The sequence below is a fragment of the Cylas formicarius genome, unplaced genomic scaffold (genome assembly GCF_029955315.1).
Source record: "Cylas formicarius isolate icCylForm1 unplaced genomic scaffold, icCylForm1.1 PGA_scaffold_10__41_contigs__length_53128322, whole genome shotgun sequence".
NCBI classification, from domain to species: Eukaryota; Metazoa; Arthropoda; class Insecta; order Coleoptera; family Brentidae; genus Cylas; species Cylas formicarius.
This window is the reverse complement of record NW_026844214.1, coordinates 20,674,801-20,746,889: the sequence shown is the minus strand read 5'-3', so window position 1 is coordinate 20,746,889 and position 72,089 is coordinate 20,674,801. Positions and strand designations below refer to the sequence as shown.

Genomic DNA, 72,089 nt, shown 5'->3' with positions numbered 1-72,089 from the left:
TTCATAGTAAAAGGCTGTTTGAGGTGATAATCATTCATACCCTCTTGCTATAATATATCAATGCTGGATCCCCCCACCCCCCTTTAATTATATAGTCTAGGTTTTTCGCAGTAGGTCACGAAAGCTGAATGTTAATATGGTTCTATGTTGACCAATTTTAAATAAATTGCAATTTTTAATTTAAATATTAACTTTGCAGCAACAAGTACTTTGCGATTGAACTATAAGGAGGTGTTCACAAACAAAAACAACAAAATTACTATTAATATGTTCCGGATAGTATAGTAATTTTGGCGATAAATACGGAAGTAAATGTGCTCATCGGTTCAAATTCGCAGTCATTGGTCACGAGTTCAGTGCTCGTTTTAAATTTTAATAATTTCGAACTTTAGAAGATCACTTTTCCTCCAAAGCTTTAGTGTCCATATCTCTCTGGCCCCCAGACCGTAAACTAGCAATAAAACAAGTTTATTTCTTGAGAAGTACTGAAAAATTCGGAAGTACTAGCATATTGTTGACATTCCGAATCCGTCATTCATTTTTTTCAAAGAATTAATTTCAATTTAATTCAGATTTAAATAGATTCTTTATATATCTTTAATTTAATTTTTTTCATTGGTAAAATCATAAAACCAAGCTTTTCTTCTGTGTACAAAACAAGATGCTGAACTAAGTTTTATCAATTTCAATTCAATTATATAGCTTTCAGTATCAGTGATTATTACTGAAATTTGTTTCTTGTCCGTATCTGACCACGTAACTGAGGAAAGATTATTCTATTGTCTGGTTGACAAGTGAAAATATGTGGAGCCGCAACATTAGTGAGTTTGTATTTGTAAACTTCTTCTTTGATAATTTGATAACAAGAAACCCCTATTTTGATCTCAGTTTAAAATAAAATTATGGACTTTTATGTGACAAACACTTCTTCTTAATTTGCAATTATTTTGGTAATAATTGTGTTAAATCAATTTAATAGTCACTACTAGTAAATTTATTGATTTTTATATTTTAATATTCTGAAGTTTCGCAACAGATTTCTTTGGATTTGCTTGACACACGCATACATTTTGAGAGGTGATTTTATTTTGATTTCTATTTAAATTTTTGCCCTGTATGAACATTTTCTTGAACGCAAGCCAAAACATTAGTTCATGGAGTTCAGTTCTATGAATGGCCCTATTTACAAATCTTCAGGATTCCTCCTACGTCGGGGCTTGATAAATCAAGCTTGCTGACGTTTCGCCAATCATCCTGTTGGGTTCTTCAGAGCTTAACTGAAACTCGACGACAGAGGAGGAATAAAGAAAAACGGTAAATAGTATTACAGTAGCCTACGGAAAATTTCTTTCAAAAATCTATGAATAGTCGTTGTGGAACTATGTAATGTATGTACATAATTATCATAATTGTTCTATCCGCTTGCCGGTTTATAGCAAATGTTTCGTCACAAAACAGTCGATACAGTTATTTGTTTTTAAGTAACGTAAATTATCTTATGTACAAATATTACATTGTTAGGAAAAAGATTTCACTAAAACTATGTCATTTTTTCTTACGCCCGATTCACGATACAATGTTTACTTGTAGTTCTGCATGTATCGTCAGTTAGAAATTAATATTAAAAACGTAGAAATCTTTATCTGGTAATTTTTTTTTAAATAAATTGTAGAACTGAAATCGGGACAAGGAATATGCTACATTAAATTGCCATACTATATTGTTTTAGTTTTGGGATTCTAGGTCTAATTTCTCCGAGTTTCACTCACAAATTCTCAATTATTTGGCAGTGAAAATGGCTACTAATTTTATATATACAATTTCTTACAATTTTGTAGTAGACTTGTTTCAATATTATCCTCAAAAGATAATACAAAAATGCATGTAGAAATTACATTGTGCCTACTGGGCTACTGGACTTACTAGTTTTGAAATATTCAGAAAATAATTTTTGTTAAGTCAAGCCTGAGAATCAGCATTGTGGTAATATTATCCACAAGATAATTAATTAATCCATTATGAAAATGAAACAGATCTGTTTTATTTTCTTTAACAAGAAATATGAAAGGTTATTATATTATTAAATATTTATATTTTAATGAAAGTTAACTACTCCACTAGATTTACAATCGTCAGAACTAGAAACAAACGAATTTTCATACACATAATAATAATTTTGGAAACTTTTTTTTAATTTAGTAAAATGGTTGAGTTTTTGGGAGTATCATGAATATTTTATACCTTACAAATCACTTAAGTAACAAATTAAAAAACTGTTTTAGTACAAACATTTTTTGTATTTGTTTTGATAATAATAAAAAGTTAAATAGACGATAAAAAATACAACTTAATATTTGCCTTTTCTCCAGTTTTATTATTACCTTATTATAACTTTGCTCTTAATGTATATCCAGCGGTGTAGTTGAACCTGAAAAAGAATACAAATGTTTTGCGTCACTGTGATACTGTTTCCAATTTTTAGTGTTAACGTTTATACGTACATTTTATTGTTAAATGTAAGTTATAGCTTTATGGTTTAATGAGTTAGCCTAAGGATTAATGTGGAAATATTTTTTAAAATCTCGTAGTCATTATCATTGATATCATGCTTGCAATACATTTTGTGCTGTCTCATAATTTAAAATAAAATAAATGTATTTTCTACAAATTCCGTTTTTTTAATTGCCAAAATTGATTGAGTTGATAAGACGGAGAAAATCAGAATATTACATTTAGTTTATCATGCTACAAGTTCGCAAATACCATTTTAGTCACGAGTTTAATTTGGTACGAGCGCAGCGAGTGACTGAAGTTTATCAACGTCTTGCATATTACATTTTTTCAGTGACCATTAGCTCCTTTTTTATTAAGTAATATGTGACGTAATCGTCAGAACGGACAAACGTCAAAATATGTAAAAATGTAAAAAATAAGTAAAATCTAACTAAAACATCCGATCGCTCCCAAACTCGTGACAAAAACATCGTAAATGTCCGAAGTGGCTGTCAAGCATGAGTAACGAAGCTGACGTCTTAAAGTGGTACTTTCCAGAAGTTTGAACAGACCAAAAATGCATTTAAAAAATATCCTATCAAGTTATAAGTCAAATGATACCCACTAGGTTAAATCTAAAGTTTCAAATACATAATACTTTTTCTAATTGAATTGATTTACCGCAAATCGAACAGCTTTGACGAAAAATACTCATCGATTTCAAATGTGTAAAATCAACACATATACAGGGTGAGGAATATCCATCGCACTTCGTTTTGCACTATTAAGCAGGCGTTTGAAAACGGAATTCCATTTCTATTATTTATAAAATAAATGAATGTTTGTTCCACCTAATGGTTATCTTTTGCGTGCGGCTATACCAATTTTGTTGACTCGGTTGCTAAAGCAGTTCAGAAAATGTCAAAACGTATAATACTAATAACGTTTCTTTTTAAGGCTAAAGGCTTTTTGCTTAAAAAAAATTAACATTGAGTTATTAACACAGATAACTCGATATACAAGGCGATCCAACTTTATTTTCTCACTTTAAATAATTTCATCGTTTCTTGACTTGCAATACATGTGCCTAATAAACTGCTAAAGACAAGAAAAGGGTAAACAGAACTGTGGATTATTTTTGCAGTTGGCAATACCGAAAAATATTTTATATATCTACATATGAAGGCTCATATTCTGGCAAATGTCTTACGTTTAATTACATATATGGAGGTAAATTTCAGGGAACACTCGTTTCTTCATATTTCAAAAATCATCTGGATTTGAATTATTGCATTATTTGCGTTATTAAATATTTCCAATTTTACTGTATAATTTTTTTAACCATTAAACTAGTTTAAAATCTGCATTTCAAATTCAAATATTACTTTGAAATACACATTTTGTGACGTTTCTACGAGGGATTCGAAAGCAGGTGGAGTGGAGCTGGAGTATGAATAGCAATTCGGCTAGACTTGAACATTTTTTACCAACAGTGACGTACTGACGTACAGTGTAAGAATGCACATGTCAAATTCATTTTTAGGATGAGCCTGAAAAGATGTTGAAATTATTAAAATTCGAAGAAAGAAGCAATGACAACTCGGCTACGAAAAGAATCAATATCTCAATCACTAATAAACACTAATAAAATCTATAAGATTTGTTTTTTTTGTAGACAAACAAAAATCGAATGTTTCCATGCATTTGTGAATTGAACCATCCTGTATTTTGTTACCTATATTGTTTTACATTGTACGTTTTTTACTAAGCTGCTTTTACTGTACATAAAGCGCAGCAATGCAAAATTATCGCAATTACTTTTAAATTTGCCGAACAGAACGACAAAAAAATGAAATTCCTTATTGTAACGTTCACCACATTGTACTGTTTCAATTCACTGGATGCCAGAAATATAGCGCCGGACAATGATGAATTAATTTTGGTTCACGCAGTAAGTAACATTTAAATCAGAACTCCCTTTGACACTCCAATTACATTATCTCACTATTTTAGATTATCAGACACGGTAACCGAACTCCAGATGATGAAATTTATCCTGGAAATCCATACGGTAACGAAAAATATTATGAACCGTACGGGTTCGCTCAACTGACCAATGTCAGTCTACAATATTAATCTGTTGCATGTTAAACCATATTAATTTTTTCAGGAAGGCAAACGAACGGAGTACAAATTAGGTCAAGCATTAAGAAATAGATATGGATCGTTCTTAGATAAAGAGTACCACAGAAACGATATAGATCCCAGGACGACCAACGTGCCAAGAACCAAAATGTCACTTTTATTGGTACTTGCTGGGCTATATCCTCCAACCGGATCTCTACTATGGAATCGCGCTTTGAAGTGGCAACCTATTCCGTACAATTACTACGAACATGACAAGGTGGTGAAAATAAATGAACACAATTTTTAGTCTGCAGTTGCTTGTTGATTTAATTGACGCGAAATTTGAGTCTAACGCAAAAAGTGAGCGGTTTACTTTTCAGGAACTTTCTTCGCAGTTTGTATGCGTAAATTACAAAAGGATGTATAAGAGTTTGCTAAGTTCGGAGAAAATCCAGGCACAGATTTTGGTATACAAAGATGTATACGAATATCTCTCCGATCACACCAACACAACAGTATCAACACCCAATGACGTCGCTGATATTTTTTTGGAATTGAAAGCCCAGGTAATGTGATTGTGGTGATGGAATGAAGAATGAGTTAAAAGTCACTGTTTATGCATCGTATTTGACAACTGTTTTTGCTAAAATTCTATTCTGTAGAACCAAAGGCTATATATAGAACCAAATTCCTCTATTAAAAAAATAATCAGCGCTTTGCAACCACAACTAATTTTAGCGCGATTATGGATATCAGCTTGAAAATTGGACAAGTAAATATTTTCCGTATCCGATGGAAAATATTACGAAGGACATGTATTATGCTATGACGAACACGACTAGCCTGAAGAAAATTATTTCAGGTGAGTATGGTGGCACTTCCTTCTCGCAAATCCTGAGTTATACACACAATACATGAACATTAAGTAACATTTATATATAACATAGATTTAAATACGTGTAACTAAGGTCTACTCGGTTCGGATAGTGTATTATTTTAAATGGAACACCAGGAATATTATTTCATTTTTGGATTGGGGAGTTTTTGATTGTTGAGATTGTGGTAATGTAAGTAATGGTAAAAGTAAATGTCTTTGTCATTGAGAATTGATTTATCACTCACAGGGTCTCCAAATTTTTCAAACCAATTGCGCCATTATTTTCAAAGACGCAAAATTTCGTTTTTCTTTTATATTATTATATACCAGGAATCAACATGAAATTTTCTTAAAAGTCCTCTTTTTAAGGTCATGTGCTGTGAGATAAGTACAAGATATACTAAATAACAGATACTTTTTTTTTGCAATCAGTACATTCAATCATACAATGTTTGTATTTAAAATTTTTCAATAAAATAAAGAGAAAGAAAGGAATCTTGCAATAACGAGCTACTCTGTATATATCCTACCCATTTGTTATATTCCACTTCGCAAATTCTGGATATTGAGCAGTTGTTTCCTCAGAAGGAAAAACTTGTAGAGATGTTATAGATATCTCCCAGCACCAAAAATGGTGTTCGATAATCAGTTAATCATATAATGCAACTTGATATACATATATGTGCATTTCGAATGATACAGAAACGTGACATGTACGGCCTTGCGTGCCCTCAATGTGCGATTAGGGATTAGAAAAATATAATTTTTGGATATGCAGATGTTATTTTTTGTACTGAACGCAAATTCCCAAGTTTAAAATAAATAACTAAAAATCCAGGACTTGAAGTTGCCAGGCGATTTGTAGGAAACGATATTCGTATGACATATGCTTGTGCAGAAAATAAAATAGCTGTCAAAATATAAAATAATCGTAACCAGTAGTTTTCTATAAATCAAGGAGATTTAAGATATAAACAAGGTAAATTGTGGAAACGATCAATCTGGACTGATGAAAAATTTTAAATTTTAGTTTTGGAACTGATTTGCTAAAAACTATTTATTTCTAAATCGTAAAAACACTGTCAGATAATGAGTTTGCTATGTCGAGTCGTTTACTGGATTTTTCATTGATTCTAAACTTAAATGAAATAATCATGTGAAGAAATTGCCTAAAATATGTAGAGAAATCTCTTCTTAATAAGACTCAAGACATGTTACACAATTTTTAAATCTAGCATGGCGTACCTATTGTCTGTTGGATTCAAGACAGATGCACCATTCCAGTAGAATTTTCGAAATTCAAAGAAAAGGCACTTTTTAGTCTTTATAGATTCACGTGTTTTAAAAAAATTCACTATTATAAAAACAAATGAATAAAGTCATCCTTATACCATAAGAAACATACATTCACTAAATATTGAAAATGTTGAATTTGAGTTTGAAGAAAATTTATACCGTAAATTATCTGTAAAAAAACATCTCATTTAAACGTTTCTTTTCATAGTAAATGTAATTTCTATAGTTTCGATGACTTTGTTCTATGTAAATTCTGATAAATTTTTGTATTTGGATAATTTTTTAAATTATTTAGGTTCTTTTAAAATTTTATACTTAATGTGTTCTCGGATTGTATATATTGTACTGCTTTTATAATTTTGATGTCTGATACATCGACGGAAAAAGTCTATGCTATTCGCATTTTTTTTTACATTTGAAAGACCTATTGTTACAAGCGACAAATGCATTGTAGTCTATTCTGAATTTTCTCGCAGATAGGCAATAACGCGTCCGTATAAATACACGACAATTCTAACAGATATTTGTTCGAATACTGACAAGAATGTGAATTGTTGTGTGTTTCCAACTTCATGGAGTTAAACAACACGTTGTGTAAACAAAAAACAAGACGATGGAAGTTCGACCATCCCTTAGTATTTCTAATGAATCACTGTCTACCACCTTCAAGCAAATGAATTGTTTTATATATATATATATATATATATATATATATATATATATATATATATATATATATATATATATATATATATATATATATATATATATATATATATATATATATATATATATATATATATATATATAATATACTATACTTTATATTTATTATTTATATATATTTTATATACTATATTCCGGGATATCATCCGTTCGCTTGTTGAACTCCGACTGAAATCCTGCATCCGACTGGAATCCTGCAGGCGTTTCGCCAAAATCTCACTTGGCATCTTCAATGCTCGCGCTCCGAAAACACTTCGAGTGTTCGGAGCGAGCATTGAAGACCGAATTCACAGAATACGAGCCACAGAAGTTTTGTTATGGCCACGCAACACGTTTTATCTTTAGATTATACCATATTGACACACATAATGATATTGTCATTTTCAAACATTCTGTCAATAATAATCGTATACTCGCCAATATCGACATTTTTTAACTAAACTTACAGTTTTTATAAATAATATCCTTTTAATAATAAATGTTTAGAATACATGAAAGATTACAAGAACCTCTTTGTAAATAATATTATCTAAGTCAGTTTTGCTACAGAATGTTTTGTTTTTGACCTAAAAAACAGTTTGATGTAGTCTATAATATAGCCTAATGGAAAAACATTACTTCATAAAATAATTATTGAAAAACACAATTAATGGATCTACGAACAAAATTCTATATTTAAGGATGTTTTCAAATTAATTTCACTTTTCCTAAACTGTCATAATATTTTGTCCCATTGCAAATGAGAGCAACAAACAACAGGTTAGTATGTAGATTGAAGAATCGCAGTGATTTTTTTTACAAACTTGACAAAGAAATCTTGTTTAAAAAATAAAAACCTTGTTCAATAAATACCTATTGCAAGAATACAAATGTGCCTCAAAGAAGAGTCGTGAGATTCTACCAGGGAAAAATATGTGATCGCCGAGTTCATAAATTCTAACGCTGTAAACAGCGCTCTTTGAATGAAAGCAGTCTAGAAAAGCTTCCACAAAAATATCTCCAACACTGACTCTCTAGAATATAGATATCCTGCAATTGTATAACTATTCTCCAAAAGAATTTGAACAGTAGGTGGGAGCACATGAAAGACTAACCAAAACAGAAACCCGAGTAATATCGTAAATTCAACTGAGACAATCGATTATATTCGACTCCTTTCCTGCTGCATCTAATCACATATAGCACACGCGTTTCTAAAACCCGAGAAACGCACGGTCATTAATAAATTGACCCAATTATCCAATTTAGTTCCTATGCAGGTTATTAAGGTTACGAAATGTTCCGCTTGATTAGACCCCGTTCTATTTCAGGCTTTTTAATAAAAAAAATTATCGAGGACTCCGATAAAAAAATCCGCGAGACGTTGCAACCTCCGCAAAGAAAACTGTTTATTTATTCGGCGCACGAGAAGAACATCGCCACACTGCTGCTAACTTTGGGAGTTTTCGACGACAGGATTCCTGCCTACGGAAGTTACATCCTGGTGGAAGTTCATAGAGTGAATAGGACCCACGGGTTAAAGGTAAAGGTTAAATAATGCCGATGGTATCTTAGAAATATACGTTCCATAAACTCGCTCTATACTCATCCATTTTTCTCTGCCATTTTAAATGGCATTTATCAGGAGTAGTTCCTGTAGAGTCTTACACTAATTTGACCAAAATATCATTTTCTTCAAATGCCCTATTTACAACCAAATAATTAAAAGATCTGTCAATTTATATATAATGTTACTATAACTAAATTTTAAAGTTTTCGAAATAAAAGCAATTTTCTAACAAAATCTAATTTAATCTAAAAGATAACCATGAAATATCATGACATCTGAATTTATGAAAATTGGCAAACAAATACTTCATTCACAAAATTTAAAAACCGAAGAAAAAGAATTGATATTATTATTATTATGCATTTAGTTCCTCACTTATTTTTTGGCAGTATCCAAGGCCTAATCAAAATTTCAACATGAAATCAAACGAATTTACCCGAGTACTTTCCTTAAGATATGTGCGGTGTTGGTCGCCCTGGTATCTACTGGAGATAACGATTATGTCCCCTTTTTAAAGTTCTGACTGTTCCTACTATCACTGGCACTGTTTTAGTTTTTGTATTCCGCGTCCTGCTAATTTCTAGTTCAAGATCTTGGCACATACTAATCTTCTGTTTCTTATACTGGTACATTCTGTGAATTTTTATGTGCTTTCTTGGGCTATTTTGGATATACAGATTGTTTTTTTAAATCTTTGACAAAAAACATTTGTCTATGTAAGTTAAGCATGCATTTTAATAAAAAAGACGTAATTCATGTATTTGACATAAATTCGATAAGAACGATTTATTGTTTATATTTTCGGATAATGGGATTTTAAATTTATGTTTAGAAATCATAACTTAACTTTTGATTGATTATTTACAAAGCCGTCTTTGTTTATACGCGCAAATTAAATTTTAAACAAGAATATTAGTTGACCTTATGGGAACCTATGTCGGCGTTTATATAGCACATTTTAATTTTTGTTTGTATTTTTATATGGAAATTCAATTGTACTAATTCTTGGACCATGTAGTCGTCATCTAGCAGCACAATTCGTATATTCGTATATATATGACTTCTGCTATTTAGCGGGTCTATTTTAAGTGTGCGTATCTTGAATAAGCTCAAAATAATTTTAATTTAGCTATGTAAACAGATAACGTTACCTTAATTTTAATTTGATTGTTCTTTAAAGTTTCATTTTACTTCTATTTGTGTTTGTAAATCCAGCCTAATGTCAAAGAAAATTTGATCACAAACCTTTAGAACTTAATTAATGACAGCGGAAAGTATATCGATTATAACATTTTACATTATCAGTTCCTATTTGTATTTTATTTTATAATCCTCCTTTCAAAGTGTGTGTTTCCACTTATACCTATACTTATATACTTATACTTTACCATTTTGTTGCAGTTTTACTATCAGAATTATATTGAAGTTGAGCCGACACTTGTGACAATACCGGGGTGTGCTTCATTTTGCCCATTGACCCAATTTGCGCAACTGATGAAAGAATATGTACCTGAAGATGAAGACTGTGAACTAAAAAATGATTGAATGTCAGTTTTGTTGTGCACAAATATCGTATAAATGTTTTAGTAAAACAAGAACTAGTAATTTCATTATTGAAATAGAACAATATTATATATACAAAAATATATCGGAATAAGTTCAGAAAAACTAGTATTGCAATATATATAACCTGTAACTTGGAGCACCTTGTAAAAATGCAAAATTTTAAAACCTAATTGCCACGAATAAGAAAAAAAACATTTTTGCCTCAGAGTGCCCCCCAATCAGGGCAACGAGTATGGGGGAAACAGATGGTCCTAGAAACTTGAAAAACAAGATTGCATAAGTAAATCATTTTTTTAATCGGCGTTCTACAAACATTTCTAATGCATTGTATACTGTTTTAAAACTGCGGCAAATTTAACTACTTTTGTTTAATATTCTGTGCTTCATCTCTGCAAGGAAAGTGGTAAGGGGTATTCAAATATTTTCGAAAATACATATCGCCGACTTTAGATAGGCTTAATTCATTTTAATAGATTTCGAGTATTTAAAAAAAGATTTTCCCAGGTTATCAACAGTGTTATGAGTAAAACGATTGCGAGTAACCATGATTTGACATATTTACCTATTTTTAAATATCTAGTATTATAATTTTCTTTTTCTATGAAAATTATATTTAATCACAAACTCGGCCCCCAAGTAAGCAATTGTTGGAGACGAACTACTTTTGCTATCTATTTACATTTTAAAGTAATAAAATGTGGAAAGCTATTTAAGAAATAAATACGGATTTTTTCACGAGACGTTAAGTATCTTTCATGTCGTTATTTCGTGCTTAACTTGTCTTGATTGGTTACCGTCTCCAATACTTTAAATTCACCTAATATTTGAATTGCTTTTCTGGAATTTTTGCTTAAAAAAGCGTTTATCCTAATCCAGTGTCTGAAAGAAATCAACGCCTTAGGAATTAAGAAAAATCTTGATTTTTTCAATAAACATTTTGAAACTTATACAATTTACTTATTAATTGAAGACTACTAATAATTAATACAATCGATAGTCTCCAACAATTGATTAGTTCTGGTTATAGTTGTCTAAACCTAATTCTAAGTATACAAGTGATTGTGATAAATTAATTGAAAACGGGCAAAGATATCAAGAAAATTTTGTGTATTAAAAAAAAAGTAATAAAGATGAGATGGTTTAAATTTTTATTTAGTACACACTTTTGAGCATTATATGGATAAATCTTGATCTTTTTGGTATCTAAAATTATTCGAAGAAACTTCCACAGGCTACTGTAATGGGGGCTATACACATGCAGGCAAGTCCGCGCGCAAGTGTGTCCAGATAAATCCGCGAGCAAATGCAAAACGAATTGCGGCCTATTCAGGTAAACGTGTAGGTTCGTCAGTTGGTGGGACCTGCTGCTGCGCGAAAAATGAAGTTGGCCTTCGCACGTGCTCTAAAAATCAGACACAATCTGATTCGCTTCGAGCCGCGCTTAGAACTGAATGCGCCGTGAGTTTTGACACATACACATTCGCACTTACTCGCGTGTCTCGACCTGTACAGGCAAGTCTTAACACTTGCCTGCATGTGTATAGGCCGCTTAATACTATTTACAAAACTTCTGGATTCCTACGTTTGCTTGAAGGTGGTAGACACTGATTCAGTAGAAATACTAAAAGGATGTCGAACTTCCATTGTCTTTATTTTTAACTTACACAACGTTTCGGACAGTAGTATCACTACCCGTTATCTAGTGTAAACTGTTCAGTTAACACTTGATAACGGGTAGTGGTACAACTGTCCGAAATTTTGTGTAAGTTAAAAGTAAAGACAATGGAAGTTCGACATCCTTTTAGTATTTCTTCTGGATTCCTCTTGAGTCGGTTGTTGTCAAGTCGAACTTGCTAATGTTTCGCCAATCATCCTGTTGGCTTCTTCAGAACTTAACTAGATTAGACTCAACAACATCCGACGCAGGAGAAACCCGGAAGTTTTGTAAATGGTAGTATCTAAAATTAGTTTTATTATTAAAATAGCCCTTCCGACCATTTAATTTAAATACCTTTTAGCAGTAAGATTTATTAAAAATTTTTGATCTCTCCTTTTCTTCTTATATCAATCAGTCTTCTAAACCTTCGACAAATATTTTTTGATACTTATTTCCAAATTATCTCGAGTCCCCCCCCCCCACCCAACGGCACCACAATCAGAATCTGTTCGCGAAATATAGAGGACCAAAAATCATAAAAAGACCCATTTGTTCCAGCTTTATAATAATGTAATTTTCGCGCGGTATATTCTGCAGTTAGAGTATCGTTTTTAACGGGTGAGTTAATAATTCATTAAAGGTTTAATTGAATCACTTACAATTTTTAATGAGGCTTAACCTAATGCATTTTGAACAAATCGTCTTTTAGCACCTTATCTTTGAAAAACCTCGATCTCAAGGCTTTAACGTAAATAACTCAACGACTCAAGCCTCATTGCGAAAAGTATTCGATAATATCATGAAATAGGTTTTATTTTTGTTAACACGGTATCTATTAATGTACAAAATTTAAGAAGGAATAATATATAACAAAGCAGTTCGGCACATTCGCTTTTCAATATTATGAATGGTAAATGGTACCAGATAATATTCCGTTAAAAATGTGTAAGTTACCTTTGGTACTTTTGAATATTTCATGAATAAATTGAATTTTATGATTGTCGATTTGATTTCTTTACCAATTTATTTGGAGTTTGATTTAGAAAAAAATACTTTCTCCTTGTAGCATTTTGAGATCGTTAATCCTTTAGCGATGTCAACAATCCCGTAGGGCGTCCCGTTTTCTTTCAACCGTGATCAACCTTAATTATTATTATATTATATTGTATTATATTAATTACTATCATATATTGGAATATGGAAGAAAATATTCATATTTCTATTCCTATTCTATCTGTTATGCTTTCCTGGCCTACTGGCCAGGACATGGCACTGCATTATGGCCTTCCGATCCATTGTGTCCGCAAATCGTCACTTCCTCCCCTAGAAGAGCTTTTTACCATCGCCGAAATACTGTAAATTGAGCTCCTAGTACTGTCTAGTTGGTTGCTCCCTAATAGTGGGCATTTGGTTAGGAGATGAATTCAGTTTCTTCTGTCCTATATAGAGAAGCCTTCTTAGATGGCAGTGTCCTGCTAATGTTCCTACCAGTGTAAGTTCGAAGTAATTATAAAAGCAAAAACAAATTTCCTATAACATAACAAAACTTTCCCAACTAATAGTAAAGATATTGTAGACCATGGAGCATATTTTTTAGGGAGATACTGTTGAAGGTTTTGGAAAAAATTCCTCCAAACAAAACATACGAACATGACACGTCGGGGATTATGAAAAATAAACAAAAAACAAAAAATGTTATGTTATGTTTTTTAGTCTGTCTATCCCAGCCCTTTCCCGAAGCATTGAAAATGAACACTGTGATAATGATATTTCAAACAAATGATAAAACGGTGAAAACTATAATGCCACTTCACTCAGTTTTAGTAAAATTTTTCAATATTGTTTTTTCCTGTCATGAGTGTCATGCAATTTGATAATGGACGGGAGCGACTTGTTTTGGTCTTTTGTGGCCTCTGAATAAATTAGACTAAATCAAAGGTGCTGGTTGGATATCCTTCTTTCTTTTAAATAGAAAGCAAAAAGCAAAGGATAGATCAAATTTATTCTGTTGAAACGAATATTAAACTGAGAATTCTACAGGGCTACCGCGTTATTTCTACTATATGTGAATGATTTAGACAGTTGTATAGAAAAATGAGCAATATTGACCGAGTCTGCAGACGACACTACCATTATAGCAGCATACTGGAAGTAAATTATAACATAAGTCTAGGAAAGCTTAAACATACAACAATAACTAGTTATATCTGCAAAACCCAAAAACCATTTATGTTCGTTTTCACAATAGGCACGATACTACCTTCAATTTGCATATAGGACAATTCTTGAACAGTTCAATTAAAAGGGTCATTGTGAAAATACAGGGCGTTCAAAGAATATACAAAGAGATTTTAGCGGGCGATTCCTTGTCAAAAATTACGAAAAAAAATTATAAAAATGGGTTCGGAAATGCAAGATACAAGGTGTTAAATTGAAAAAACAGTAGCGCAAACAATAGTCTTAAGGTGTCCGCCTAAATAAAAAATTAAAAATAAAATAAAAATTTTTTGGTGATATTTCGCAAAGAAAAAAGGAAATTTATAACCTCCGGGGGAGATAAAAATCCTGATCTGCGAATATATAACAGATTGAAAATGCAATTAAGAATACTTCCTCTTTAAAAAACTCAATTTTTCCGGGTCAAGATCTCTAATGACTTTCATAAATAGAAATTTTATTTTATATTTTATATTTAGTGATTCTAAACAATCCTGTAATAGACAAAGGAATAAAGAAATCTTAATTTGACTAAATTTGAGTCTTTTGGAAAAACGGATTTTTCGAAATTTCCCAAATTACTAACACCAAACTTGTTCTATTGTTAGTTTAGGATCTAGGACAGTAGACACAAAAGCTTAGGACGAAACCTGACTTTTAGTTGTATTAATTTATACGGCAATTACTAAATTCTAGAAGAGTAAATTGGCAGTAAAGATTTGCTTGTCGAAAAATAGTGCCAATAATACGTTATTCTTATTTATTTTTTGGAACACCCTCTAAGAACCATTTTTCACGCATAGTTTTAAAAAATATGTTCGCTATAATCTGATTTCTTTCGCGCCAAATTGAGACAAGGAAGAATCTAGTATTTTATTCTCCAGCAGGCGAGCATCTGATGAATCGAGAGATGTCTATTTAATTAACGGGAATTACAATAAACGTATTTGTGTGGCATTTACGCGAAGACAGAGGAAAAAAGAGTTAATGTGTGACATATAAGGAACAGATCGGTGTTCAGCGAAACCCACATATTAATATACCGTCTTGCTGTCGCCCTAGTAAGTAAGTACGATCGGACCGACAGCAGTGCTCAGATGGATGCGGGCCGACTTAGCAGCATCTCTCAATAGTGGTAGCAGTAGTGGCGGTGTGACAGCGAGCGCCGAGATTTCATTTTTAAAACAGTGACAAGGACAATGGCTTTTAGACCGACCGCGTTTGCTCTAATTTTTCTCGGAATCGTATTTTTGGTGGATGCCGTCTCCTTGGATTTGGGTAAGCCGAAAGTCTTGCCCGAAAAATATAAACATGATTCAGGTTTTCCTGATTTGGCGATCACCTGTTGATTCAAATCAAATCAATCAATTCAAATGGAGCTAGTAAAAAATACACATACACGGTGTCACACTTAAAATTATACAAGCTGGTATTTCGGTAGTTTGGGGGCAAATTGCATTTTTTGTGCCAGGGTCTACTTTTTTTTACCACAAAAAAGGATTTGGTTTGTTTTTTTTCGAGTATTTCAAATTTGATTAATCATATCGGGCAATTGTCACAGATTTTATTTATCACAAAATCAAACCTTTCAAGGGTATGAGCTGTAGTACTTTTTATTTTTAATAAAAATACACCTATACAATGCCAAATCAAAAACAAAAACAATCCCTTCAGAAAAAATTAAGAAATTGGTTTTAGTGGGATACTATTACAATATTATAAGAAAATTTTTTTTTATTTTTTTATTTTTTTTTTTATTATATTTTTTTTACTATATATAATTTGATAAAATTTAATAAAATGGATATTTTCAGAAACTGTTAAATTATTTCAGCATCTTAAAGCGTTTCTTGATTGTCTCCTATCATACAATCTCACATCCGTAGGCCGTATCAAAAAGAAAACAAAAATAATTTTTTTCACTCCCAGCTGCAAAATACCTAATTAAACACCTACCTAGCCTGCGGAAAGTGTCATTTTACCACGTTAGTTTCGTTTCCCATGGATCTAAGCCAAGGTACTTCGGGGACATTTCCGGGATATCAACGTACGGATTTGGGAGCAATCAGATGTTTTCATAGATATTAGCACGTCTTGAATTTGAAAAACTAACGGTCTAAGAAAAAGTATAGTATGTAACTGGTTTGGTAATAGTAGATTTTGCAACAAGTGTATATTAAAACCCTTTACAGGGAAAACTGGTAGTTTCGTACTTAATTTCTTTCATTTCATTGAACAGTTAATAGTATATTATGCAACAATTGTGACAAACCGTATTTGAGTCACAGATTTATTTGGCACGAGTCACTTAAAAAGTTTACGTGTTGCATACTGTACTTTTCCTACGATCGTTAGTTTTTGGGTACATTTTTGCAAAACATTAAAAAATACATTCACTAACATGACCCTCGGACTTGACAAACGTCAAAATTCCCGTGCGCTAATATCCCTGAAATATCCGAACTGACCTTTCCTTGGGAAACGAAAGTGACGTGGTAAAATGAAACTTGCAACTTGCGAGATAGGTGTATAATTGAGTATTTTACAGCAGGGAGTAGAAAATAGTATATTAAGCGTCAATGGCATTTGACCCACGAGTTTATTTGACACGAGCGGAGCGAGTCTTTAATAAACCAGTGACTTAAAAAGTTTACTGAACGTGTTACATACTATACTTTTTCTACGACCGTTAGTTTTTGGGTACATTTTCGCAAAACAACACGAATACGTTCACTGACATGACTGTCAGAATTGACAAACGTCAAAATTCAAGGTGTGGCAAATATCTCCGTAAACATTCGATTGCTCCAAAACCCGTGCGTTAAAATCCCGGAAATGTCCGAAGTGGCTCGGATCCGTGGAAAACGAAACTGACGGGGTAAAGTGACTCTTCCCGCACGCTAGATCGGTGTGTAATTAGGTATTTTACAGAGGGGAGTAGAAAACTTTTTTAAGTCACTCGTTTATAAATAAACTTGTTGCATAATATAATTGTTGCATAATATGCTATTAAAATTAGGACAGTAATGTGAACCCCATACCCTTCTATTTTTTCAAATAAGCGAATAATTTTCATGTGTTGCTATTCGATTATTTGAAAATTACTGTTCCGAAATTTTCAATTATAAAATCCTGTCTGACCAAGACTAAATACTGATCAATATTTTTTACTAAGGAAATTTAGAAAATTTGGGAAAATTACATACATATCCATCAAAATTAATTTTTATGTACTATCAAGTTTGTTAGCCAACCATGACCAAATACTGCCATCAAAGAAAATAATGTCCGATGGTAATGACTGAGGTTTCTAAATTTTGCCGCAATATAAAAGCGAGTAGCAACTTCCAGACAAAAATACGTACAAAACCTGTGACATCTACGCATCTCTTAACGATGGACGTACTCAGGATGTTTTTCTCACTCTTCTAAGAATAAATTGCTACACGGCTGCAATTCGCGTGTGCTGTTAAAAGGACAGGATATTTTTTGCTGATACAGGTACGTCCGCAATCAAGATTGTATTCGGAATTTCTCGCTTCCGTATTGAATGTGATCGATCAAATATGTAGTATAGTATATTCTAAAGTCGATAGCCTATTACGAGTATCTGGTAACTAACAGAGATACTGTTCAGAAATTTTGGTTAGGGTCATAGGAAATTGTGGAGACATTTTAAAAATGATCACTTTTGCAGCGTTGCCAGTCCAAACTACTTTGGAATGTTAAAGAAAAACCGTATAGGTCATTTTGTATTTGTATTAATTACACTTGCGATATACTGTTTTAAGTAATAAGTTCATTTCTTAAATTATTGTCTGGATACATTGCCTACACATAAAAAAGTTTTGTGTTCACGAAACAACTTATCTAAGCAAAGTTTTGTCAGGTACATCTGATGAAAACAAATAACCTGCCAATTTTCATTATAAAGAAAATAAAATATTTGACTATTAAATAATCAATAAGGTATTTGCAGCTGCCAGAAAATGCCACCTTACAGACTAAGAGGGACACGAATAGGACGTGTTATCACCTATCGTGGGCGACTTGGAAACTATTGAGTCAGGTGCATAAAACAATGAGCGCCACGCGAACCTATGGCAATATGAACGGTTTTCTGAGTATATAACGTTAACGTTAATCTATTATTTATAAAATACATTGTTCGCTTATCTGCAAAAGTACTAAATTTATTGAAGCAGTTTCCGAAATAATATCTATCTATCGTCCGCTGCTATAACTAAGGCGAAGCCATCTAAATACTGTACCAGAGTAGAAAGTATGGGTAAGTTTAACCACGTATAATATACAGGGTAACTCACTACTGCGTTATTCATTGATTTCTACTAAAAGTTTATTATACCGAAAATGTAATGTGCTGCATGTAATAAAAGTAGTAAGTATTTAGCAGATTCCATTTCTGGGGAATTTTGGCGTTAAATTAATAAACCCTGTTATCGTCCGATGGCTCAGACAAAATCCATTTGGCTTTTTGGAAGCACATATTTGGTAGAAATTAAAAAATTATTAATTATTCCTAAACAGTTATAACTTTTAGGTAATCTAGACAACGCTGCGACTGCAAGCAAAATTTGTAATATATACCCCTACGTAATATTAATCTAGTAAGTAGTGTAAGTGTTAGTAAGAAATAAAAACTACTAGAAATAAATAGTCCACTTATAAAGTATTTTACAGAATTTTACTTACTTTTGGGTTTCTTGCATAAATTTACTCTTATTAACTAAGTAATCTGAAATATGCTTATATAGGATCACTTGCATTGCAAATACATGCATTTATGGTAAAAAAATCTGATTTGTCAATACCAGTGTTCTCTCTCACAATTCATCAAACGCAAATACAAATTTTCTTTGGGGCGGTCAATTCACTTTTTGCTGTCATCTGTACTGGTTCTTGAATTGATATCTTTTGATATTAATTTACAAAACTGACTTGTCTCACCTTGTCCTGGTAACCAAAGTTTTCGAGATGTTGGTGCTCGTACCGTTTCCCCAAGACTGTCAAACCTATGTCATTCTTCAAAAAAATGGAGTTTGACACTTTAAGGCATTCTAGGCCTACATATTTGAATCTATGCAACGGCATCTGAAGAGACATTATTTCATATATAGCATTTTTGTGTGTTCTGTCAATTTTTCCTTAAAACTGGAGTCGTCGCTAAACTTTCTACCAGATATCTGCTAAATGATGCCGGATACGCAAAGAACTCTAGAAAAACTGAAATATATTTTGTGATAGACGTAGGGTATATTAGGCTCGTCTGAAATCATGTATCGGCCATTAAGTCCGGGATTACATTCATCATAAACAAAAATAACTCAATACAATACTCATTTTTTGCACACAATATTTAAAATACATCATCACTACACTACTAGCCATACTAGCCGTACTACCCGTATGGCTAGTACGGATATAGAGGCCCTATGCCGATAATACGGGAACTTATGAAGCAACTATGAAAAAAATTTTCGTCACTAAGTTTGGATGAATCATTTCTACGATAGTATTTTCACAAAATATATAGATCTCGTCAAATGTTCTAAGAAAACGAATTGAGGCTGTGAAAAATCGTTGTTTAGAAAGCAAAAATCTCAAAATTCAGGTTACTTGGTGAAATGTAGAGGCATGCGCGGAAAATCGTTACCCTTGCAGGTTGTTGTGCAGACAATTATAACTTAAGTATTTGATATCGAACAATGGTCAATTTACTGAATTTAGGCTGGCCAGAATACTTTACTAATTATTATTATATTTACCTTGCTTAATCTAAAAAATATAGTATTTCGAGGATTCCCGTGCATTTTGGTGGTTAGAAAATTTATTTCTATATTAGTCTACAGCATCGGTCGCCTACCTGTCGACCGCGAGCTACCGGTAGCTCGCGGAGGCCATTCTGGTAGTTCTCACTACCATTTTAATTTTAAAAATACAAACTGCAAAAATCAGAGAAGCTTCAAAATTCCACAAAAAATTTAATTGTCATAATATTAAACATAAACAATTCCACTGTTTCTTCCAAACTTAACAAAGTAGCTCAACACATTGAAGAGGTTGGCGACCGCTGGTCTAGATATTATAATTTAATAAAACAACCAATTCGGCGATTTATGTAAACTAACTTAATGACTTCATTTTAGGTATAACAAGATTTAGCCTTAAACTACAACTGCGCAGTGTTTTTTTTTTACAAAAAGACCCTTCCCTAACGCAAGGCGAATAAAAATTAGCCTTTCTTGCATTGCATTGCACTTATGTTGATTAAAATAGTCCGTTGCCATAAAAATGTCCACTTTTGCTGCCATGCTATGGAAGGTCTAGTAAATTATTTATCCCAGGTTCGGTTGGCTCAACAGATTGCAGATAATGACACAAATTTATATTAAGGACAAAAAACTTACAATATTTTCATACATATTCCCATACCTATCTCCTACAATTTTTTAAACAAAATATTTTCGTAAATATCTACAACCAAAGGTTAACGAAGAACTTTATTAGACAGGGTATGGAGATTTATATTATTTAAGCTCATCCAAGCAATTCTTTCCAACTGAAAATTAATTTAGGCTACTATTTAAATTAGTTGTTTAGTCGTTACTTTTATTATATTTGGAAATATTAATTTTATTGGCCAATTATTATCGATCAATTTGAAGATATAACACGATAAAGAGAATGATGCATTGCAATTACAATATGTAAAACATTTACATACATAAATCAAAGGGAAACTGGTAGTTTTGGAAGACTTGCGAAGTACATAGTAATTTTTTAGAATGATTTGATTTTTCAACTCGTAATTTTTGTTTCTTTAAACGGTAGATACAAGAGATAAATAAGGAACCGGGCATATGTAGATGTGAACAAAAATTAATTAGGATCTTAATGTGCAATAGAATTTATTTCGTTTCAAATGTCAATGTTTCTAAAATGGAGGAGGTTACCTGTCATGACTGTTTATCAAAATTTTAAAGATTGTATTAATTCTCAGTTCTTCAGAACTCAAGGTAACAAAACTTGAAACATAGATGATTCTCTTAGTCAGAGGTGCACTATAAATGTTAATGCATAAAAATTAACGTAAGGGCCTAAGAAAAATTTCACACTATTTTCGATTTTGGCAAGAGAGACGCCAATTTGTTAATCCGTCCTCCTACATCAGATGGTATCACGAAGACATTACTTTCTGTTTTTGTTTCGTTTAGAATATTTTAACATATTTTATTACAGTTTACCGCTCTGTATAAGGCAGTATGTTTGTTGCGCTTCAAGGTAAAATGAATTGTTATTACTTAAGACGTTATTTCACAATTTGTCTTCGAATGCGCACAATACGGACATTAGTATGCTGGAAATTTTAATAAGCCGATATTAATAGCATATGTTACATTTTCTCTTCGGGAAATGTGAACGAATTTAACTTGGAAACCCACGATAATTGGCAGAGTACGGTTTGGGAAGGGATCGTTCTACGAATATAGGAGATGTGTCGATGATTCAAAAAAACTGAATCAATGAAATATTCGACAAAATATGCGGATTAATTTATTATATAAACGTCAATCGTCGTGGATGACAAACGATAGCTTTTACAATCTATCATCATTCATTGGTAGTGTTAGATGCTCGGCGGCGTAATCTCACTACACGATTTTATTGATTTGGGTAGTTTTAAAGGTTTTGGTAAAAATTCACAGCGTATGGGACAAAATCAGAAACAACATAAAATATACAGAAAACCATAACAACAGGAAATATATGTAAAGATTAAAATAATATTTTTTTAATTTCTTCATGTTTAATAACTAAGTTAATCATGTTTATTTATTTATTTGAGCTTAAATCAAAATAAATATTGATTTCTCCATTTAAGTGTCAATTGTTTGGCTACCAATAATCATCATTATTTTAATTACATTTATATTAAATTGAAAGAAACGAAATGGACTTTATTTGCTTTGATTCAAACTCAAACAAATTAATATAAAAATTTCTTACTAAATATTATCCATTACGTTTGCGTCGGAACCGATACCCCGATTGGAATTTTATTTTCTACCACAGCGAAATGAAATGTTACGCCTAAAACCTAAAACAAATTTGTTATCAGTATCCTATATTTCGATTCCATTATAATCGTTGACTGAATAAAACATACAAAGCAAATTTCGCCTTATTTAAACCTAGCAGAGATCATTGTAGTGGTCTAGATTGACGGATTCCAGTAAATGAAATACTAATACTCCATTACAATGAGTTATCCTTCACAAATTAAACTATATAAATAAATAAATAATTAGAGGCTTTTATTAAAGCGAAAAAAAATGACATTGTCATCTTTATAAAGTACAATTTTTATCCAAAATGTTGATATACATACTTAAACTCTACGAATGGTATTGTTATTGTTTACTCAATAGAAACTCTTTCAATTTGTGTTTAAATTGATTTAGGTTTAAAATTTTGAGGAAGTTTATTATATAGGCTAATCGATAGCACTCTTTTCTTGCCGTAGGAAAAATTTATCACTAAACCTAATTAATCGTAAATGACGACCAAATTTTCTCTAAAGTCAAGGAGTTGTCGAGAATCTGAAATAATTTTATGAGTAAATTGGGAGCATTGCAATATTAATGCATAAACATTTGTCTTCTTTTATTTTATAAGTTATAACTGTAAGAACACAAGCAAATATGACTGTTGTAATAAATTAGTTAAGTTGGAATATACCTTTTTAAATATTTAAGAAGTTCTCTAAAACGCAAATTAGTATCGATTGTTACTCCTAAATGTTTTCATGATGAGTAAATATTAGTTCGATATTGTTTAGTCTTATATTTAAATTTTCTTGGAGAAACATTTTTGTTACTAAAACATAAAAGTCTTGATTTGTCTGGCAAATTATGCGGAAAAGAAAGTCGTTTAATTATATCAAAGTGATCATTAATATGCGATAGTATATTTGGATCACACCAGACAAAAGTTCAACACTTGAAGAGAAAACATTTTGAATAAATATCCTTTGATTTCGTTGGCTCAACTAAGAAGTTATTAAGTCCAACAATTTTGAGTAACACAGGCACACCTGCCAATCCTGTATGAAACGCTTCTATTATATCACTGAGAACAGTTGCCACAGCAACCACAGTATTGTATCGTTTCCTAGTCCTAGTTTTGCACAAAACTTTTTATAAAATTTTAGACAATAGTGATAAAATATAAACAACACGTAAAATAGAAAGTTCCTTAGGATTAGTATTTTTTAAAATAGGTTTTTCCAAAGCCATCTTTCACAAATCAGGCAATTATTACCTATATTCAATATGGAAAGTTTGAAATACTAATTATTCACTTATTTTTTGCAAAAACTATTATTTCTTTCAAAAAATGTTGGATTCTTTCCACAGAATATGCTCATAAACGTCTATTTTTTAATGTTTGCGAAAACTGTTTTATTTAGAAATCACCCACCACTTTATTTTACTAGATAATTGACAAAGTGTTAAATATTTTCTTTTGACAACTTTAGTAATAAAGATTTTTTCCTGCTAGTCTCGACGACGAATGGTTTCCGAGTTACAGTACTTTGCATGCATATTTGACCACCTTGTACAAAATTTTCAATCCAGTTGCTATCAATCCTACCATCAACGTTGAAATCGCCAAGTTTTTGAGAATCGGTGGGAACTAAGTATGACTCAACGATTACAACCGAATAAGTTCACTTTTGATGTGACTTAAGACAAACTTTATATGGTTATCCATGCGGATCTGTAAATTAAAAAAAAATAACGGATGAAGTTTGATAGATATTTACAATTGGCAATAAATTAGTCCATTATAAAAAAATTTGTAACCAGCTATACTGACATATACAGCGTAATTTCGATTCACCACGCGTCTCTTAAAACGAACCCGATTAAAATTCGAAAGTGGTGATTCCGCTAATTTTAGAATTTATTTTTAGAGGAGGCAGAGGGGGCTTGCGTAATTTAAAAAGGCTTGAAATACTTAAATTTATTAAGTCTCCGCAGCACTTGTTTCCTGTTTTCGTTGTTTTTCCTGTAGATTTGGAAATGATTCATATTGGTGCGCTCTCTCGTCGTTCGTAATTTTAAACCGTTCGTTCATTCGCTTCTCGCATGATTATGTTAATACTATACTCAACGGTGACGTCACTGACTCTTTTCTAATAAAGAGGACTGTACTAATTTCGCAATTGAAGTGAAATATCACTTCGAGCAGTTTTGAAGAACTATTCTTGACAGTATTTGGCCACATTTTTTCTACTCTCTACTCAAAAATTGTGCACTGATCATTTGCACGCAAATTATCACTTTAAAACGACAGCTTCTTTAAACACCGTCGGGAGTCTGGGAAAGATCGGATGTTTTCGATAGATTTTAAATACTGATGGAATTTGTGCATTTGTGCTGTTTTGCAAAAATGTACCCAAAAACTAAGAATCACAGGCACTAGCTTATTAAACTCTCGCTTTGCTCGTGCCTAAACAAACTAGTAACTAAAGTGTCGTTGATAAAAAATTTAGCCTGATATACTATTTCATAATAGAAATACTGCCATGTTAAACTTTTTTTAAAAACTATTTAATTTAATTTGAATGAAGGTCTTAGAAGATCGGCAAACGTAGACACAATTGTACAAAGTTGCAATGGAGTTTAAAGCAAAATATTTTTCTGGGATTTTGAACAATCCTGTATTTATAATTCTATATAAATAAATTGTATACTCGATGAAATTGTAAATATTTTATATAGATAAATCAGAGATATACTTGAGATCCCTGAACCTCAATGCCTAAGGTAATACACACGTTTGAAAAACTGCGTGACTTAAATGTTTGATATGGTTTGATATCGCCCTCATTTAGCCCAATTTAGAGAAATTTTTTCATTAGTGTTCAATAAAATCGAAATATTTCCAATTATATAGAATGTTCCGTAAAAGCAGGGCAATACAAAAACATATTTTTTTAATCGAAACCTCCCTATATATTCTCGCATATTATGATTTCTCCCGATATGAGGCCATCATTGTTTTTGAATCTTAATTTTTCGTTGCCAACTAATTCAATTTGATTTCCTCAATTTGTATCTCCACGCCTTTTAGATTATCAAAAATGTGTTACTAAGAGTTAAGTAATTGTTTCATACACGGGATTTATAGTCTTGCCTACTTGACGAACTTTTAACTAATTTCCCTCATTTTTTTATCTACTTCCGTGCTTTTAGGCTACAGCCCCGCTACCGCTTTATTAAGGTTTCCCTATACCTATCCATTCAAGTTTTTTCGTAGTATTCGTTTTTATTAACTATTTACAAAATTATGATTTAATTCGCTGTTTGATCAAAAATACGTATTTGTTATTAATAAATAAAAAAAATTGATATTTTTTAGCTTTATTTGCTATCAGCCGATAAAGAACAATTATAAAATCAAATAAAAATAAAAATACAGACGAAGGAAACAATAAGAAACCGTTTTGAAGATTTGGGTGCGATAATGTAATTGCAATTTGACTTATGATTTCGAAAAAAAATGTTGAACTATGTATTCATGGTGTTAGTAGGATTATTGGGCAATCAATTACTAAGTCTCATTTTTTAAGTAAAAATTTTAAAGTGCATATTTAATTAATTTCGATTAATAAGGAATTTGTTCATTCACGGCTTATTTTTAAGAAATGAAGATTAAAATTAATTAAATTTCCAGTTCTGCTTTACGAAAATAATTTTATAGTAACCAAAAACCAATTATTAAACGTAAATGTACCACTTCTAGTGATCACCGGGTAGCGTTAAATTAAACTATTTTTGTAAATGATTAATAAAAACGAATTAACTTCGAAAAACTTGAATCTACCACAAAAATGATAAGAGAACCAATAGCTAAAAATTTCAAAGTAGTTAGATACCTAGTGTTCCATTGAAAATTCAGACGAAATTGTTATTACTATTAAATAGGCGCTTTACTGAATTCTTATTAATGCATGCAGTTAGGGTGCGTTTTTGATATTATGAATGGTGCGCACGGGGAGATATAAGAAATAATAAGACAGCAATTTTTATTAAATGTTTTCAATATTTTTTCAATAAGTTGGCAACATCGCATTAAAAATCGAAAACAATTATATTTTTCTATTGTCACACTTTTGGGAAACATCTTGTATAACTAAAAATATTTAGGCAATACGCTATTAAGTAGGACAAAATCTTGCATTATTGGGTTAGCTGTTAATTAAAAAAAGGGTATTTTTAACCAAAATATTGGACGTTTGCAGTAGGCAGGTTTTGAATCTGCGCTACGATAGAAAATCTGATTTCTAGTCAGACACCTTAACTAACAGGCCACGACTAAAAGTCTAATTATTTCTGATGATGACGATGTCCTTCGTCTCATCGTTCATTTTCCACGTGTTTTATAGCGTCCTAATAATTATTTAGGCATCTCAAAAAATATGCAGTGCTTATCTTAAAACGTCCCCGATGTACGAGGTCAAAAAACAGTGGGATCTTAAGAAAGGTTAAAAACATTTGATAAAAATTCATCCGAATTAGTAACAGCCGCATTTACTACATTATTATTAAAAATTCCGCATTTCGACATTCTGAGTTCTATTTAAAATTTCGTATTGTTCTTTAACAAATATGTGAATTAAAAAAACTCCCAAAAACCCTTTAAAAATTGTATTTGTAATTTTCAGACTTATCCAAAGAAGTGGAGCATATAATCGAAAAAGAAAATTTCGTTTTAACCTTGAAACACATCAGGCCGAAAAAACGGGCGAGAGCATCTGTCGAAACTCTTTTCACTGTAGATTTTCCCGGAGCGGAGGACAAATTTTCGTTGCGCCTGGATCGGAAAACAAAACATGGTAAGTAATTATGAATATATTTCAAGTCGATAAAACTTTCCAAACTAAATGCGACAAGCTTTAATAACTGTAGCCATCAAAATGCGCTTCTGTGGCCAGATTTAAAATTTATCAATATATGTTTAAGGAACAAGAGTTGATTTTACATGAACAGGTTTACAGATTAATTTTCTAAAATATTAAATACCCGAATTGTAAAATTCTCTTAATTATTGCAACGACAAGATCAGAAGAAAGAAAATAAACTTTCCCAGATACAGAAGCCGTTAAAAAAAGTTGCAATACTTCTTACGAATATAATACTAGATATAAATATATAGGGTGTTAAGTAAGATTTTAGGGACACGTTTTTTACTTCGAAATAAGCCTTTTTTTTCTATTAACGCTCTATATACAGGGTAACGTAACGAAGGCATCAACAAGCAACCCACGTTTTCCTTAATAAAATGACGCTCATTAGTGAGATACAGGGTGATAAAGTTCGACAAAACTTGGTTGGGTTTGCATTTTAATACACTAACTAACCAAAACTGGTCCCAATTTCAAAATTTGTTTCATCGCGAACCGTTTGATTTTGAATTTTTTATTCAGTGCAATAATTAGTCTCCCTATGTCTCAATGAGTGACGTTTTACTATCGCATTTTTTCATTATTTGAATACTCAGTATGCCTAGGCGTGTGACCAATTTGAAGTTATTTTTTATTCTGTTTAACAATGACGTTAAAAGAGGTTTTATTTACATTAATGAATATCAACTAATATCAATGTGTATGTATTCATTTCTAATCTATTGTTTACAAATTCTTACCGTTTTTGACTTAAAAAAAAATATTACAAGGCAAATATCTCCAAAACGGTATGTTTATTAATGCTTATTAGCTCAATATCAAATATACTTTAGTAAGATGTCGCTCATTGATATAAAGTGTGATTCATTGTTGCACATCGTACCTGCCCAAATCAAATTCTGATATACCTTCAGAGCGATCACAGCTCGCAACCGACGGGTGACTAAAATCGATTGTGAAAATGCTTCAGTTCTAGTTGATTTCTCGCGGCATAAAAGTCCAAGCTGGTGCATGATCTGATAAGAATGTGAAAATTTAAGAATGAACATGGATAAAAATAATAACATACTTTTTTTGGAATGCTATGAAAAGTATCTCTGCTTATGGAACCCAAGAGAACTTATTATTCGAGAAATGCGTCTTAAATCAAAAATAAAAAATATTCCAGCACGTGAAACACCTGCTCTTGTTATCAGATTCAAAAAATATATAGTCCCTTGCGTTTTCAATTGACTGTGTAAATGGAAAAGTTATGCGACTTTTTCAAGGCGTAATCGAATCAACTTGCCGCACAGCGAAAATCGACCCGTCTAAACTCACCTTTAGATAAAGAACTACTTTAAATCAGTAGTTATGCAAAGTAGCAAAAAATTACTGATACTTATAATACTTATCAACACTGTAATTTAATGTTTCAAATTGTCTAAAATGGTGTTACTTTACTTTACACGTTACAAGGTGTTAAACGATTGGTTATAGAGGAAGCATAGAGTTGACGAATGATATGTCATTTTTGATTTTACAATAATCACAATTGTTACGCGGGTAATGCTATTAGTGTTAACTGCTGATTTTTAGGCATTTTATGTTATACAGGGTGACTCACCACTAAAGCTTTCTTTCTTTATCTACAAATTATAAATGCAAAAGTTGTTTGTATAAATTTGGATTTCTGAAACAATTTGATGTTAAACGGAAACACAGAATCATCCATTCAAGATCGGTATTAAAAGAGAACTGGTAAACCAGATCACCAAATCGACCCCTGTATAAAACAAGTCAAATAGTCAAATAATATAGAAAATGTTGGAATTAAAAAACATTTGCATTGACAACTTTGAAAATAATCAAAGTTTGATCACCTTAAATAAATGAATGAATGAAAATATCAAGCTTTGTCGAAACCAATGCTGAATTCAGAATGAAATGTTTTCCGAAAACCAAAAATGAATCAATACCACTTGTGCTCTATCTTAAATAAGGAAGTTAGATGCCGAGAAATGGTTATGAGATATCCTGTATAGCTGCAGCACTTTCACACAAACAATTTTGTATTTAAAAGTTATTATAACTTTTTTCGACCTTTTAATGTAATTATCACAAGCCTCGAAAATATGGTCCAAAATATTTTCTTTATTATCATCTTCCTTTATGTTTTGAGGAATCCCACAACTGTATTAGTTTATCTTGTTGCTATGTGTGTACAAAAAATTAACTATCGTTTTAGTTATCGTCGAGACCCTAGAAGACAGTAGAAGTAGACAGCAACATTTCACAGTGGACAGTCTTCAAGAAGATAGCAATATTAATTCCCTCATTTTGGCTGTCAACCAATCACAACCGGGTGCCCATGCAACCCTATACATCGACTGCATTTCCCACGGAATGGTGGCCACGCCAAAGTCTATGAGGGAAATGTACCGTGGCATGAATAGAAAGAAAATAGAAGTGGCAAGTTTCACCTCTAAATCATATTAGTTATTGTTTAATTGCAATATTATAGTTTCATGAGAAAAAATACTACATGGAGGTCGATGGGCATAGAGACCTGAGATCAATCTTGAGTAGGAACGAGTGTCCATTGCCTATTGAAAGACATTTTGATACCTTTACCAACGAATTGAGCAACTCGCTTAGAGACGATCCGAACATTCAAGCTCAGGAACCTTCGTACGACGATAGAGGAGACATTCCGCTCGTGTCGACGTTAGAAGATGGTACGTTCCTGCTACATAATGGAAGTAGTTTTAACGGCGTGGGTTTTCAGTGGGCATCATAAAAGCGCTGAACCATCTGATTCGCGTGGTGAATTTGGAAATGCAAAAATGCGAAGCTCAAGCGCAGGCTTTGGAAAACTTGCGCCGCTTGATTGAGGAATGCGAGCTGTGTAGACGCCCTCCACCACCACCTCAGCGACCTACGTGCGCCACTCACAACCCAGGTTGCGCTCCGGGTGTAAGATGTATCGACACGGCTAATGGACCAACTTGCGGTGAATGTCCTTCAGGCTATGTTGGCAATGGTGGGTAGAGACTAAAGTTTCAAGAGATAGTTACAAGAAATTTTGACATTTCAGGTTACGAATGTCGCCCGGGAAGAAGTTGCGCAGAACGTCCATGCTTTCCCGGAGTAGAGTGCACGGATACGCCTCAGGGATACAGATGCGGCTCTTGTCCCAACGGATACGAGGGCAACGGGGAACAGTGCCGTAGGCGAAATCCGTGCGAGTTCAGTCCGTGCGCTCCAGGTAACTCGTATTCCTATGGGGATATCAATTAAGCATGAATAAAACCAAACTTACAAACACAATTTCAACCTCTCTATAGCAAAGAAATGAGTAACTTTACTAACAAATTTTTATTTGAATATTAAACCTGAATGATGACTTTCAAATTCTGAACTAGTAATAATCCGATCTATACGTTTGCTATGTGTCTCTCTTCCTTCTGTATTCTAGGGTATAGTTTCGGATATTGATTAATTAGTTGTATAGACATTTAGTTTTTGTTACACCACCTACCTCATATTTTTGTACATTTTATTTGTTGAAATACATTATTATTTAGTAACCGCTAAATAATTGTTTTATTTTTCGAAACAGGTTGCGCGCCTGTCTGGAGAACCCGCCACTGAAGCATCTTTTCTCAGCTTTTCAATATCCAGAAACGGATACCTTAGGATGCAGATTTAATAGCACGTCTTGTTGTTCGCACCTTAAGCACTTTACTTTGCACATGTATCTACTCAAATTCTCAGACGTAATTACTATTGCGAGATGCAAGCGGCTTGCGATATTATAGGCGTATTCATTTTTACCAATTCGTCTGGTGCAAGCTGGTTTTCCTTCTTCTCGATAAGAGCTTATAACTTGATAGAGTATTGTCAACTTGATTTTTCGATAAATTCAAATTGTATGCCTTCCAATGCGAGAATTTTTAAGCTCGCCCAAAAAATCAGGAGTGATATAAGTTAAACGTCGACACAAAAACACGAGGTACCTGCACATGCACCCAAAAATACACATTATCACAGTATTACACTAGATTCTATTCTAGTAGAGATGTTTAGTACCTATTTATTTATTTAATAAAACAATATTGATATTTCCTTTTTTATTTTAGTATAGATTTATGTAAGTGTACATTCATATAATGTGTAGCCCAATTAATCGGTAGATTATTTAATTACGAAATTCATCATTAACAGTAATGATTCTGTATGATATCAACAAAAAAATCGTTTTAAGGGTAAGTTGAAATGGATTTCCAACGTTCTACTAAATATGAGGCTAAGATTATTCTGCGCTATTAATTGGAACCACTTCGTAAGAAGAGGCTGTAATTCCTATCTGGTGTCCCACTATAATATGAAAAAATATTACTGACGAGGCCATGACAAATTTTTGGAGATCATTTTCAAGTTCCTAAAACGACGACTAAATGAAGCAACTTTTGTCGCAAATAAGAAAATTGGATTTTTAGAACATTTAGCCCAAAGGAGAGGAATTAAAAATAATGGAGTGATAATCTTCAGTCAATTTAGGATTTTCTTTGTCAACAATTTTGATTTATCTGCTAAAATGAGGTCGTTTGTTGTAAACATTCGAACTAGGTTTCATTTAATAGAGCTTTTCTTATCCTATATTTGAAGTTAAAAACAATAATAACAAATGTTTAATTGTAGACGATGCTGTCTCACGACGTATGTCTAATTCTAGCTAATAGTAAAGAGGAATAAAAGCTCAAAAAGTAAGCGTTTGTCAAAACAAAAATATTTATAAATAAAACACATAAACACTCAACTAGGTTAGTGTTAATTTAGGATACCTCTAGACGCCGTTGATTAAAATTTTCAGAACACATGAAAAAGAAAATCAATTTATTTTGATATCAATAATAATTCCATAATAGCACAAAACAAACTAATAAATTATAAGTAAGATGTCGAGATAAACAAGCTTTTGAAAAAGCGCTTATTTCTCTTGGTCTCCTCAATTTTTTTGTGGAGTCATAAGACTAATATGAGAGACCCGATTATTATGGGATAACTCATTACATATGTCAGCACCTGCAAAAAATATCAAAAACACTTAGACATGAAAGTTGTTTTGATTTACTTTTACTTTTAAAATATAATATTGTTAGATATACGGGATGTTTGTGTTTTCGTTGACAAGTAACAATTGTCTCATTTTAAATCGAACACCCTACACATTATTGCATTTTTGAATTCCTCGAAACTTTCTGGACATTTTAATATATAAACGTATAAAACATCCTGTACCTAAGGCTTCACCGTTTTTCACATATTTTAAACTTCACGTCATAAGCGACCTTTGCAGGTCTCAATATATCTATCAATTCATTTAAAAATATTTAAAAATCAGGAAATAGATTTTAGGAAAGATACTCGCACACTTCGATCACAATTTTTTGATGCCCATTTTTGCAGTAAACAAAAAATATAAAAGGTGAGTTGAAAAGTAGATGTCGACACCAAGTTCCACTGTTTAAAATATTCGAATCCTTTGTCAAATTTCATGCATAATTCATGTAGCATACCTTATACTTATCTCTTACTTTTTATGAGCAAAAGAATAAAAAACAGAAATTTAATTTTGAAATGAATAGGTAAATAGCTAGTACCAGTAAAGTTCTTAAATTGTTACAGTAAAAAAAAGTGAATAAGGCGTATCAAAAGAATTGAAATTGTAATTTTTATTAGATATGGAGATAACACGAGAACTCAAGAAAATGTAATTTGTTTAATGCATAATATTCAGAAAGACCCATTACAAAATCCACAGCGAGTAAAATTAAGAGAAAATTTCATGGCACGCCAATGCCATTATTTTAGTAGGTGTTGCAAAATGCCCATGACAATATGATTATCGGTTTAAAAACCCTTCCACAACATTACTCAGGATATTTTCAATAGTTTGCCTTGTATCTAATTTTAAATTTTAAATAATCTAAATATTGTGATTTTTTCCTTATACAGTTTTGATTTTAAATATCTCCCGAGTAAAAAATCCAGTGCAGTAATATCTAGTGACTTTGCAAGCCATTGTATGGCTCCCCTTCTACCAAAAAATTTGGTATTGACATCTACTTTTTGACTCACACTGTATATTTTTCTATTTACTTTAAAAAATGTGCAAGAAAAAATTATTATAAACTTGTGCAAACATTTTTCTTGAAACACCTGATTTTTAAATGAATTTGTTCCATATTTTAACCGTTGATTTATTTATTGCAAGGTATATAGTCTAGTGGTCTGTATTGATAATGTAAAAATAAATTAATAGAAGGTGATTGAAAAGTAATATTAAAAATTTAAATAAAAAAATCGTTAAATAAAGTGTAAGTGAAACCAAAACACGTTCCAGGTTCTAAGATAATAAAATAATATATAACAAAAATTAAAATATGAGTAGATGCATTAAAAGACAATTCACAACAAAGAAAATAAATAAAAAAGAGCAATGATGAAAGATTCTTTGTGTGAAGATATTGGATAAAAATAGAGAGTGTTAAACTTTATTTAAAAAAAAATATTTAAAAATCTCGCAATTTTTCATGCTATTATTTTTTAAATAAAAACCGCATCGTAGGAGAAAAAAATTGTGTCCCAATGTTTTTTGATGGACCCTAACGACCACAAAAAATATTTTCTTATTTCATTGCATAATTGGCATGGCATTTGTCTTTTGTTTGTTTTTCATAGCAATTGTGTTTTATTAGATATTGTACACTAATTACTAAATTAAGATTTAAAAAAGAACCATTCTTAAATGAATAATTTTTTCATTTCAATTGATATTAACAAAAAATTTGGGATATGAAAAATGGGGCCTATAAAATTAAATCCACAGCAATATATACACACTCATTTGTCAAAGTTTACAATACAATAAAACAAGATGTTTTGGACTTCCATTATCTTTATTATTAACACAACGTTTCATCTGGTCAAGTATCTCCACTAGTCTTCAGGTGAACATTAATAATTAAAATAAGTCAATGACGCGCGACCGAGGTAGGGGCGGCCATTGTTTATAGCTGAACTGCCAGTAATAAAATTAAGATTTAATTTCTCCAATAAACGTTATTAATATTTAAAGATGTTAAAATATTTGGTATTCCAGTGAATGACTGCTGCTGGTTTGAATTTTCCACACATTTTCCATCCATATCTTTAAGAGTGATCAACCACAACGTTGAGTTTTAATAAATTAATCAAAAACTGATGTATTACCGAGTATGTGTGGGTTTCCCCTATACTGAAGTCAGAATGTTTTTATTATCTTTGTGAACCCGAAGAAGGGGTGTCTTGCCATATAAAATCGTAGATTGTGCATATGTTCTATTCTTGCCATCCAAGATTATGAATGTTTCTTCAATGCATCTTTAGCTTTCGCGTTTCTTAGGACCATGTTTTTAAACCATTAAAGGATATCATTTTCTAGTCCTGAATTACTATCGTAGAATATAAGCAACAAAGCGTGAATCGAGGCTTTAGTGCGAATAAATTGTTTCCCTGATAATAATGCATAAAATTTTACAAAAACACACCCAGCATCCCTACAAATCATTCCCTGCACTGATAAAACAAATTCAAACCGATAACTCCCTAGTATTTGATTGACTTTGTGTAAATGCATGAATATTAAATTACCCGCTAAAAGTACTTGCTCACTTATTACTACCTACAAATTTTTATAGGTTCCCGGTGTATTCCCACCGAAGAATCGCCCTATTATCAGTGCGTCTCATGTCCTCGAGGATATTCGGGATCGAATTGCGACTACAGAGATGAGGTAATTCATCGAATATTTTGAATGCTTTATCTTTATCTATTCAAAGAAATGTTTTCTCAGTGCGACCTAGACAAACCTTGTGATCCGAGAGTCGAATGCATCAACCTCTGGCCGGGGCACAGATGCGGTTCATGTCCGTCAGGATATACAGAGAGACTGGAAAGAGGTAGACACACGTGCGTAGATATAGATGAGTGCGCAGATAGCAGAGCATGTCCACCACCTTCGCAATGTACGAACACTCAAGTAAGTGATAACATAAAAGTAAAAATGGGGATCCGAAGATAAAACAATGTCTCAGTAGTATCCAAAACGTATTAATACTATTTTCTTTTCCATTCAAAAACTATATTTATTAATAAATTACCGAAACAGTTGTAAAGATCGAAGTTTTGCCTGTATTTCCAATCTTGAAACGTCCTCTATAGAATATCTCGGAATTATTTATAAACATAGTGTGCAAAAACTTTCGGACAACGTTCTTAGTAATATGCATTCAGACCATACAGTATGCTACCAGAATAAATAGAAGAAACTCAAAAATGTAAATAATTGAATTTCATATCAAACCAATATACAATTTTAAATGACTTATTGATTTGCAGCAAAAATTTATATGTGTACCACAAAGTTCCATAATACTGATTGTGTCTTTTGTGATAATCCGCTAAAGCTTTGATGACAAGTGATTCCAGTCACAATCATTTTGGTGCTTCCGTTCCGTGGACGCGCTTATCTTAACACTTCCGAAGTTTTCTTAATGAGATGCGCCATTAAATTTCTTATATATAAACTGCCGTCAATTGTACTTAAAGCTGCTCGAACACATTTTAAACATTAACTCCGGTAATCCAAAAAGTTCTAAATATCAATGTAATTTTTGTGTTTTTCGAAATAATATTAACAAAATCTTAAGGGTCTTAACAAAAATAAGAACTGTTTTGTAGTTGGGGGGACACTAATCACAATACCTTGTAGCCTTCTGAAGAGCTTATATATAAAATCCCGACAATAGGCGTCGTTATTAAGAACCAGCTTTATCAAAAAAATATTTCTGATTTTAATTAGAGACCATAAAGTTCCACCATCTGTTATGGCGGAGTTTTATAGGAAAATACTGTATTTATTTCATGTTGATTATTGATATTGATATAGGTTATTGATTTAAATTGTAGTTCAGATTGTTCAAAAACGAAGATCGATCGCCTTGATAATTAGTACACAGTGGAGAACTCGTCAACCCTTCTCTTCTACAGCCATATTTCGCATTACAACCTTTTTTGCAATTGCATCACCTCTTTCGATACCTGAATTGAACAAATATAGCTTTTATTATAGGAGTGAAATAAAAAGTCTACCAAATGTGTTGCATACTATACTTTTTCTACCACCGTTAGTTTTTTGCTACATTTTTGCAAAACAACACGAATACATTCACTGACATGCTTTAAAATCGCCGAAAACATCCGATTGCTCCCAAATCAAGAAACTCACGTGGTAAAATCGGTGTAAAATTAGGTATTCTACGGAAGGGAGTAGAAAGAAGTATATAACAAAATAGTAAAAAAATGTTTTTGTGATTATGCCAGAAAAACGCTACCTGGTGGCAAAGTAAACAATCTAAATCGCGTCAGTCATAACACGATTGAAAGTCTAGGGAAAGTCCTTCTTATCAATTTCAAGTTTATTAAAATGAATTAAGCCTTTTAAGCGAGATTCGAACACCGCCCTTCTACCTTGCTTGCAGATAATGCACCAGCATTTAACAAAAATCATTTGAATTGGTCTCAGCTTTAAAACAACTTTAACCTTAACCATATTACAAAATTTGTGGAAACCCAGTTTTAAAATTCAAGAAAACAATTTATATTTCGGAAATAATTTCCACTCGATTTACTTAATAAACGTCAACAAGAAATTTATAGAATCGTCCATTTTCCTAATACCTCTTTGATCTCAACTTTTATAATCCCCATATCGCATTAATAGTAATTCCAATTCGGTCGATAGATTGGTGGTGTACAATTTATATATGAGATGCTTTTCTGATAAAATTTACCGTTTTAGCCTTGAATCTAGTTGTGTTTATTTGAACGAACTACTCCCTAGCCAATATTTTTCATAAAGGTTCCGTACAAAACTGTTATGTTCTTCAAGAAGTAATTCAATATCGAAATCTATTGAACAGTGTACAATCGCATAACAGCTTCCATCTAGATGTAGATTGTTTGTATATTCTTACATTTGGCACACATTTTTCCTAACAAAATGATAATTTCTATTATAGGGGTCATACACCTGTCAAACCAACTGTGAAACGAGATATTACAGGAACGGTTCAATAGGGTGTCTAGAGGCTGGCGATTTAACAGACGTCTGCGGCAACGGCCAAAGGTGCGACAGCAACGCGAAGTGCGTCAGCCTAGGTGAACCTTAAATACCGATCGAGAATCTTTTGTTAATATGCACGAACTGTTTAAAGGTTGGGGACAAAACGCCTGCCAATGTATCACAGGTTGGGCCGGAAACGGAGAAATATGCGGCAGGGATACAGATTTGGACAGCTGGCCCGATGAACGGCTGCCTTGCCGAGACGAGCACTGCGAAAAAGTAAGATCTTCTTTCTAGATATAGGGTCGCTGGAGGAACTTCGAATTTTATATGCTCTAATTAATAACTTCCAATATCTCTCATGACACAAGGGCAAACGAAACTTATACGTCGATGTGTTTGGTTGGTTGGTGTTATAAGCTTGCTAGTAAATTTTGGTATAAAACCTCCATCTATCTTTGGCAGTTTTCTAAAAATTACTTTACTTTCCTCATTTTTTCTTGAAAAGTTAAAAGCTTGGCTAAGTACGAAACGTTCTCACTGTATTACACAAGAACGCTCAAAATATTTCCCAAATTCGTATACCTAAATGTTAAGTATATCGAAATAAAACCAAGTTTGGGTAAAAATTGGCATATTTGCCTTGGGTATCCATGAAATTGTCACTCAATTTTATAGTACACCCGTATAGTTGCACATCATAGACATAATTTCGTCTCTTAATGAATTAAAATATAGCAGTAATAAATATTTCATTGGAGTTTTTTTTAAACACAAAATAGATAAAATAATTAGTTTCTCGAAACACGCTACAGATTCGGAGATATTGCACAAAATTAACCAGGAATTGACGAAAAATAACTTTTAACGATTTTTTACGTTGTTTTATTTATTTTTAAAATACACGCTGCTGAAGCCTGAAGGAAATTGACTCCCAATAAATAACTAAGGCTCTTAGTCGAAAAAATCTCTAGATATATTTCGATCTCCAAACTTCACTTTCGACATAAAACATCTTAGAAATGTTAAAGATAAAGGATATTTTAAATGAAATATGTCTAGCAAGTTCCGAAGAATTCTAAAATATCTTCTATTTCAAATAAGAAAATTATCCCCTAAAATATGTATATATGTAAATATGATGATATTTTAAAAATATAAGAGAAGTTGATATTTTACAAGTTCTGTCATCCCAAATACAGGCAAAGAGTCTTATCTTTACCTCAAAAATACGTCCTTAAATACGTTGTAACGAATTTATACGGAAATTTTAGTATAAACTGCTCAATCATTTTGTAGGATAACTGTCCAAACGTTCCTAACTCAGGACAGGAAGATGCGGACAACGATGGTATTGGCAATGTCTGCGACCCTGATCCAGATAACGACGGAGTCTTATATGACGTAAGCAGTTGGAATTTTGAAACTCTAGGTTATAATCATCAATTTCTTCTCTTTAGGATAACTGCCCTCTTCATTCCAATCCAGATCAAAGGGATTCGGAAAGAGAACCGGACAGAATCGGAGACATCTGTGATAATTGCCCTTACCTTTTCAACCCCGATCAGTCGGACATAGACAAAGACAACCAAGGTGACATATGCGACTCCGATATGGACGGCGACAATATACCCAACGAACAAGACAATTGTCCCAATGTACTCAATAGCGATCAGAGAGACAGCGATGGAGATGGTATTGGTGATGCCTGCGATAATTGCCCAAAAGATTATAATCCATCTCAAGAAGACTCAGATGACGATTTAGTAGGCGACGTTTGCGATCATCCAGAGGATATTGATCAGTGAGTGAAATATAAATAGAAACACTTCCTTTTTTTGCTCATTATAGTCGTCGGGAATTCTAATTTATTTCATATTTTACGATTTAGTTACACCTATTAACCCATGTCTAAATAACATCATACTACAACCAATTCCAATAAGGGCAACGACGTACGATGTTAGGGAAACGAATGGTCCTAGAAATTAGAAAAAAGTAAATTTTCAAGAGAAAATGCTGGGAATTACTTTCAAGTATCTGAAATGTATTTGCTTTATCTCCAAAGAGGAAACTTTTGTTCCAACCTTTTCAGGTATAAATATTAATATCCCAAAAAAGATTTCTCGGGTTTTAATAAACTTGGGGTGGTTGGAAAGGGTTTTTTCTAGGCAATCAATTATGCTGCCACTCGAGTCAGGTCATTGCGAAGCATTCCTTGCCACCAGACGGCGTTTTCTGATGTAATCGCAAAAAAATAAATACCGCGAATATAACTTTTTATCCGAACTTACAATATGAATAAAAAACTTTAAACTAAACAAACACTTGCATTTTATGAAGCATTCCCCGTTGTTACGAATCGTTTTTATTGACCAATTATCCTGAATTCCCCAAATACCCAAAAACGTCGATATTTAAAATCACAATTAAATATTGTTACTTATCAACATTTACAACTTTTTTTGGAGTAGCTGAGATTACCTACCACGCTTTGATATTTTCATTTTCAATTTATTATTATTACTTATTTTTTCATTAAAAATTAAATTTACTAAACTAACTAAAATAATTCAATTGTTGGAGACTATCGGGTTTTAACCTCCTCAAAAACCCACTAATACCTAAATTTGTGCAATTATATCATTTTGATATAATTGTGAAAAATGGAAAATTTTATTCGCAGTTGTATCCCGAAAAATAAGCGTTTTATGACTTATGTTATATGTTAAAACATTTTACAAGTTGAGTTAAGTTATGTTATAAAAACGGAATCACCTGTATATTTAATAGAAATCATATTACAAAAAAAATCTATAACTGAAATGATTCCTGCTTGTATGAAAAGTATTTTTATATGAATTATTATTTCTGTACGCATATCTTTTAGCGACGGAATAGGTGATCAGCGAGACAACTGCAAACATAAACCAAATCCAGATCAAAGCGATCTAGACAAAGACGGTAAGGGAGATGCATGCGATGACGATATAGATGGGGATGGAATTCTAAATCACTTGGATAACTGCCGACTTACATACAACCCTTATCAAGAAGACATAAATAGTACGTTTTTCTGCTGAATTTTCCTTTTTTTACTAGAGTATAATATTTTAAAAAATATATTAAATAATCAACAGAAACATCCATTTCAAATAATTGAAAAGAAGAATCTTTACAAACATATAGTACACTTAATATTATGTTCGAGTATTAAAAATGGGGTTTTATCACTTCAAAGAGAGCGGCCATAATATCGGAAGCATATGAATATTGGAAATTAATTAATTAATAGTTCTCAGTTTGTGAAGAAGCGGTCAAAAAATTCTACACCAATTCTATTTGAGTTACAGGAGTAGCTGCATCCTACATGCAACATAGTACTACAGAAATGCCTGGGCCAAGTGGTTTCTAAAAATCTTTTACCGAGTACCATTTGATTCTTTGAAATTTATTTGAACGATTTCGCAACTGTAAACATACTGTATGTATTACGGCCACAGATTCCAAAGCCTATATGTTTAAAGTTTATATCTACTATTTTTCCAACAAGACTCGAGCAAAATAGTGATTGTGCTATTTTTTTTGGAAAGTTAATTTTAAGTGATTTTTGATGGTTTTTTTTGGAAACTAAAGACTATTTCAGAAAGGTGTAGAGTAAAACCTCATTAGTTCTGCGAAGGAATTATGCAATTCCAATGCGTCGTATTATCCATTCACCACACTGAAAATATTACCCTTATTTTTTCTTAATCACTATTCACAAAATACGTTGTACAGAAATTGAGTTTTAAAAATTCATATTTTCTTGGTTATATGACAAACTGTGTCATTTTCTTCTCTGTTTTAATGACCTGCCGGACTCATTTTCGCCAGTTATTTAGTGTTACTTGCTCAATGGTTTGATCAGCTTGAACAATAGTTAAAGGTCGTATTGTGCTTTGCTACAAATTCTTTAATTTACGGTCATATAGCTCTATATTCTTTAGTCAGCAATTATATATTGTATTCTTGTAATTTTGTACTATATCTTCGACATATTTAATAAATTTGAGATATGTAATAGTTCCTCAAATTTGGTTTTGTATTCTCCAAGATGAAGTTGTAGTCTTCTCTATACGTTTTAAATTATTATTCTTAACTACTTTTAAATCAAATATTTTATCATTGCACCAAAACAGTCTCATCGTTTTTTTCTGAAGGTACCTTATTAGCCGTCTTGTTTTACCACATTTTTGATGCTTATGACCTTTATTAATCCACTTCTGATCAAAATAACTGTTTTTCTTCAGCTCTCTTTTCAACTATTTTATACTCTGCAAAATTCACAAACGAAAGCAGAATATATGTGTAGTGTGTTTTTAGTATTATGTTTTTTATGAAAATCGAGCTCCAGGCATCTTCATTAGTTTTCGTCTATTTACTTTAGAAAGGAAAGTTTTAATTAAAAGTTTTCTAATTTGACACCGTCATACGGTACTTATGCAGTTTGTTTAGTCAATAAAACTCTTAACAATAATAGGAAATCAACATGTTACTTTCACTATGTTGATTGAGCTACAAATTAATATTATTTATATTTGGTAAAAGGAGTTTTTTCTTTGCAAAATTTGACACGTAATGAGAGGTATTAATGGTAATTTGAGCTCTAAATCCACACGTGTCTGTCAAATTTCGAATTCTCTGTGGTTTTTCTCACAGAATTAAGTGTCAATATCCAACCGTTTTGTGAGAAAAAAAATGAATACATGTTACTACAGTTCCACTCAATGCTTCTCTGTTTTTGAAATAATATATTGATTATTTTAAGTCGTTAGTGCAATAAATAAAAAAGACAACGCCTAATTGTAAAGTCTTTACAGTAAATCGTATTGTTTTAGGAAACGGAATCGGTGACGAATGCGAAAAAGACTTCGATGGAGACGGTATTCTGGACACCTACGACAACTGTCCGAACAACTCTTTAATATACAGGACAGACTTTAGTAAATACCAAACGGTTGTCCTCGATCCCGAAGGAGAGTCGCAAATAGATCCGAACTGGGAGATTCACCATCACGGAGCAGAAATCGTGCAAACCTTAAATAGCGATCCCGGATTAGCTGTTGGCCACGATAGGTTTATGGGTGTTGATTTTGAAGGAACATTCTTCGTCGATACTGAGACCGACGACGACTATGTTGGGTTTATATTCAGGTAAATAGAGATTACTGTTGACAGCTGAACCATAGTCACATAGGATTTTAACATAGTTACCAAGACAATCGTCGATTTTACGTAGTAATGTGGAAGAAAAACGAGCAGACTTATTGGTTGCCGACGCCATTTAGAGCTATAGCGGAACCAGGAATTCAAATTAAAGTTGTAAATTCGGAGACAGGTCCTGGCGAATATCTTAGGAATGCGCTGTGGCACACCGGCGATAGCGAGAATCAAGTCAGGTTGCTCTGGAAGGATCCCAGAAACGTGGGATGGAAAGAGAAGACCTCTTATAGATGGTTTTTAAGTCACAGACCCAAAATTGGGCTAATTAGACTAAAGATTTTCGATGGCGAGAATATGGTGGCCGACTCAGGAAACATTTTGGACAGTACCCACAGAGGTGGTAGACTGGGGGTGTTCTGTTTCTCTCAAGAGATGATTATATGGTCTGATTTAGTTTACAGATGTAACGGTGAGTAAAAAAATATCATATATCGTTTGGGTATAAAAATGGGTTAATTCCTTTAGATAACTTGAGGGAAGACGTTTGGAAAGAGCTGCCGCCTAGGCTACGAAGCAGGGTAGATATTGATGACAGCGTATTTTACAATATTAAAAATCCGGACGTCTGATTTAATCTGTTCGTCGTGCATTCAGGCTTACCACAAAACCTATTTATTTGTACTTACAAAATTAGAAGGCGGTCATGACAACAAGAAATAAATATTTTAATTAATAATTAGAACTGAGCATGTACGTACATTAGAAGGAGTTATTTTGGAAATTCCACAGTTTATCATATGTTTAGTACTACATAACATTCTGTTAAATGATGCAACAAAAAAATTGGTTTGTTCAAACTAATATGTATAATATACAAACTACAACCATAAATCATGTTCCATTATCGCTAAACCTATCAAATGGTTAAATTTCTTATAGCGAATTGGTTTTGGCTGGTATATCTGAACCGATTGTTATAAATAATATAATATATAATTATAAATTATAAATAATACAGAAAAGAAGAAAAATAATTAATATAAATATAAGTAAAGTGTATTAAATATTTTTAAAAAATTGTAAAAATAAAATAAAATAAAATTCTTAAAAATTGACAATATTTATATGACGAATCTCCATCCGAACGGTGGCGCATGTTTTTTCAAATATTCTGTATTCAAATGCATACAATATTATGAGAAAATGCACATGTAACTTTAATTCGTATAAAAAACAAAACAGAGTTATAAAAGTTTTATTCCTAATTAGTTTGTTTGCACATTCCGAAACCTTCTTTCATTTCTTTTCTGAGTACCCAAGTTAAATTAATATTATGGACATGGATGGTAAATTTTTAATTTTAAATTTGAAAAAATTCCGTAATTAACAATTAATAAATTCTAGACACTTTTAATTTAATTAATTGTAAGCAAACAAACCAGATAGCTTTCCAATTTAATGTGCACAAAAATATACTTAATACCAGTGTGAGTAAAACATTTTTTTTGCGAATGCATTGGAATGAAACCAATTTAGATAGACTTTGACTATACATGGTGGACCAGGTTTTTCAAACTCTAATAATTGTAAGCATTTTGTCGTGCATAATAACGGTTTTTATTTTTTAATATTTTGCCCGAAAAATTATTAATTATGATTTGATCTGCCCTGTATATCGAACTATATTTGTACATTACTGAAATTATCAAGTCCTAATCAAGTTATTTCTTGTGTATTTTTTGTTTATTTGCTCTCAAATGTCAATGCAATTGCAAACTGCATGATTAAAAAAATATCCGCAACTGTGCCTGGATATAAAAATATGTACGGTCAAATTCTGCCCATTTATTTTATTATGATTAGGAGTTTGGTGTTTCAATCTATGCTTATATACTAATGATTTTATTTAGATAAATTATATAAATTAACATATTCAACTATTTATTTGGAGCCGTGTTAATGTGTACTAAAAATATTCTACTATCTAAAAATATGAAAAATCAATTTATGTTTGAATGCGTCTTTATTATTGTTAAAATGCAAAGTTTTTTTTACCAAATAATAAGTAAGAGTTTAATTTACTTTGATGCGTTCGTTGCATCGCACGGAATGAGCTTAAAACTTTTCAGCACCTTATTCGCTGCTTGATTTGCCTGGTATTGATCCTCTAAACCGTAGGCGGCAGATGAGTTCAGCGCATCAACGGTAGCTTTTAAGTTAATTTTCACTTCCGCAATATCCACAGCCTCAGCATGTTGTTTGCATTCACTCAACAAATTCCGTCTAACTGCTCGGGAAGTTTCTAAAGCCTGTTGAATTAGTTGCATCGGATGACCTCGATGACTACCTTTGGCGCAATCCTGGCAAATTATTTTGCCACACTTGTGACAGAAAAGAACCTTCTTTGCCCTATGTAGTGAGCAGACAGTGTTGAAATCTTCACTGGAATTATTGTCCTTTGTAGAGCAGTCCTGATTTATGCCCTGCAAGGAGACAAAAAATTTGTAACAATTTTTATTACCGTCAATAATATTCGTTTGCCGTCGTCATTTACAAAGGCAACTGTTTTAGAAAGTTTAAAAGTTTCTTAAAAGTGATATGATATAAACTGCCTACCATAATCATCCTAGAAGCACTGTACAAAAAACAACAACAGAATATTTCAAGTTAGGAACAAGTGACACTAAAATTAGCATTGTCCTTATTTATAATGGCAAAGGATTGCATTACCTGTTGAAATAACCAACCCTTTTACATTACATTGATTCATGTAATTACCATTTAATGACCTGTTCCTTGAAACCCTATTTAAACAGTTCTGAAATTCTAGATATACTAATCGTTTTGCGATACGATTGCCTTATTTCAATTAGGTCTAAACCGCTTATCCCTTAGAATTAATGTTCCCATTAATTACTAGGTAGTTTGTGAAGGTTAACGTTATATTTAATCGGTCAGTGGACATTATGGTTATAAATATAATGAAATAAATAGTTTTAAATTCTGTGGGTCTGTATTTAAAAGAACCGTAGTGTTTCCTCAGTATATTTATGGTCATTCCTAGCAAAATCATTATCTTTAAGTTTTGATAACTTAAGAACATTCACATATCTAGTACGGTATGTTATGTTTTTTATGTTTTTTTCTCTACGTTGCATATGGTTAGTCCTGTCTACAACTTTCATGTTGAGGATTTAAGATTATTTTGAAAGGCTCTTTTGTAACTCAAAATAAATAAGAACTAAAAGTTCAGATTTTCACGAAATTATATATTATGACATGACAATTGTTTCGACAACACCGTGTCTTTATCAAATGATCTGAAATTTTGGTTCTTATTTATTTTGACAAATGGATTTTCATCAAGTAAAAGCCACCTCAGTTCAATCTTTTGTAACTCCCTATCCCAATTGGATGTCTAGTTTTATAACCTTTTCTTCTCGCGATTACTAATGTTAATTAAGGTGGGCCACGAAAAAGTCTTTAAGTTGTTTATAAAACAGTTAAATCCTATTTATTTGAAAACCGAAACTAAAATGCGAAACAGCCAGTTCCAATTTAATTCTATTTCTTATGTTTGCGAAATATATACGGTTGACATTGTATGAATCTAAATATTGTGATAATTCGTGCGTATTCCCTTTGATTGATTTATTCTGTTTTCTTGTGGTTACGTGGAAGGGCGCATTTTGCGAATGTTCCCACTTCCTGTATCGCAACTTACATTGACATGTGTTGATTATCAGTAAAGACAGTTTTATTACTATTATTATTATCACTATAAATATTATTTTTTTGTTTTCTTTTTGTTATTCGTTGCCTCATGCTCAAAGCATAATAAGCTCCGATCTAAGAACAGGACTCAAGAAAAATATCAGTTATTCTAAATTTTTGAAAAGCTATAAGGGATATATGGGTAATTATAAGGGTGATTAAAAAAAAAACTTTTGTTACTATTACACAAATGTTTTCACAGAAATGCAAGATTTTCCGTAGCTAAAAATTAGTTCGATGTTTTTAAAATATACGTTTTCGAATAAAACTCCATATCGCTGAAATAATAACATCACGTACGTTTTTTTTTATGATAATTGAGCCATAGACATTAGGTCTCGTCCATCTTTACTTTCCAAAATTGTTCTATTTAAATTTTCACCATAATATAACCCAATGATACCAAAATTATAAATGTGTATCTTGAATCGATCTGTAGGTACCAGACAAGAGACAGGGAATAGCACTGTATTTTAATTTGGGCAATTTGTGAAATCTGCACCGTATTAACAGCTTTCTAGATAAATAATTTCGGCTTATATGACGTTAGTCTCTTTCTTCCAAATCTGCCATTCAATTTATTCCGGAAGTAAATACACAACACTATTAGATTTTTTTCAGCAACTTTCTTGAGTTCGTTATAGTACAGGGCGTTGTCTTTGTTTTTTTTTTAATTTTTGATACGACCTAAAAAACATTTCGTCATGGTCAATATTGCTTCATTTTCGTGTTGTCAAATTAAAAAGCACAGTATCTGCAAATTGGTCTATTATTTGTTAATATTAAACACATTTAATAAGTTATTGCCTTTCAATATACGAGGTCATTTTTTGCAACCAGATTTCAATAGCAATTGAACGTTTGCGCAAATATCCAACTGGGCGGCAAATAAATATCGCTTGATAAGGAAATCCTTCTATATTACAAAATATGTCTTAAAAATTTAAAGAACAGTATGGTTTAAAAATTATGATAATCCCAGAATTTAAAAATACATACATACGAATTGGGCAGTAACACTTATTAAACGAATTGACAACGATACGATTAAGAGGACCAACCATCTTTAAATTACATTCGATCGTAACAGACGATATTTATTTTTCGATTCTGCGTAAATGAGCTTTTTGCGCGACATCGAATTGTCTAATGTTTGTCTTCTTTGGCGATTTCAGTCAGTTCGTGATCCTCCGCGTTCAATTTATCCAATTCCGTCAACTGCCCTAGTTCACCCACACTTAAAATGTCCACCAAGCGTGCGCCTAGGCAGTCGCACATCACGTTAATTGTGGTTCGAAATCTATCCCTAAAACGTTTTTGTTCATCACCTGTCCATAGCAAACGAATGACTTACAGTAGCCAATCAACTGCAACAATATTGATCACCGCATCTGCAGGCAAACCAACAGTGTCTAGCACCATGACCATAGTTACGAGACCAGCTTGAGGTATGCCAGCGGCTCCTATACTAGCCGCAGTCGCTGTGAGACTGGAAATGAAAAAAGATTAAATGCCATTTTAGCTACAAAATTTCACACAAGTAAAATTTAGAGTGGATAAGCAATTTTGAATTATAGATGAATTATTTAACATAACGACCAAATATTTTTGACATTTTCTCTATTCATTTCAATATTTCGCATAAACCTTCAATTGTTTATAAATTGGAATTCTATTTTTTGGTATTGCCGAAAATTGACCAAAACGAATCATTGCTCACGCAGCGCCGACAAGCTTTTTACCATAAAACTGAGATCTTTTAAACTCAAATAATAACTTTATTCGGAGATCAGTCAGAAAAAGTACACAAATTAGTGATGAAAACGACGAAGAGAAGAAAAAATGTATAAAGTTTGGACTCCCAGTAGGGAGCCAAATAGGAATCTGTTGATCCCAAACCGTAACTTGGATGAGAAAATGCTATAGGACTTTTTATATTCTGCCTTAATTCTGCATATAAATGACCTCGAGGAATAAACATAAAAGGAAAGGAAAAATTAGTTCAGCGCCATTTTTTAAGGGGATTATCTCGAAAATTATTAGTGTCAACAAAAAAATGAAGAGTATCAACCACATAAAATAAAATATTTATGAGGAAGTGTGAGAATGGTCATGTGAATATTTTCTATACCTATGCTTCTTGTACATTGAGCTCTATTATTTTTTTCTAAATGGGCTTTGCTACAATTCAATTTTTTATCAAATCCTCAGAAACTGTTCAAATTGTCCAGGATCCTTTTTATTAACTAACCAAAACCAACACTTCTCTATTTTTATTTTCTTTTGTTTTTTTTTTTGTTTTCTTTTTTTGATGTATTTGTTTTCTTCTAGTTTTCTTTCGATGTCAGCATTCCATTTTCTAATACTATAGTTTTTTATTTTCTGAAGAACAGATTATATGAATAAACACTGTTCCAAAACAACAAAACAGTGAAATATAACCTGTAACTATTATGAGTTTGTTGAACTTCTAAATTTAGAGGCTTTCGGATTACGGAATAAGTTATTACGAATGTTTTACTTACTAGTTACCAAAGCAACTGATTGACATAGTCAATCAACTGCTGCTGTCTCGTCAACAAAAAAAGTCAACAAGCGAATTTTCTTAGCGAATACCACTTTGCCTTCGATCAGGGCTAATTTTCAAAGTAATCGTGAGTTCGAAAAAATTTCCGGCAGTTACGTAACTTCTTGTGAAAACATACGTACCAAACTGCAACGGTTTTGCCGAATCCCAAGCTAATGTCGTTTAGCTGAGCTATGAAGATGGCCGCCACAGCTTCGTACAGAGCAGTACCATCCATATTTATCGTAGCTCCCACCGGAATTACAAACCTGGTGACCCTCGGATCCACACCCATCTTATCCATTGTTTGAATTGAGATCGGCATCGTTGCCGAACTGCCAAATAAGACCCGTGATTACCTACGATTCCCGCAAGGAATCAGATTTACCTTGATCCGGTTCCAAAAGCGGTCGCTAGAACTTGACTCAACCCCGCGATGATCTTGAACGGGAGCCTCCTCAACGTAAAAAAGTAAATGACTGATAAGGTGATGAATCCGTGTATGAAGAGACCAAGCAGGACCGTGCAAAAGTACAGCCCTAATCTACCGACCAAATCGGCAAAGCTGTATATCTCTAGGACTTTGGCTGTTACCAAAAAGAAGACGCCCAAAGGGGATGCCCTGTTATAGAGACGGTAAAAAACTATAGACCCACAAATGGTACCCTTACCATATAACCCAGCTCGTAATCGTCATCATGGCCTCGCTTAAGGCGTGAAAAAAGTCCAACAAGACTTTTCCACGTTCGCCCATTTTACCCATGGCGATGCCGAATACTATGGAAAACGTAACTAGGCCTAGTACGTTCGTTGTACTCTCAAATTTTTCTTCAAATTTCCATTTTTCCGCTGGATATACGTCCTCGATTGGAACCTGACCAACTGCAAAACGAAAGTTATATTCCATAGAGATTCGTTGAATTTGGATTGCATGTTTCATTGCAAATACCTGCAGCAGTTTATATGAAGATAGTTTGGGAAAGTTTGGACCACGAAAATGTAACAAGAATAATCAGGCCAACCACTGAATGAACATTAGATGTTTTCAGTGTAGAATATTTTAAGCTTTTTTAGGTTTGTTTTATATGCGAAAGCCACTCTATTCTTCCATTTTTCTCTCCACTGGTATGGCAGTTTCTGATCCTGTTTGTAAAATATACTCATCTCTAGGGGTTTTCGAGATAATGAATATTTTCCATTATTATTGATGAGTTAGTGCAATATTTAGAGTATTTTAGAGTATTTACGAGCTTCATGTAGAACACACACACACAGTGTGATATACATTAAAAATTCGTATTACATAAAATTGCCAAAAAAAATTTTTTTTTAGAAGGAATATGCAGTTTAATATCAAATATTCGAACAGATGAGTAAAACTGCTTTCAATTCATATATCGTGTTCCATTATCGAAAGGGTAAGGTTTTCGAAATAAAAGCAGCTTTTTAACAAAATCTAATTATTTTGACATATTTGGAAGGTGACCATCAAATGTCATGATACATGTATTTGGTAGAAAACAAATGTGACATGAAGAAATTTTCAGCAAACTGTTACTTTTCATGTTCCCAAAATATCTAACGTTTCGTCAAGTGTGAGACACCCTGTATGTAACTCATTTCTGAATAATACGTTCCAACGAACTTTACAATGACGACTTCGAATTCTCCATTATGATATTTAGTCGAACTAATCAAAAATAACACATCTAGAGTCGAATATAAATGTATGTTTCCAAGGAAATCTATTTGGAGAGAATTTTTTTTGAAAATTGGAATCAAAATAATACTAATTTAAGAAAAGAATATTTTTATACTATATATCAAATATAAATCAAAGTGATTTTATAACAATTTACAAAAACAAATCAAGTACTAAAGTTTTAAGAGAAAAAATTACAATAAAGCAAAATCATATTTTGTTTAAAATATCTGAATTATATGTATATATTGGGTGTTATATTTATTCTATATAGACTTTGACACATGCGGGTGATATAAATAAGCAGATAAACATCTAGTTATTGTTTCAAATTTTCAACGTACTGTGACTCTTATTGTAGTTGATTCTCTCCAATTCATCCATCAAAGACGCGTTTAGTGCTTTTTTCCTTCTGTCGCTGCTGGAAATATAATCGAACAGTGCGCTCTTCATTTCTGAATCTAGGGATGAATTAGCTACGATGCTTCTGAGTATGTCATCTTGTCCTTTCCTGAAGAGGATGTCTTTTTTGGGTTCTCTTAAAATTGTTTGTGACTGCAATCATTATTTTAAAAGTTACATTGCGTTTTTCAGAAAATATGAAGTATTATATCATTAGTTTTAATGATAAAATTATGGTGGAAGAAAATGGCTATCTGTGTTATTTAGGAATAATATAGCAATTCAATAAGTATTTAATAAAAATGCTAAGTTTTGGTTAGTTGGATTCAAAAAAAGCAAAGTTTGCTCATTCAACAGTGTGACAAAGTACAAAATCTCGTTTGCTAAATGGGTAACACTTTGAAAAACGTCCTATATGAAATAATTACTTACGTGCTTTACGTAACTCTTAGTAATGCATTTGACAATATCTCTCTTAAAGTCCAACAATTACCGTGTCATATAAAATTTTCTTGGAGGGCTCATAATACACAAAAAGATATAAAGGGTTGTTCCATTTCAAAAGTTGTATAAGGTCCATTTCTCTAAACGGTGCGGATTTATAGATATAGCAGATAACAGGAAAACATAAGGAAAAATAAGTTGGCAACGTGGCATTACAATTCGAAAGAATTATTATTATATAAATATTTCTTTTACGGGACATTATTGAATATTTCAAATGTTTTTGATTGTATGTCATATCATTTTATGCAACACTTGTTAAAATAATATTTCAAAATTATGCTAAATTAGGAATATATTGTACTTTGTCACACAAATAAAAATTTTAATGGAAAAATTTATGGTATGTAGGTCAGAAAATATTGGGCACTATAAACATTTACAATAAACTTACTTCAATTTGGTGTTATTTATGTGGGTAGAAAAATTCGATATTTTTGATTTTTAACCAAAAATAAGAATAGGGAGTTAATAGTATTGGAAGACATTTTTTAAGAAGTTGAAACCATAAGAATTGATCGAGATATTTTTAAATTTGTATATTTGAATCACTTAAATGAGAAACCCGACGAATGCCTAAAACATAATTTTGGAAAAACTAAAAAAAAATTCAGCTGCTTTCAGTTTAATTTTTAGTTCAGATGTTCCATTTGTATTGAAATGAAGTAAAACGTACTTATAAAAAAATGTAAACAATTTATTGGTAAAGTTTACAGAAATCTAAAATTAAAAAATGAAATATCGGATTTCTAAAATAAGTGAATCATTTGTACAAAATGCTAAATATACCTCATTTGATATTTTATTTTTAGACGCATATTAAGGGAGATATTTAGTTAAAGTTTGAAATTCTCAAAATAGCTTTAACAGAAACTACAGAACATTTTTAAATATGTGCATTACATAAAAGTATAGAGATAATTTTATCATTCAAGTTTTTACATAATTTAACATTCTTTGGAGAGTTACTTTCGTTTAAATAGTTAAAAATTATAATTTCTTCTATTACTTCATTATTTGGTTCCCCAAAACGATAAGCTCGCGAGTCGCAGGCTACTACGAGACGAGAGATCCTGTTGTATGTATAACTAAGTAATGAGATAAATTATGCATGGTATATTATTTGTAATTCAATTGAATTAAGTAGGAATGTACACAATGATTTTATCAAATTCGCTACCGTAGAAAAGGAAGTTGACTAAGCATTGTGTGCACCATTAGGAACGTTTGTCGTGCCAAAAGCAGGACGTCTAAATTCACGGGAATGTTGCCAAAAAAATTATTAAAATAAGTATAGGATTGTCTCGGAGAAAAATTAAATGTAATCAAAACTTCATTTTCGTTTAGACCAGCGTGTTAATAATTCCAAGAAAGGACCAGTGTATTAAAATATAACTATAGAGGTGAAAAGTATGTTTAATTCATTTTGGGTTACCTAAAATTTAAAATGTGGTCACATTAAAATGAATAAACCATCTTTCTGCTGCAATTACATCTGCCATTTAATTTATTCCCTAAACTTTCAAAATAAGACAATATGGTGTACTTTTTCTAATGAAACATATATTCTGTGGCATGTACAAAGTTCGGGTGGACCAAATTAAACACTTTTAAAAGGAAACGTCCCTTTCTCCTATTCACCATCTTACAAAAAGTAAGTAGTAGGACAGAACTGACAATTTAGTGAAAATTTATTTAAAATTATAAGCTTAACATCACTTTCGGTTAAAACGTGGTAAAGGCGTACAAACAAGTATGGGGGTAACTAAATCTTATGTCACCCGATACAGTAGTATCTCGATGATAATTGATTTTAAATCGTTCAAAAACAAATATTGTATAGTAACCGTTAGTATAATATATATGATGAACTATTTCTTGTCCGTCCGTCAATACGTACCTGTCCGATACAAGCCTGAACCAAATTGGGGGGAAACATATTTCTGAAACGAAAAGGAAACGGAATTTCAAATATATGTAATATTAGGTGTGTATATTTCCTAACAAATACGGAAAAGTATAGCTTTTACTATTGCTATTTCTTTTCTTTTACTAATTGCATTAAAATAAAGGAGAAATAGATAATAACTATCTTACTCATTATTAATAGTAAAAGTGCAAATCGCAGTGTACCACAAAATAATCGATGGTTCCAAAAGATGTTTTGAAGTAAACTGTTGAATTCATTGTTCAAATTTTAGCAGTATAGCAGAACGAGTCTTATGAGCAATTTTACATACCAACTAAAAATTTTTGATATAATGTTCCAATTTTAGATATTCTTACTTTTTCGTCACCAGTGCGTGCGTCTGGAAAAGTACGAACGAATGAACATTAAGAAAATATCGTTTATAAAATAGGGTAACTGGTAATAGATGAAAATAATACTTATTTAGAAACTTCAAAAAATGACAAGTTTAGAGCTTTAATAATAATGTTTGGCAATAATGTGCAAAATGATACATTCTGCGAATTAGTGAGCAAAGTACATATTCATATATCTCATATTTAATTTTCAAGTTTGTACAAGATATTTAGTTAAAAAGATAATTCAGATTCAGATAGTAGTTTGGGGTGGGAAGACTTCAATCTATTTTATGACACCCCCTTCCCACAGCTTATTGTACGTGTTTTGCTATTAAACTAGGCATTTTATATTCTTGAAGCCTACTTTAAAATTGTTACAGTAATTACTTGATTTGAAAAAACGTTTTAAGCCAGTTCCACAGTATTTTGTATTAAGCTGTATTACTTATTTTTGAACTATTTTAAGTGACATACATATATTTGCAATTCGTCAGCGAAATAGTTTCACACGTCTTGATCACTCATTAAATAGAAAAATAACTATTACATTAGTTTATTCTTAACATATTTATATTTATCTGAAAAGTTGAGAAAAGCATCTACTAATTATTTATATAATTCGACTCAAATTGACGTAAAAATATAACCTTAAATTAGCCTAATAAATTTTGCCAAACTTGGGCGACATTTCAGTGCCATCATTCATAAATTGTGCCAACAATCATAAAAGTGTCTGGTCTCATCATTACACTAATATTTAGAAACAAAACAACACACAAAGCATATATTGAAATCAAGAATAAAGTTTAGACATTATTAGTTTGGCGTAAGCATCGTGTAGGTAACTCGAATCACTTATTTTTAAAGTTTTATTGAAAGGCAAGTTGCCAAACCATAAAATTTAATAGGAATCGAAATTTATGTTTGTAATTGCCCTTGTTGGATGAAGAGAATGCTTTGATTCATCAGCGAATTATGTTTGTAAAAGTATCTATAAATTTGACTTCATAAATCTACCACTACAGTAGAATAGGCAAAATACAGGGCTATTCAAAAAAGAAGAGCAGATTGCAAACAGTTATTTTTTCGAAACGACTAAAGATAGAAACATATTCCTACGTTAATGGATAGGAAAAAGTATAAAATTTATTATTAACACGGTAAAAGTTCCAAAGTTCGTGACGTTGGATAGGAACAGGAGGAGCAGAAGAGCAACTTTATCGAGGGAGGCCTCCCAATTCTCCAAACCTCATTCGTTGCGAATTTTATCTCTGACACACTTAAAGATCTACGACATCGAATTAATGAAGCAGTGAATTCCACAATCCAAGACCAGCTGATTCGTGTGTGGCAAGAAATGAGACATTTTTCGTGTCGTGTCGTCATATTGAATGCACAATTATGCACTTTTCTCTATCCATTAACATTAGAATCATGTTTCTATCTTTTGCAGTTTGGAAGAAATAGATGTTTGCAATCTGCTCTTTCCTTTTGAATGACGCTGTGTTTTATTGTTGAAAAAAAGGCATCGCCACAGCCAGTGCTATTCAATTTTTTTTTAATTTGCCGCAGTTTATTTCTGAGATTTGTCAAATTCAAACCTAAAAAAAGCGATGTTAATATGTGATTTCATATTAAATGAATAATTTCATTATTTCCAAAGCATAGTTTAACCATAGCTAAATGACCTGAGTGTAGTTACAAGCAATACGAGCAGCAGTGTTGCACCAAGGAGTCACCATACGTTCCTTCAATCTGGGCTTCCATATAGACTTCTGTTTTGGGGTAACTTATATGATTTTGGCAGAATTTGCTTTTACAAAAAAAGTGAATACATAGTATCTTTGAGCTATGAGCTATCGCGACAATTGCAGGCCTGTTTTTGTGGAAAATAATATTCTGACGCTTGCTGGCATATTTGTATTCGACTTATATGTTTTAATTTAAAGACAGAGATCTTTTCATCTACTGCGGATATAAAGATGATTGTATAACTAGGTGTAAATCAAAACTTTTTAAAAAAATGTCAACCAGAAATCCATTCAGAAATATGTTTTTCTACTCCCGTCTGTAAAATACCTAATTACGCACCGATCTAGCCAAGTCAGTTTCGTTTCTCACGAATCCGAGCCACTTCGGACAATTTCGGGACTTTACCGCAGGGATTTGGGAGCAATCGAATGTTCTCGGAGATATTTCCCGTGCTTTGAATTTTGACGTTTGCTAATTCTGACAGTCATGTCGTGTTGATTTGCGAAAATGTGGCCAAAAACTAACGGTCGTAGAAAAAGTATAGTATTCAACACGTTCGGGACAGTTCTTAACTCACTCGTTTATTAAACACTGGCTCCGCTCCTGTCAAATAAACTCATGAGTCAAATGCCGTTTACCGTACTTGTTGGATAATATACTATTTAAGAAGGCTTTTTATTCATTGAATAAATTCTAAGCGATAACACTATATTAAATTGAAGATACTATATTGCAGGTATTTGCATTTTTATTGTTAGTTTTAGAATACTTTAGAATACTTCGGTATATGTTATATGATATTGAGTTCGGTCTATCTATCTATCTGTCTATTCTATCTATTCGAAAAAAAAGTAAACTGGAATAATGTTTTTGCCGGCAGCTCCACGAGGTACCGAAAAAAAGGTATTGAGCCAATTTTACTTCTCCAATCTATTTTTAATAAAGTTAGGACACTTTTGTGCAATGGCTGCATACAAAACTGTCAAGAAAATTCAATCTGACGCATTTATAAACAAATCGGTGACATACCGCGTGGGACAAGAACACATCATACAACTATTAAATAGCACAATGAAATTTGGAAGCAATCCAGTGAATGACATTTCCGGTTTGGGAAAATACAATTAGTTGTAGACTTTTTGCTAAAATTATTAATGATGAAAACTTCTCTTTTTAAATACAAAACCCCATATTTCATTGTACCTTGAACAAAACAATATTTTTTCTCAAACGGAAATCTACATCTATTATGTCATAGAGCAGAAACCCCAGGCAGTGCGGAAAATTTTAAATATAAGACCTCATTTACATATGTATTTTATTTATTATTTATTTAATATTATGTTATTTATACATAAATAAAAGAAAAGCATGGGGCAAAGATAAACATTTCGACAGATATTAATATATATCCCAACGTTTTTAATTTCTTCTCTCTTCTCTTTTTAGATTTTCATTGTTACAATTTTTCCTGTTATCATTTTTTGGACGGTTATGTTTTTAATGTATTTATTACACATTATTTATTCGTGTAAAGATACCTGAGTATTATCTTTGCAGAAAACTGTATTTGGTTAGCGTAAAAAACAATTTCGCCTTCGTAACTCATGTGAAGCTGGTATTTTTATTATAGGCAGCTTTCGTAAACAAGAAAATATTTATAAATGGATTGTAACTGAACATGTGTGCCGTATTAAAGAGAAAATTCCTTCAATTCCTCTTCTACCTTCGATCTTCCCTTCAATAATTAATGCTTGGGCAAGTAAGCTTTTTGATGGTCTTAAACAGTTGATGTTCTCTGCCTGAAATTGTTTAAACGCCTTCTTACTTTTTGCGTTAAATAATTTCACATTTCAATGCTTCTAGTTTATTTATAATATTGGTTTTGAGCGGCAAACCCTCAACTCTTTAAATAAGTATACAAATCTAAGATGCAGATTAAAATAGATACACGAAAATATTTTCCTCCGTTTTATAAATGCTGCGCTAACGAAATTTCTTTTTAGTCACTCTCTCATTTCGCTCATTCTTATTTCTTGTTTTTACTAATTTCTTCTTTTTCCTTTTTTTAATTTTTTATCATTTTTTTGGTCGCTACTGCCAGCTAGGCCCGTGAAGTCTATTGATTTTCATTAAATCTATAAAATAATGAAACTTCCTCTTATACATTACCTTATCAAATCTAACAAAGTATCTTGAGTTAAGACGTGTCGCGTTAGAACGCCTTCAGACGTATGATCGTCCGCGGGTTTCCAGGGTGCCGTGCCTTCGCCAGGCCTTATTGTCACTACCAGGAAGATTCCTAAAATAACGGCGCAGATAGTCGTTGTTGCGTAATATAAAATTGACCTGAAAACAGACAGAAAACCACTAACGAAATGGAAAACATCTATAAAACACCCTAAACTACCTCCATTAAGCAAGATATAGGATGGAATCCAGTGGGACCTATTGGTTTTTCCTTTGTTTATTTTGTAATAATTTCTAAGAACCAAAAATTTTTGAATGTCTTGTAAGGAAGTAAAATAATGCGATTTAAGCTTAATATTAAGATAAAAGTAGCATATTAAAAAACAAAAATATAAACTATAACAAAAAGTTAAATACGAAAGTTATAAGACGTAAAAGTGGTCCATATTTTAACAATATTTTCAATTATACATAGTATTTCGCAAAAGTTTTGTGTTTTTTAAGGGACAAATATTATAAAGGCATATTTGTCAGCCAAAAACTATTCTCTTTCTCACTTAAACATGTGTGTCCCAACTTGTTTGGTTTTCGAGATACAGAGTGTCAAAGTTTTTGAAATATTATTGACAAGACCAGACACGCTTATTTCTGGTCATAAGTAGCGTCCAAAGTGAATTAATTGTTTCTTTGTCATATTTTAGGAGAACTTTCAGAATCAAGAGCGTTGCTGATATTTTGTTTTTGAAGTTGAGTGGTCGAGAGCACATTTTTTCATATATATTAATCTTAATTTCCAATATGTCGATTTGAAAAAAGAAATTAAGCTACGGTTGGGACAGACTCTTCGCTGTATTCATTTCGAAAAAAACTCGCAATGTTGGTCAAACGACAACTAGCTGGTTTGATTCCGACAACCCAATCCAAAGTAATTAATATATAAATAAAAAGAGACCGAACCTTACCCCGCTAATTTATTGTAGCAGATAAAGCGAAATGGTTCATACCATAAAAGAAACTGCATAAAGAGTATGTTGTTGTATTTTGTAAAAATCCCCCTTTCTTATTCGCCACATAAGTTGCGCCGTCTATCGGCCGATTTGATGTTGAAAGTATTTTCGGGAAATTTCTGTTTTTTTTTGTAAAATTATAATTTTAATATAATTATAATACTTTCCGAGATACGAGAAGTAGTCGAACGTTCGGTATGCATGAATTGCTTCATATTTGTTTTGTATCAACTAATTTAATAATTTAAAGAACATAAAACCCTTTAAATTTAATCCGTTTCAAAAACTATTTAGCCAACAAATTAGAGAAAGTTCTAGGTTAGTGTTTGCTAAATTTGTTCTAAATATTATTAATACTTTTTTGCTAATTATTCATTTCAATTATAACATTTACGTAGCTTTTCTCTTTCTTCGGGTTACATAGAACGCAAAACTAATTACTCATATTGTAGTATTGTTTGTAAATTCAATTCCAACGCTTATTAACATTATTCATCTTATTGTCAACAGTCAAAAGTCGTCGCTCAAATAAGCTTTAACTCTAAAAAATATCTGATCTGCAGTAAAAACCTGCTCGCAATTAAAGTAAGTGGCATAAGAACTTGATTATTAACATAGAAGAAATGCATTGGCAATAATTTTTTATCGTTATTGGCGGCATAAAAAGTATCCTTCAACTCTTGTCATACTACTACTACTACTCACCTAACTGCTATTTTTTTGGACAAACTTAAATCTAATGAACCGATGGCTGAGATGACGGAGGCCATCAAAAGCGGTATTATGAGCGCCTTCAGCATCCTTAAGAATAATTCACCGGGGAACGCAAGATACATGACCTCCCTCGGTGTCCAGGGGCTACTTGACATCGCCCTGATAAGTAGCCCGACCGCAGTGCCTCCGAACACGCCCACCACCGTCAAAATTGTAAGCAGATTTCTTCCTATACATCCTAACACTTTGTTGTCTGCCATCGTCTACGGAAGATTCAATCTGGAATGAAATGGGTGCTCTCTAACCAATCACCATCTCAAACCATTTCTGAACTATGAAAATTACTTTTCAATAGAGACGCTTTCTTGTACTTGGCGGAGCATCGAGATATTTATCTTTTTAAGAATCTACCCACGATTTTATGAAATAAAACTCCGTCTTAAAACACAAACTAGATCAAATGTTCAATGATTTTCCTAATTCCATGTTCGCCACTTTGTTACCCTTTAAAATTGATATTATTTTTTCTGCACACAACTAAAGCTTCTTTCTACATATAGCATTTCTCCAATTGCATGAACACCATTTTATAATATTTATAATTTTGAATAAAAATCCACATGAATTGTAAGCTCTTTAAAAAATCTGCCTATAAAATATCTAATTACACACCGATGCAGCGTGCTGGAAGCGTCACGTTAGTTTCGTTTCCCATGGATCCGAGCCACTTCGGACATTTCCGGAATTTTACCGCACGGGTTTGGGAGCAATCGGATGTTTTCGGAGATTTGCCCACACCTTGAATTTTGACATTTGTCAATTCTGACAGTAATGTCAGTGAACGTATTCGTGTTGTTCTGCAAAAATGTACCCAAAAACTAACGGTCGTAGAAAAAGTATAGTATGCAACACGTTCGGTAAATTTTTTGAGTCACTCGTTTATTAAACACTCGCTCGGCTCGTGTCAAATAAACTCGTGAGTCAAATGCTGTTTACCGCACTTGTTTCATAATATACTATTACCGAACGTGTGGCATACTATACTTTTTCCACGACCGTTAGTTACATTCACTGACAGGACCGTCATTATTGACACACGTCAAAATTCAAGGCTTGGGAAGTATCTCCGAAAACATCCCATTGCTCCAAAACCCGTGCGGTAAAATCCCAAAAACGTCCGAAGTGGTTGGGATCCGCGGAAAACTAAACTAATATGGTAAAGTCACGCTTCCCGCACGCCAGATCGGTGTGTAATTAGGAATTTTACAGACGGGAGTAAAAAAAAATCCTTTGTCAAATAAACGAAAACGCAAAATGTTGAAAGTTTATTTGTATTAAATTAACACCAAAAAAACAGCCCGTTCGTATTTAGAGATTTGACAAAATATTTTTTTCTACTCCCGTCTGTAAAATACCTAATTACACAGCGATTTAGCGTGTTGAAAGCGTCACTTTTCCACGTCAGTTTCGTTTCCCACGAATCCGAGTCAGTTCGGACATTTCCGGTTTTCTCTAAAACTTCTATGCAGTGAAATCGATCTAAACTGGAATGGGTCCTATAATGCAGTGGACATTGATTTCATTAAATAAGCTTGATTTAGAGGGAGATAGGTAGTAATGGGTATTTTTTCATTGCTTATATTATTTTTTCAATTGGTCTAGTTGTTTGGGTTTCTTGACATAAAATCATTTGTTAACGAGTATTTTGTGGGTGGGTGGGTGTATTGTGTGTCATTTCAATCGTTTATCCCTGTTTGAACCAAGTGGTTGTGAAACATTTTGACAATTTTTGTCGATGATGATCTTGTGTTTCTCGAATCCCTACTAATAATTTCATGCTAGTGTTAAAATAGTTTTAATAAAATAAATAATAACCGATCAAATTATTATATAAATAAAATATATAAAAATGATTATATAAAGTATTTCCAAGTAATAACGAAAATTGTTAACATAATTTAATTTTTTTATTTTTATAAAATACATTTACCAGCCCTCTTCATCTATTGTAAATTTAGCCTCACAGTTTAAATGCAATTTCAATAAATTAATTTATTTATTTATTTACAAGTCACAAAAAAAAGGAAATGCAAGGACTAGTTCAAGTTGTTCGTTACAAGGAAAGAGAAACTAAAAATAAAGATATATTAAAAGCTTAGAGCAAATATGTCCAAATCAAGGAACTCGTTTTCAACATTTATGAGTACAGAGTTAGAAGAGTAGTTCGCGTACACTCCATATATGATGAAAGTTTGCCTATTTCGTAGTAAGTAACGAATGCTGTTAAAAAATATTTTTTCCCGAAGAAACAGATTCGAGATTCAAAGCTATACTAAATGAAAGTTTGTTCTTCAATTCATCGAGGATTATATTTATTACACCAATATTTATTATTTAAGAAACCTTGGATTGCAGATAGTTGTAGCATATTCTAATATATATCTGACTAGACTATAAAAAGGTATTGTTAGAGACTATGTTAAGCTTTAATTGTCGGTAAAATTAAGCTTCTTCAGAGCATACCAAAAAGGAGCACTGAAATCACTGTTATATTCAAGTCCTTTACAGTTCGAAAAGTTAAATTAAATTTACACTTAGATTTACGTACTTTCTGACAGAACAAGCGTTTTAACAAGTTTTAGATAAACAACATGCGATACGCGCGTCGGTCCCATTTTGCATACACGTAATTGCATTAGAGGAACACTTTACTTCCCCATATTAAAGGATCGTTTTGATATGCCTCACTTTTCATTTATAAATTATTTTTATTAAACACTTCCTTTGCCGTTCATCACAGGCTTATATACACGCCTGTGTGTGTAGATACCTACATTTTCGTATTGGAATTTTGTCGAACGACGATCGCGCATGAACTTAAATTTAAGGTTCTAAGAATAGACCAACGTTTGCAAGAAGTTATTTTTTGTGACTTCTGGTAAATTTTTTGTATATTAACAACTGCATAAAACTTTTTTAAGGAACATTTTTTGAGTTGTCATAACTTGCACTTCAATAGTTATTGATCTAACCAGTGCGGTATGAGGTTAATTAGTAACGAGTGGGGAATATTGACAAGACGAGGTCGTAGACCGAGTTCTGTAACCACACGAGTATTGTAATGAGCCTGACCGCATGTGTGGCATATATGGTTTCCATATTGCGCATATTGTCACTCTTGTACATGGCATCCAATAAGATGTTACCTTTATACGTTATTACATCACTAGTAATGACCTTATTACATCACTAGTGTGATAATTATGTTTATTGTGTAACTCAAACAAACAAACAAACATACATAAACATATAATGTGGGTAGAGTGTAATATTATATTATGCAACAAGTTTGATAAACGACATTTTAGTTTAATTTGGCAAGAGCGGAGCGCAGTTGTGCGAGTTCTTAATAAATAAGTGCCTTTAAATATTGATTAAAAAAATTGTTCAAAAACGCCAAAGACCGCGCACTATTTTATACAGATGCTGATTCTATGCCACAAAGTTGCCAAAATGCCCAAAGTTTTCTTTCGGATTCTCGGCAGATAGCGCCGTAATCACAAAAAAAATTATCATACCTTCGTTTTAACATTTTTTTTCTACTCCCATGTACCAATCAGACGTGCTCAAAGTGTTGCTTTAAAATGACAGTTCCATTAAACACTGTTGGAAGTGAATTCGAGCATTTCCACTACTTTATTCACTGGTTAAGAAGGATCAAATGTTATCGGCATATTTAAAATACTCATGGGTGTTTTGACGTCAGTTCGTCAATCGTTTTACAAAAATGTACCCAGAAAGTAACGGTTTTCGAGGATTTATAGGAAAACTTCCGGACGTGTCGCTAGCGGCTCGGGTGGGGAAAGAGGTATGTTTTGATGTTATTGGACAGTTTTTTTGTTTAAAGGCATTTTTTTTGTTTTTTGATGAATTTTGTTATTCTCTAGATATTTCACCGTTTCCATAGACAAATATAATAAAATATAAAATATTGAAGAAATTTACTCAGCATTAATAAATAACCTATTAAAAAACTATTTTGTTTACGAGTTTGCTTAATAAAAAAAAGTTTATCACCGTGTTGCTTACGATATTCTCTAGTTAGTTTCTGGATACGTTTTTGCAAAACTGAACAAATACTGACTGGAGTGTGACGTGACCATCAGAACTGACAAATGTCAAAACACCATAGCTGACATCTACCGAAATGGGTCGACCGCTTTCAAACCCGTGACTAAAACACCGGAAATAACCGTGGCGCTTGATCCGAGCATTGTTTTTTATTTTAGAACAAAGAGTAGAAAAGCAAGCAGTTTTTGTTATTAAGAGATAGGGAGAACTACCAACGGGAATTATTCCGAGTCTATTATAAGGCTAAAATTTGTAAATATAAATGTAATATAATATAATGTTTTCCAAAAGCTTAGCAACTAAAAACTTATTTTTTCTAACTTTGTAAAGATTTTTTCGCCATGCCTATGCAATCATTTTTTTTTTCAAATAAAGTTCCACAGGCTACTACAGGGTATTACTATTCACAAATCTTCTGGATTCCTCCTGCTTCCGTTGTTGATAAATTGAACTTGCTGATGTTGCCAATCATCCTGTTAGCGTCTTCAGAGCTTAAGGTGATGCTAAAGAACAAAAGATAAAGGTCATGAAAATTGTTTCGAGACAATATCTTTGAAGAAGCCAACAGGCCAAATGTCAGCAAGTTCATTTTATCAATCGACGCAGAAGCAGAAGATTTGTAAATAGTAATCTCAAATCTATCGCTGTCTATCGAAACAATTTAATAGTAACAAAACCGTATTTTCGATACTCCTTATCCTAAAATACGGAATTATGCACCGAAAGTGTCACTCTAACACATTTACTTCGTTACCCACGGTCGTGGGCCACTCAGGATATGTCCAGCACTGTAGTCACGGGTTTGGGAGCCATCGGATGTTTTCTGTAGATTTTAACCAGGAATAGTATTTTGAGGTTTGCAAATTCTGATAGTCACGTCACTCGTCAGTTAGTTAATATATTCGTGTTCTTTTGCAAAAATGGACCCAAAAACTAATGGTAAAAAAAAAGTATAGTATGCAAAATATTGATGAACTTCTTCAGGCACTCGTTTATTAAGCTTTCGCTTCCTTGGTTCGCTCGTGCGAAATCAAACTCAAGACTAAATAAGACTAAACTTGCATAAGGTATTGTTTAGGTAGGGTATTAAATTGATTATTTAAATTTAAAATGTGAATATATCACTTTAATCCGTATTCCAGTGCTGAAGTATTTCAGCTATGTAACCGAAATATTAATATAGTGTAACAAACAACCAGATTTCATATTCCCATTATTAATAAAAGCTTGCCGCCTTATACAAGAACGTAATTTACGTTAACTTAATTCATTTGAATGACTTAGCATGGTAACAGCGAATGTATTTTTTAATTACGCATCGCATAGTGTTAGAATGTCATTTTTTTTATAAAACTTTAATTTGATCTAGTTGCCTAGGGTATTTAGAAAATTAAGATAATTTATTGCAGCTGTCAATTTGGTTTGTTTTTACTTTCTATTTTTATGCTTTTTGCAATTAGTTTGAATTCGATTATTAACTAAGTAGATCAGTAACTAGAGAATTAAAAAAAAAACAAACTAACGATAACATAAAACTTAAGAAAAACTTGCAATTTGATGACACGATACCAGGATAAAAATCATATCAATACGCTCTTTTTTTGGATAAATCTTAATTTAAACCAAACAACTCCGCAACAATGAGGACTCACATTCAACAATGCGAAATAACACTATTGGCAAAACGGATAGCCTAATAAAATTATCTCACAATTCTGAAACGAGAAAAATTGACTATAATTAAAAAGGACTTCCTGGTAAGTTAAAAAAATATGACGTATTTAAATTAATTTAATTATAGCCACTTAAAGTTTTTAATAACAGGGAAATGAAATGTGGTTTTTCAACTCTCTACTATAAAATAGCCAATTATGCACTGGTCAAGCTTACGAAAAATGTCACTTTTGTGAAAAATGAAAAGTTTTAAGCTAGACGCTTTGGGATACAAACCGACAGACCACGGCCTGACACCTCAAAAATCATATTGATTATTGAGAAAATTAAGAAGAGAGAAAGAATAAGACTAAAAAGTTGCAGCAAAACAATCTGTCTCAGTCTCGCCGTTTCTTAACAACGTTCGTGGGAGTAAATCCATAACTACAAACACCAATTCATCAACAAATCATTTTTTTTATAAAAAGGTTCCGCATACTATGTCGATGAAAGTTCTAAAGGCTCTCCATCTCCTGCTTGTTTGTGCGCCACCATTAGAAAGATCTAATCTCAATCAATCTCAAATCTTAATGAGAACAGCATGCTTAAAGCACTATCTGTCTAAGTATTATCGCTTAATTGCGAGTTGCACTACTCGATATGACAGGTTTCCACATAATAATAATGCTCTAACCGGTATGCAATTCATAAAACAAAAAATTGAGCGTGTTGAGTGTTATTTTCGAATCTTTTTGGATTACTAAGCTCAAATAAGGAACGAAGATTTTTGACCCTTATAAGATCCCAACAGCGAAGACGAGACTTCACTACCTAAATACTTGTTTCGCCTAAATGGCGCCATGAGAACTAGTACTAAGTGCCTGCTAGTAGTGTCCTAACTAAATTGGGATATGGGTGATCCAAAATATCCAAAGATTCAAAGATCCAACAGAAATCAGTTTTTCTGTTTTCTAACTAAAAAACTAAAAAACTCTTGGTCAGGTCGACTTACATTAACTAATTTGCAAGACTGTCGCTGTGACTTCTAAAAGATGTGACATACAATACTAAGATTGCTACAGACAGCAAGGGCAGTAATGTTATTTTAGTCATATTATATTTTCTTGAACTTGTTTTTAATTGCGACTGTTCTAGAGCATTTTTAAAAATATAAAAATATCGAACGCAAAAAAGCAAAACAATTGCAACAAATAAACTGTTTATCAACTTCAACCGTTTCAGTATCGCACCGCATTCGTGATTGCCGATTAAAATAATAAAACGCCCTTAAAAATAATTTGAAAAGTCGTGAACGCTTTAAAAATTTTAAAAGGTTTATGCGACTGTCAGATGACATCACTGACTTTACTGTCATATAAATCATAAATTTCTATACAAACATATATAAAAACTAAAAATTTGTTTGTTTAATACCATGTCATACAAATTCAATTCCAATCTAAAAAATATACAGTTTTATAAATCACTATAGTATACTATACGACAAGTTTGAATAAATGCCACTATACGAGTAACTAAAGGATTTTGTGTTGTATACTATTCTTTTTTTACTACCATTAGTTTTTGGGTACAATTTTACAGAAGAACATTAATACGGCCACTGAGTGACGTGCGATGTGACCATCAGAACTGACAAATGTCAGTGTCTAAGGTCCACCGAAAACATCCCATCGTCCACAACCCGTGACTTATATTCCTATTCTAAAAATGGTATTAAATTTCATTCAGGTCGCAATAAAATAAATCGATATTTATTTCTATCGCATTGGAGTTAATTGGTGTAAAATGTAGAGATAATCATAATAGTGTGGAAGTGTGTGTAGGTCAAAAACTGTAGAATTACTCCTTGGAACTCGACATTTATTTTATCGAATAAACCTATAGTCACGAGTTTTTTGGCACGAGCGGAGCGCAGTTTAATATAAACGAGTAACTTTAAAAATTCACCAAACGTGTTGCATACTATGCTTTTTCTACGGCGATTAGTTTTTGGGTACATTTTTGCAAAACAACACGAATACATTCACTGACATGACCGTCAGAATTGATAAATATCAAAATTCAAGCCGTTCGGTAAAATATCCGAAAACATCCGAGTGCTCCCAAACTCCCAGAAATGTCCGAAGTGGCACGGATCCGTGGGAAACACTATATTATTATTATCATTAAACGCTCACTCCGATGCGATCTGCTCGTGCCAAATGAGACTTGTGACTAAAGGGGCGTTTATCAAACCTGTAGCATAGTATACTAGTATACGACGTCTACCAAACAGCTGATCCAGAAGCTTTGGAATGTTTGTTATATTTATAATATATTTTTATGGTTTACTCTTTGCTTGTTTGTACATTCTTAGTTCCCAATTTTTTAAAATAGATAATAGATTTAAAATGAATATTAGTCTATGTGTAAAAAACAAGAGTTGATTGATGTTTGATTTTAAATTTCACTATTGCTGTATAAAAAAAAGTATTTCAAAGAATGGATTCCTCCCCTTCTCTAACTTACTCCCATTCCTGTTCCGTTTACTCTTCATACTATTTATGTTGCTTTGCCTAAATATTTTCTATTATATGGTTTTGGTATATTTTTACTCTGGTTATAAGATATTTGTGCTCTATACCCGGGTCGTGTTTACATGCCATCTTAGAGCGCTTTATTCTCTGGATACACATTATACAGAGTGGCGCAAGTACAACATCCCCCTATTTTAGCACAATTAAATTGTTTTAACGGGTGTTGCAGAAAATAGAAAGACATATATTGTAAAAATATTTTCAATTATACTGGATTTCCGCACAACATTGGCAAGACAAAAATTTACTTATTTAATTGAAATTGGATATATTCTTACATAAAGAAATGTTTATATGATACTTGAATTGAATTTTAATGCGACGTTACCAACTTATTGGGAAAAATTAGAAGATATGCATTCCTATTATCGCCTATATTTCTCCATCCGTACTCTTTATAATATCAAAAATGAAAATATGATCCAATATATTACTGTGAGGTCAATTAAGCGCCTAAGTAGTTATTTCAAGCGAAAGTCTTGCGCAATTCACGAACACCCTGTACCAATTATTTTATCATTTTTAGCTATTGCCACCTACCACTTTTGTAAATATCTCCCTATACATTCGATTCCAGTTTTTTCGCAATATTTTTGTCATACTCTAATTATTTACTCGAAAGTTGGCTTCTTATACTATGAAATTGTTTTGGTGAACCAAAATTGGAGAACTGTTGCTCTTATTTGCTCCAAATATGCCGTTAAAAAACGATATTCACTAATTACTCGAAATCAAATAAAGAATAGACTGAAATAGTAAACTGTCACTTAAAAACACTGCGATTAAATAATTATTTGTCTATTTTTAATATTTTAGAAGCATACCATTGAAAGATATAGGAGATCAAAGGAATACATTGAGTTGGCGTTTTGGGGGAAATGAACCGATTGCAAAAACAATTTTTCGAGAAGACTTTGTCACGTCTTATTATTATTATCATTATTATCACACACATCAAGACTTCCCCATCCATTTGCGATTTGGGGATCATGGTCCACGAACAAGATTAATTCTTCGCAATAGGCCTGTCGGGAGAAGATCGATCTCCGCAACCGCGAGACGACATCCCGTCGCATCTCCCGGGAACATCAATATGTTCGCATGCACCGACTATACAGCAAAACTTACTGTTCAACAGGTAATATTAAAGAACAAAGCTTATGGTGGCTGACGCCAGAGCAACGCAACGTCGTCGCTTATATCCAATCAGCACGAAAATGAACAACCGACGAATGCGACGCGTCGCCGCCGCCGTGAAGAATGTCCGTCGACGTCGGGATGTCCACGGATTTAACGCACGCGCGCAATTTTTTTTGTTCGTTCGCGAAACGACACGCACACAATCACGACCAACGCGATAACTGCACGGCTAGCTGCGTGATGTTCGGCACAGAACGGGCGATGCAATTTTTATCCCGGCAGCGAGGCCGGATGATCTATCGTGAATAAGAGGCTCAGGAAGCGAGCCCCCAACGAAAAAAAAACATGTTAATTGTTTCGGTGGCTATTGTTTGGATAACCGAAAAGTAAATCGTCACTCGATCGTACACTGGTGGACGGATCGACTATTTATTTATTTATTTATTACTTTATTTATTTATTTGTTTCTTAAACAAGTGCAAAACTTCTCTAGTAAATATGATAAACCTTTCATTATTGTAAATATTATTTCTATATATTTTATAAATCCATGGTCAAATGTTGTATCTAAACTATCTAACGCACAGGTAATAAAGACCTCAAACATAAAAAAAATCTGTTGGTCATGATAATTTCCCAATTATTATTCTGAAGCATGTGGCTGAGCTCATACGTGAGCCGCTTTCGTACATTAATAATTTATGATTTACAAACCGACACTTTTCCAGATATTTTAAAGAATGCTTTAATACATCGCTCACTGGGTGCAATAATGGCTTATATCAAAAAATAGCTATTTTTAGTTAATTGTGCCATAAAACTCGCACATTTGCTTTTTAACAATACCGGTACATAGTTATCTTACTTCAGTTCCGTTAGAGAGAGTTAGTGACTATTGAATTTCCCGCGTGACCACTCTCATATACCGGGTGACACAAGAAAGTGGGAACACTCTATAAGTTTAAAACGGCTTAAAGCGATTTGAAATTTGAAAGGGTTAATATAGGCTGAATGCCCATTTTTTTACAATATGTAGTCAATGGTATCACTTCCGGTTTGAGCGGAAACGACAATAAATTTCGAATTTTAAATGGCCCTATATTTTTTGCATTTTGGGATTTTGGGATTCAAATCGATAACACGACAAAATCGAAAATCAGATGAACTGTCAAAATTGTCAATCATGCCGACTTGATGAATAGAAGCAAGGCCACCTAAGTAATATTTTGTTTATATATATATATATATATATATATATATATATATATATATATATATATATATATATATATATATATATATATATATATATATATATATATATATATATATATATATATATATATATATATATATATATATATATATATATATATATATATATATTCTCACGTATTGATTCACGGATGGAAAAATGTGATGACACTATATTCCGGGATATCATCCGTTCGCTCGTTGAACTCCGACTGGAATCCTGCATCCGACTCGACTGGAATCCTGCAGACGTTTCGCCAAAATCTCACTTGGCATCTTCAATGCTCGCGCTCCGAAAACACTTCGAACACTGGGATTCCAGGATTCCAGTCGGAGTTCAACAAGCGAACGGATGATATCCCGGAATATAATGTCATCATATATATATATATATATATATATATATATATATATATATATATATATATATATATATATATATATATATATATATATATATATATATATATATATATATATATATATATATATATATATATATATATATATATACATATTCTCACGTATTGATTCACGAATGGAAAAATGGACACTATATTCCGGGATATCATCCGTTCGCTCGTTGAACTCCGACTGGAATCCTGCATCCGACTGGAATCCTGCAGACGTTTCGCCAAAATCCCACTTGGCATCTTCAATGCTCGCGCTCCGAAAACAGTGTTCGAAGTGTTTTCGGAGCGCGAGCATTGAAGATGCCAAGTGAGATTTTGGCGAAACGTCTGCAGGATTCCAGTCGGATGCAGGATTTGCAGGATTCCAGTCGGAGTTCAACGAGCGAACGGATATATATATATATATATATATATATATATATATATATATATATATATATATATATATATATATATATATATATATATATATATATATATTCTCACGTATTGATTCACGGATGGAAAAATGTGATGACACTATATTCCGGGATATCATCCGTTCGCTCGTTGAACTCCGACTGGAATCCTGCAAATCCTGCATCCGACTGGAATCCTGCAGACGTTTCGCCAAAATCTCACTTGGCATCTTCAATGCTCGCGCTCCGAAAACACTTCGAACACTGGGATTCCAGGATTCCAGTCGGAGTTCAACGAGCGAACGGATGATATCCCGGAATATAGTGTCATCATATATATATATATATATATATATATATATATATATATATATATATATATATATATATATATATATATATATATATATATTTATATAAAAACAAAATATTACTTAGGTGGCCTTGCTTCTATTCAAGTCGGCATGATTGACAATTCTGAGAGTTCATCTGATTTTCGATTTTGTCGTGTTATCGATTTGTATTATCATGGAAAACAATAATGAATTTACAAATGGAGGAAAAGTTGATATGTTTCTGATATGCAGGGAATGCAGAAAAAACTGTCGACAGGCGCGTGCATTGTATGCACCCCGCTATCCGGGACGTTGCCTTCCTGCACATTCTTTCTTTACAAAGCTGGAGTTGAAAATGAGAAATACACAAAATAATCCACATGATAATTTTAT

The 72,089-nt window shown here is 32.4% G+C and overlaps 4 protein-coding genes across 5 annotated transcripts in view; 3 read left to right on the top strand and 1 right to left on the bottom strand.

Moving 5' to 3' along the window:
- LOC132708618 (adipokinetic hormone/corazonin-related peptide receptor variant I) overlaps positions 1 to 1,328 on the top strand; it is a 12,790-nt gene extending 11,462 nt beyond the window's left edge. Inside the window, exon 8 of the mRNA XM_060681068.1 lies at positions 1,198 to 1,328. The gene's annotated coding sequence lies outside the window, so the exon portion shown is untranslated. The remainder of the gene's footprint in view (positions 1 to 1,197) is intronic.
- A 2,999-nt stretch (positions 1,329 to 4,327) lies between these two features.
- LOC132708631 (venom acid phosphatase Acph-1-like) lies at positions 4,328 to 10,716 on the top strand. The gene is made up of 7 exons (XM_060681080.1): positions 4,328 to 4,444; positions 4,507 to 4,611; positions 4,664 to 4,897; positions 5,001 to 5,186; positions 5,359 to 5,482; positions 8,830 to 9,041; positions 10,470 to 10,716. The coding sequence occupies exons 1-7, from the start codon at positions 4,343 to 4,345 to the stop codon at positions 10,611 to 10,613; spliced, it is 1,107 nt and encodes a 368-aa protein (XP_060537063.1). The 5' UTR covers positions 4,328 to 4,342; the 3' UTR covers positions 10,614 to 10,716.
- Positions 10,717 to 15,583: 4,867 nt separating this feature from the next.
- On the top strand, positions 15,584 to 46,458 carry LOC132708612 (cartilage oligomeric matrix protein). Its single transcript, XM_060681046.1, has 16 exons — positions 15,584 to 15,786; positions 27,263 to 27,433; positions 29,730 to 29,953; positions 30,006 to 30,219; positions 30,270 to 30,524; positions 30,579 to 30,749; positions 35,227 to 35,321; positions 35,382 to 35,567; positions 37,609 to 37,747; positions 37,804 to 37,931; positions 38,952 to 39,056; positions 39,113 to 39,456; positions 40,543 to 40,718; positions 42,533 to 42,848; positions 42,905 to 43,326; positions 43,383 to 46,458. Exons 1-16 carry the CDS (start codon positions 15,708 to 15,710, stop codon positions 43,484 to 43,486), a joined length of 3,129 nt encoding a protein of 1,042 aa, XP_060537029.1. The 5' UTR covers positions 15,584 to 15,707; the 3' UTR covers positions 43,487 to 46,458.
- A 1,052-nt stretch (positions 46,459 to 47,510) lies between these two features.
- LOC132699565 (excitatory amino acid transporter 3) lies at positions 47,511 to 69,499 on the bottom strand. 2 transcript variants are annotated; one of them, XM_060666360.1, is made up of 10 exons: positions 69,285 to 69,499; positions 59,767 to 60,054; positions 58,037 to 58,213; positions 53,706 to 53,748; positions 51,244 to 51,454; positions 49,869 to 50,079; positions 49,586 to 49,819; positions 49,341 to 49,532; positions 47,986 to 48,120; positions 47,511 to 47,937 (listed from the first exon to the last, which is right to left on the bottom strand). In XM_060666360.1, exons 2-10 carry the CDS (start codon positions 60,033 to 60,035, stop codon positions 47,778 to 47,780), a joined length of 1,632 nt encoding a protein of 543 aa, XP_060522343.1. In that variant the 5' UTR covers positions 60,036 to 60,054; positions 69,285 to 69,499; the 3' UTR covers positions 47,511 to 47,777. The 2 variants fall into 2 exon arrangements, with proteins under 2 accessions (XP_060522343.1, XP_060522351.1); XM_060666368.1 differs by lacking the exon at positions 69,285 to 69,499 and adding an exon at positions 60,448 to 60,538.
- Between the last annotated feature and the right edge of the window lie 2,590 nt (positions 69,500 to 72,089).

Excerpts from the sequence above, each read along its gene's own strand:
- LOC132708631 (XM_060681080.1), top strand. The coding sequence starts at position 4,343 with ATGAAATTCCTTATTGTAACGTTCACCACATTGTACTGTTTCAATTCA. Across the intron at positions 4,898-5,000 it reads ATTACTACGAACATGACAAG|GAACTTTCTTCGCAGTTTGT; the intron begins GTGGTGAAAATA and ends TTTACTTTTCAG. Across the intron at positions 9,042-10,469 it reads ATAGGACCCACGGGTTAAAG|TTTTACTATCAGAATTATAT; the intron begins GTAAAGGTTAAA and ends ATTTTGTTGCAG.
- LOC132708612 (XM_060681046.1), top strand. The coding sequence starts at position 15,708 with ATGGCTTTTAGACCGACCGCGTTTGCTCTAATTTTTCTCGGAATCGTA. Across the intron at positions 35,568-37,608 it reads CGCAATGTACGAACACTCAA|GGGTCATACACCTGTCAAAC; the intron begins GTAAGTGATAAC and ends TTTCTATTATAG. Across the intron at positions 37,932-38,951 it reads GAGACGAGCACTGCGAAAAA|GATAACTGTCCAAACGTTCC; the intron begins GTAAGATCTTCT and ends ATCATTTTGTAG.
- LOC132699565 (XM_060666360.1), bottom strand. The coding sequence starts at position 60,035 with ATGGCAGACAACAAAGTGTTAGGATGTATAGGAAGAAATCTGCTTACA. Across the intron at positions 53,749-58,036 it reads ACTTTGTTAGATTTGATAAG|AAATATGTTTCCCCCCAATT; the intron begins GTAATGTATAAG and ends TTTTCGTTTCAG. Across the intron at positions 51,455-53,705 it reads TTCAGGCTTGTATCGGACAG|TCACAAACAATTTTAAGAGA; the intron begins GTACGTATTGAC and ends TAATGATTGCAG.